Genomic DNA, 72,089 nt, shown 5'->3' on the forward strand with positions numbered 1-72,089 from the left:
CAAATTGAACAACTTCAAGGAGATGTCAGTTTGCTGTTTACTTTGGTTTATGATTTACGTGGAAAGCTGGAGAAGAAGTTTGGGCAAGAGTTTTCTGATCCGACTGATGTTGAAAACAGAAGAAAAGCTTTTGAAAAGGATAATGCGGAGAAAAGTGCTGCTATGGAACAATACTTCAAAAGAGTTACTGATCCAGTGGCAGACAAAGAGAAGGCTGAAAGAATTAAGAAGAAAAGAGAGTTGGTGATTTTGAAGAACAAGAATCTGAATCCAGATGATGATGATGCTCATGCAACTCATCATTTAATGGATGTTGGTGAAACTCTCTATGATCAAGTTGGTAATCGTTCTGGAGTGGTTAGTTGGGGTTATGATCATGATCGAAGGAGATGGTGGATTAAAAGGAAAGTGGGCCCTGTCGAGTGGTATAAACACCCAGGTCAGTTTCAGTCTTTCACAAAGGTTGATCTGACAGAGTTGTCCAAGGCACCGTATGTAGATGACAATCCTGGAGGTCCTGGACATTTGTTTTTCGAGAGATTGAAGAGGGAAGTTCTTCATAACTTTCCGTCGATGCGTACGGCAGAGTCGTTTGTTAAACCAGTTAAAGGAGTTAGAGATCCATTCACCAAGAAGCGTATGAAGATTGTGCACTGGCCTGTGACTGACAAAGAAAAGACGATTCCTTTGGTGAAAAAGATTCCAAAAGGTGCTTTGAAGTCTTTACATTTCTGGGCTTATGATGAGCGTCTTGGTCAGGCTGTGTTTGTTTGTGATGGTGATGTCAGCTTTCGCTTAGTGGATCAAGTGGATTTGCTCAATGTTGCTCTTGAGGATTTGGAGGTGTTGGGACAGAATCAGATTAGAGCTACTGAGAAGTATGAAGAAATTGCCAAGGGATGGACTGCAGCTGTTGCTTCAGCCATTCATATTCGCACAAAAGGTTTCGGTGGTCTTAAAGATCATTTGGGTGGTGATCGTGACAGTTGAAGGGTCAAGAACCTGCATGCATAAACCTAGGGGGAGATTGTTGGAACCTGAAGGTTTATTCATGTAGGTTTGCATAGTTTCAGGGTTGTTTCTGGTTTGTGATTCTATTATTTTGTGTTCAACTCCCAAGGGCATCGTACAAGAGAAAGTCTGTGCAAGATCAGAAGGTCAAGTCTAACCGATATCGTTGTTCAGAGTCAATGACGACTGAAAAGACTAAGACAATGAAAAACAACTATCGTAAGACTAAACCTTCTGATCAGGATTGGAATGCAGCCAAACGCAAAAATCAAAATCAACAAAATGATTTTCGAAGATATCAACATAATGCTTTTGGTAATTACAATTCGAACTGGTTAAACAAGCGGAATGAGTCAAAACAAGCAGATCAAAGTCGGGGGTATACGAAGTCTGCTTATCAAGGACAATCACGATCTCATAAGGCTCGTGACAAGGTGATTGAAAGCTCCAATAAGGGAGAAAAGACGAAGAATGGTGCTCAGAGCAACAAGACTTCTGCAAATAACAAATACAAGCACCCCAATTCGTCTTTGTCTAAGAGAAATGTGCAGGCGCATCCAGCGCAAAAAGGACCGGTTTGTCCTTCAGGACCTGCTAGAGCGAATCAAGCTGCTCAAAACGTCTTTCCGATGAAAAGACAAACTTGCTACAACTGTGGCATTGCGGGTCATATTGCTAGAAACTGCACACGGCGTCCCCATGTACCCTATTATATGCGAAATCAGAGGGTTACACCAAATGTTAACAATCATTCCAAGCCGATGAAGGTATCATCATCTAAGGCAATGAAGAATGTGAATCCCAAGGTTAAACCTTCTGATGGGGATTGGAACGCTGCCAAAAACAAACGCAAATCTTATCAGGAACAAAAACGTTTTTCTAAAACTAACAAATCTGAAACAGCTAAAGTTGCTCAACCGAAGGCAACAAATACGTTTGTTAAACCGAAACAGATTTGGAAACCCAAATCCAAGGCAGCAACTCTCCAATCCTTGAAACGAAAGGGGACTTGTGTTTGAAGGAAATGTCTTACTTTGATGCTTCAGGTAAACCCAGGACCACGATGGCCTGGGTACCCATGTCTTACTAATCTCCTTACTTTTCAGGAATAACCAAGGAGGAGTTGTTGACAATCTCTGGAGTGTTGATAGCGGTTGTTCCAGAGATAAAAAAAAACGGGTAACATCTCACTGTTGCAAAAAGTTCAATTTTTTTTTTTTTTTACAGATGATATGTTTCCTTTGGAGGAGATTAGAGAAGTAAGATAAGATCAGCAAAAGGTACCGTTTAAATTCAGTACTTTGATTTGAATATTGATTAGTCTTTAATCTGATGATAGAACGGTTAAACAAAAATATTTTCCCTTTTTCTTAGTTTATAACCTTGTATATAAAGTGTCCTTTCTCTTGTAAATGGTAAATTTGCGCAAAAAAACAAGATTTATGCACAAATTTAGGGGGAGAGAGAGACATATATAGAGTTTAGGGGGAGAAGAGAAAAATACAAAAACATTAGAAAAATGAAAAAAGCCAAAAAGATAAATTGCATGATATGGGAAGTGAAATAAATGTTCGTGTTAAATGGTTTGACTAACACATGTAAGGTGTTATAGCTGAAAAGACTATGATCTACTGCGATATGTCGATAGGTTTGACGCTCAACATGATAAAAGATACTAAGTGATATAAACATAACGAACTATGTACCATGTGGGTAACATACCAACGGCGTATGATTTTATGGTCTTAAATCTTGCGTTGATAGATAGCCAACATCTGAGGTTTCGGGTCTTTATATTGTTGAATCATCCGGGAATATCTTGGTTGTCCTTCTGTTCAGAACTAAAATTGTACATGACCCCAGGAAAGAAAGTCACTTGAATTAGCTCATTTCTATTTGAATGTCTGTATGTTGTCCCGATACACACAATTTTGATCTGATTCTGAAATCTTCTCTAAAAAAAGTCGTGTACCTCTTCTGCTGCATCCAGACATATGCTGACTTGGAGGTGCTAGGCAACGTCAGCTTCTGCTGCATCCAGATACGTGCTGACCTAGCTGTACGTTGTCGCGCTGTAGATCAATTAAACACCCGAAAGAGGCCCTCAAGTGCCCAAAAGAAACCCCAAGAAACCTATATCAATTGAGAAAAACTCATTGATCTGTATATTATACCATCTCTGCTTAAGATCTATTATGTTCTCTTCTCAACCTATTCCCAGTTAAGATTTTAGAAATCTGGATTGGACTTGTGAAATATGTGGTAGGGAAGATACTTGCATGATAGAGTGTGTTGTTTATATTTCCAGGATCTGATTAGTATTTATTTGGGTGTTCATTGTTAAGAAATCAAAACATGATAAAACAGATGATATGCAGACCTAGACTCAGTCAGGATATCTTAAAGGATGACATCAGTATACTCACCTGTTACGATGAATCGTTGTGCTTACCTTGACCGTGGGGGTATGCCTTGGGATGGGACACATAGGTATAATAGTATAATGTTACCTTAAGCATATCACGAAGTTGAAAATTGAAAGTTGAGCGTTAAAGTTTAAGTGGATAAACATATTGGCAATCGCATAGACCAGTTTGATTAGGCTCGTGCTGAAAAGTGTTCCTTAGTCTGCCTGAGAACGAATTTTGATCCCATTGCAATTGTAATTGTATATTATGGTAGTTGTTTATATTTTGAGTTTTTATTTGCTTTTAGTTCTTAAATTAAAAAAAATAAAAAAACTATAAAATCAAAAATCCAAAAAATAGAGTGCTTATTTTTTTTAAAATTAAAAATATAACCGTTCTTGAAGATTTGACTGATCATCAAAAGTTGAAAGAATTTAAATTATGAAATTTGATGTACCTAGTGTTCATGTGGTACTCTCCCTGTTGCATAAGAAATGTTTGCTTAAAAGTTTGTGAGCATGTGCAGAACTTGGTTTCAATCAAGAACAGGGGTTGATGAAGACTGAGATGCTGTTAGTTGCTGAAGAAGCCTAAAGCAGCACAATAACAAGATGTACCTGAGTCAGAAGAACCGGATACGAAACGCCGCCTGACAGTGAAAGTACATTTGAAGAAGTACCATGAACCTGCTTGAAAGAGGAAGACTGAAGAAGAAAAGAGTTGTTGAGAATCCTCCTATCACATTCTTTTTGACAAGATTTTCAAGCAAATGCTGATCGAGATCCTGATATGAAGCTAACCACAAGATCTGAAGAAAGTGACCCAGCTGAGAGTTCAGAAGTCAAGAACTTCCACAACATCTGCAGCATAGCGACAACCATAGACTTCGTTGAAGACGTTGCTGAATTCATGTTATGAAGACAATTTGATGGCATCAGTCTAGGGGGAGATTGTTAGGCCCTAAAGTGTGAGACTGACGCATCAAATTAATACAACGAGCTATGGTTACGAACTGGGATTTACCGGGTTAGTTTATATTAGGTTGTGGACCTTTATAGGTCACTTGGGCCAAGCTTTAGGCCATGTAGGCCAAGCAGGCCCAAGGGAAGCCCATGTAGGGAAGTGGGCTTGGGTATGTATATAAACAAGTTTCTAACTTGTTTTAGGGTTTGAACCTCCTAGTTACAGAAATTCTAGAGTTAGAGAGAGAGGTGATTCGATAGTGAAGAACACTTGTACTAGACGGTTTTGCTTTGAGAGTAATAGAATCGTGTGCAAGTGTTTAAAGGTAATTCGGTATTGTTCTTCGTTTCCATATTTTCAGTTTTTCGTATTTATTCTTAAATCACATCAAGTTTGGATTCCGCACAAACTTGGTGTTGTTTTGATATCATTGAAAGATCCGGTTTAACGGGACTTACAGAATTACCTTGTAACACCTCGTTGATCCGCACCACATCCTGCACTGTATCCTAATATTTGAAGTAATTGAAGAACAAGGCAGCTACGATTGTCAGCTCCCGAGGTTTTGTGCCGGCGATCTAGATCGATGAAGGGCTTTTCTCGTATATCCTGTGTCACCGTTTACATTTTTTGCTCATTGTTTGATCATAGATACGGCTCTATATCCTGAGCCGTATCCTGAAACTGTTTTAGTAAATAACTTAACTTGAATATTTTCGACACACATTTCTAGCACACTACCTCACTTAACTAATTTGATCACTAAATTGCTTCGGTAATTTTTGACCAAAACAGAAGGTTTAAAGGTATAACTGTATAAGGGTTAAAAAAGTAAAGTAAAAATACAAAATGAAAAGCATAAGGGTTAAACATGGAAGGTTGAAAACTTAAAGGGTTAGAAAAAAAAAAGAAAAAGGGTTAAACATAGAAGGTTGAAAAGTTAAAAGGTTAAAAATAAAAGGAAATTGAATAGTGTTTTTATAAGGGGAAGTATATTTGTAGTTAACACGAATAAAGTTAAAGGTTAATAAAAGAGTAAAATGCACGGATAGCCCCTGTGGTTTTGCAAAATAACACCAATAGTCCCCAACTTTTGGAAATTACACCGGTGCTCTCTGTGGTTTGACAGTTTGTTACTCGGATAGTCCATAGAATGGATGATGGTTAGTTTTCTCTGTTAAGTGGATGTGAAATGACAAATTTATCATTCCTCTTCTCCACTCTATAAAAACAAAACAACCCCACCCCAACCCCACCCACCCCACCTTTCTCTCTGTTTCCCCCACCATCTTCATCGTCCTTCTTCAATTGTTTAGTCAATTTGTCTGTACTGATAATTTTGCACATTCATTGATTAGTCTTGTTAGGGTTTTGTTTATGTTCTGATGCTATTATATACTTTAACAATAAATTGAAGACCAATCTAATAATATCCGTGATGATGCAATGTATTTCAACTAACATTTATATTTCCATATGAGATTGAATCAACACCCTTTCATAGTGAATTTCAATTTCCATCGCCACCGCTCATCTACCAATCCTGTGACATTAGCTTTGATTTCCTGTTTTCTCTTCACAAAACTTGCAAAAAAATGGTTGGAATTCCAAATGAACAGAGGAGCAAAGATCGGATGGTAAAATGTTTTGATCTGCCGCAGCAGATCATGAGTCAGGCAAAGCTCAAAGCTACCGATAGAAACCTTCATGAGTACATTAATATGCTTAACGATTTGCTTTGGATATTATCCATTAACAAGAAAATATGGAACTTGGAACAAGACTCAAGCTTCTGCCATTACCACCAAAAGTGAAACATCTTCAACTTTCTTCCCCTTTTCACAAATTTCATGCTCAAAATTTACTATTTGTTTCATCCAATCTGCTTGATAGATTTATGTGTGCATGTGTTTCAAATCCAAACGGGCTCATTCACCGTGAAGTTGGTTATTTGTGGTGTAGGTGGGAGGTAGGTGGTGGTTAATGGTGGGGAAACAGAGAGAAAGGTGGGGGTGGGTGGGGTTGGGGTTGGGGTGGGTGAGGTTGTTTTGTTTTTATAGAGTGGAGAAGATGAAGGGTAAATTTGTCATTTCACATCCACTTAACAGACAAAACTAACTGCCATCCACTCCAGGGACTATCCGAGTAACAAACTGTCAAACCACAGGGAGCACCGGTGTAATTTCTAAAAGTTGGGAACTATAGGTGTTATTTTGCAAAACCACAAGGACTATCCGTGCATTTTACTCGTTAATAAAATTAATATGATAAAGTGCATTGTGAGCCACCAAACTTCTACGCTACATGGGCAGGAATTCGGTCAATATCAGTTGGGTTCGGTTTGGTTTGGTTTGTTACCGTATCAGACCTCGCTACAGTGACCGAAAAATATAAGCCAATAAACAAAATTTTGATATACCCAAAATGATATTAACATGTGTTTCACATCGATCGAAAATTCTAAAAAGTATTATTAATGCCGGTTTCAGAATACCGATTACACAAAAAGATTTTTTAAAATAGAACAAAAAATAACCATATTTCTAAAACTCAAACAACAAATTATTTTAATTTTGGTTAAAATCCTTATACAAATACTTATATTGAAAATGTTGAAATGGAACTTTGGATAGCTAACCATGGCATGATGAAATTGAACTTTGAGATTGTACGTTAGATCGTTAACTAAGTACGATCATTCTTTTACGCAAGAAGTATGATATGCATGTGGTGATTAGTGTAATGTGGATTACTGTTCAGGGGCGGATGTATAGTGTATCAAGGGGTAGCCTCCGCTACCGCTTGGTTGGAAAATTTTTGACATTTTTAGTGTAAATTTTGGAAAAATTTGACGTTTTTTCGATTTCGTTACCGCTTATTTATAAAACGTTCCCGTTTGGTCGGAATCCTAGATCCGCCACTGTTACTGTTGTCAACAACTTTTTTGGTCAAGTAGAAGAGGAGATACACAAACCCAAACGTTACAACTAGCAAGATGGTGAAGAAGAAGAATTTATTAAACAAATCACTATGTTCATCACCAATCACGATATCCATTTTTACTTGGGTATCCGACTGTCCGTTAATAATGATTTAAACTATTGTGATACACGTCACTAGAGTCAAAGGGTTGTGTGGGATGGGTAACGGGTTGACCCCCCAACGTTTGTGTATGTGTTTTTGGTTATATATGGTTAGAAAAAAACTATCGTGTTAAAGTTAGAACCACATTTATTAATAAAGCGATCGAGTATGTTGTAACACTTGAATACACTTTGCGTGACGTTTCACCCTCTTCGACCCATTTGACCATCTTTAGGTAAATGGGACCCCCACCCTGCTTCAGTTGGTTTGTAGAAACTATTTTTTTTTCTTTCAGAAACTTAGATTTTATTAAGAACCCAATTGATGTTTCTACTTTCACTCCGGACGAGTGCTTCTTAGTGATGTTAATCAGTTCTTTCAATATCTAATGGAAAAACACTTTAGGGATCTTGACATACCTGACAATCCAGTAGTAGTTAGAGATGAAGAAGAAGCCATCTTGATCGGTTCCCGTTTAGGGTGAGCAGTTAGGATAGAGAAGGATGATAACAGGTTGTAGTTAGAGGGGGCCGTAAACTTTATGGTGTGTTTTAGGGTTCCCAATAACCTGTATTTATATGCTTCACCCAAGGGGAAACCCTAATTAACTAGTACGGGCCTTTACGTCCATCAAATAAAGCTCAGTTAATTTTATAGGGATATTAAGGTAAATTAATCTGGTTATTAGATAAATGATCAAAAGAGCACCATAAATTATTTATTAAAATAATTTACGCTAACAAGTGAGCTAAGAGAAAGTAGGACTTGATCCAAGCATGGTTGTGGAGGTACTATTAAATTAACTCATTAATCATTATACGGTTATTTATGCGTTAGCAGCAAGCAAGACGATCAAGAATAATTATATTTGTTTGTTTAAAAATTATTAAAAGTTGCTTCAAATTTACATGGTTGATAAAAAGCTAGATGAAAATTAATTGTCAACTAGAATTACGACCCGCCGCAATGCGACGGGGATTCTTTAGTTATAACTAAGTCGATTTAAGACGCGCACCTTATGTTAAACCTGCCAAACGGGAAAAAAATAGACGATGTAAAAACGTTCACCCACACACCCACGTTGCGTCGTGTTAACTCGTAAAATTTAGAACGAAACGTAAAAACGTTAAATCAAAGACGCACGTTCCGATGTGTTAAGTCACAAAATTTAGAACGAAGTATAAAGCAAAAAATTTGCGGAAAACAAAAACTATAAAGGACCAAAGCTGAAAATAAAAAAAAGTTGTGAGGATAGATTGCAAAAGATAAAAAGTTTTGTGTTAAAGTAAAAAAAACAAATAGTTTTGGGTTAAAAGTAATTTATGAAATACTTTTGGGTGAAAAGTAAAAAACATTAATTTTTTTTAAAACCCCCAAAAGCCAAGGTCTTAACAACCATATGGATAACCGTTTTTTGTTTAAAAAACCCCAAAGCCAAGATTACCACACATAAGTAAAAAAAATCAAAGTGGTTAAATTGCAAAAGATAGAAACTTTTGAATTAGAAGTGAAAAATCAAATTAATCAAAGTGGTTAAATCGTAGAAGATAGAAACTTTTGAATTAGAAGTGAAAAATCAAATTAATCAAAAGGGTTAAATTAACAAAGATTAAAACTTTAAACTTAAATTGTCAACTATTAAAACTTTAGGGTTAAAAGGAAACAAAGATTAAACTTGAAACTTAAATTGTTAAAGGAGAAAAATGCCCGGATAGTCCCTGTGGTTTCGCCTTTTTTCACCTATAGTCCCTATCTTTCTAAAACTACTTGAATAGTCCCCAAGTTTTCGATTTTTGTTCTCGGATAGTCCCTGGGTCTAACTTCAGTTACTTTTCTCTGTTAAGGAGGGTGTGAAATGACAAAAATACCCTTTCCTTAAAAGGCCAAACCATAGGGACTATCCGAGCAACTTCTTCATAATTTTTTTTATAAAACCCCATATTATCCCTTTCTCTTCATCCTTGCTCTCTCTCTGGTACCACCACCACCGTCACCTCCACCTCCACCTCCACCGCCGCCATCATCACTGACCACTACCACCATCATCACAACCACCCCTGCCACAACCACCACTTCACACTACTTCTCTATCTTCCTTCTCTACCATATTCACCCTTCAATATCAGGGGAAATCACATCGAAGGCAAACCAGTAACAACCACGTCCCATCATAACAAATTCAAGGCTCTCAAAATTAATAAACAATAACAGTTCCCTGAAGTACCAAAAACCAAGTTCAAAATTAAAAATTGAACACAGTAATGAAAGGGGATTTGTATAGGGCAGCTTACGTCGTCATTATCATCGCTGATAGTCGTCATTTCAGATTGTAATGGGCGGGCGGGGCGATAAGCGGCACACCACCGTTTCTTCTCCGACGACCAACGAATCATCTCCGCCATCATCGTTCATCATCACCACCGTCGCCTTCAATCTCCTTCAACAACCATCCTGCTCACCGTTCAACCACCTCCATAACCACCACCTCCGATCTCCTCTGTTTCTTAAATCAATCAAGAATTGAAGACATAATAATAGCCCCCTCTTCTAACCCCTCATCCCTAATCGAACCCCTCTGCCGGAAAAATAAGTCAGAGGGTCACCGGCCACCGCCGTCGTCGGCAGCTACCGTCGGCATCCTCGTCAACATAAAGCAGCGATATCAATATCATCACCATCATCATCAATATCATCATTGGCTCCCTCGTCGGTCATCAGTACCATGGACCTCCAACACCGCCGCCGTCGGTGTACCACCACCGTCACAGCGTCGCTGCCACCTGACGCCACCGCCACAACGCCACTGGTTGTGGGGTTCTGCTACATCGCCGTGAGCCACCACCGGTGATGGTGGCTGGCCGGTCTTCATCGAGCAGGGAGAGAGAGGAGGAGAGATTTTAGGTGTGTGGGGAAGATGATTGTTGTGTGAATCTGGTTGTGGTTACCTCATAGGAATCGAGTGGGAGAGAGCAGACCAAGAGATGTGTGTGAGTATTTGAACAAAAATGAGAGTTCTAGGGTTTTTTCAAGAAGATGCAGAGGAAAGGGTATTTTTGTCATTTCACACCCTCCTTAACAGAGAAAAGTAACTGAAGTTAGACCCAGGGACTATCCGAGAACAAAAATCGAAAACTTGGGGACTATTCAAGTAGTTTTAGAAAGATAGGGACTATAGGTGAAAAAAGGCGAAACCACAGGGACTATCCGGGCATTTTTCTCTTGTTAAAGATAAAAAATTTAGGGTTACAAAGGAAAATTCTAGTTTTTTTTTTTTTTTTTGAAAAACCCCCTAAGCACATGTTACAACACATGTATGCATATTCAAGTTGCTTATTTATATGTTAATAATATGTTAATAATGGTAACTAGTCGTCATTAATAGCTGTGATCAACAACAACCAGGCATGAGTGGTAAGGCTAGAGGGTGTGGGGGTGTCACCCCGCCAACTCAGCAACTAAGCGCCCCATAGGGCTCCATCACCACACCCTCCATTTTAAAGGGGGGGGGGATACTTACTTCGCTACCATGGTAACGCCAAAGTTGAATGGTTCAGGTAGGGCCCACTAGTTTTAAACCAATGATTTTTTTTTTAATTTTGTTTAATCGGGCTTCATCCACACCATGCAAATTAAAGGGGACTACATGGCTGAGATGGATTCTAGGTGCCGCTGACGTGGCCTGATAAAGCCCTTAGGAGACTCCAACCACACCCTCCAGCCTAACTGATAATCGTTTTACAACCTAACATATATGATTTTATATTTAAAGATGTGAAAACCATTATAGAATGCATACATAGTACCCCACTTCAAGTGTTTATGCTGGTGGCTTTGGTAGGCTTTATCATGTGATATAGGGGGCTTTAAAGTCCGTCTCTTTAACTTACATGCAATGGTTTAAAGCCACTATCATATATCTAATTATTTTATTATTATATTTTGTATTTTTTATCTATATGCTAATTTTATTTAAAACAAAATTAAAAAAAAAAAAACATAATTTCAATAAAATAAATAAAAGGTTACAAACTACCCAAACTCATCCAATCGCGGGTCTCTTCGGTATCGTTCTTCTTGATCGTTGTTTGCTAAATTACCCTAAAACGGATTGTTGGGGTCCCACGCGTTATGATAAAATTTATAAAATTTTTAGATGGAGAATAGATGGAAATCTGAGTAAAATAGGTTGGATATATATAGTGTTAAATTTAAAAATTAAAAGTTTTATATATATATTTTTATTTTGTTACCATTGCAAACGGTCAAAAAATATGGGGACCACCAAAACTAGCCGTTTGGTGCTCGTTACTGTGCTGGCAGAGACTCAATGGCGCCCCCCTTGGCTCCCAGGGGATGGCTAAGGGGCACTATAAGGCGTCATTTTCGCTGATTTCCCTCGCCTTATAATTGATAGGTAACATGTCATTCAGAATCGTGCTAGTGCTAATGTGGTTGTCATCTGGCTTGCAAATGTGTGGTATGAAGTTAAATTATAAGTCAATAAAATTTTATATTATAATGATTTAAATCTCTAAAAGTGAATGTTATATCAAAGTTGGATTGAACAACGGGCCCCTTTCTGTTTTATCTGGAACCAGGTAAGGCTCGTTATGAAGAACACACTTTAGATAACATGAAATTCAATGATTAAATGATTGACCAAAAACTTGTGTATGAGATGTCATTGTATGATCGTTTGTTACGATCACATGGGTGACTGTAGCCTTTGATTTTGATAATTTGAGAGCTTGACAACGACACGAGGTGTTGAATTGAAGATGTGTATATATGTGTTTACAGTAAAAGTTGAACAAACGCTAAATTACTACATTACCCTTTCAAATAATCATGTATTTGTTTAGAGTAGCATGTTTGAAAAGTTATATTTATTTGAGTAAACTTCCGTTTTACTTCATGTAGTTTAGTCGTTTTAACGGTTTTACTCTAATCCTTTAAAAATAACCATTTTAATCCTTGATTTATGAAGCCCATCACAATTTCACTCCCCGCCCCAAACGATGTACATTTTAAACGTTAATGTGGATGCTTTTTTTAATAAAAGCTTCCATTAATTTGTTTTTGTTCCATTTTTCAATTCTAGTAGTTTATCTGTATTTTTTTTCTATGATTTGATCAAGCGCAGACCCAATAAACAACTCTGGTGATTATTAAATGACAGTCATTTACAAATCACAAATTCAAATTAAGTTTATTATTTCTTTGGCTACACGGTATGGTGATGATCCTCCTTTAGAGGATAATCCGTCACGTAAGCGCTACATAAGGTGAGGGTGTGAGGATGGGACAAAGGGGATGGAGCTAAGGAAATGGGGGGATTGGCCTAAAAATATATATACATGAGTTGTATGTATATGTGTGTGAGAGTGTGTTTTGTCTTGTAGTGGAGCGTCCCAAACGTCCTCAGGTCGACGAGGAGGAGGACGATTGGGGGGGGGGGGGGCGAAATGGAATGTGGTGCGGCGCCGATCTGAGACAGGGCGGGGACGACCCCCACACCGCCTAGTCTTAAGATGAAAAAAACATGGTTAATCATATTAAATTATCAAAACAGAACTCAGCATATAGAACTTTGAGTCACAATTAATTACTTTAAGCATTTTCATAATAAAAATTAGCAATATTCCCTTTTTACTATTAAAACCTATATAAGTTTGCAAACTTTTTGTGCATTATTAGTTGTAAGTTATGCTTTATGAGTTTTTCAAAAAAAAACTTGATTTTTTAGTTTTAACCCAAAGGTTTGTACCTTTTCCAATTTTAACCTACATAATTTGTTTTTTTAATTTCAACCCAAAACTTTTCATTATTTGCAATTTAACTTCACAACTTTTGTCACTTATCTTTTTCATCTTTCGTAAATTTCCGTTTTACGTATAGTTCTAAATTTTTCGAGTTAATACGACGCAACGTGCATGTGTGGTTCAACGTTTTTACCTCTATTTTTCCATGTTTGATAGGTTCGTCGCAATACGCATATTATAGGTCAAGTCAGTGTTGGTTGTCGATGACAGTTGTGTGACATTAGTACTATTTGACACCGTTTTACGCCCCGCCGCAACGCGGGGTGTGCTTTAGGGGTTTTTAAAGAAAAAATTGTTATGCATATTGTTGTCGTAACGTTGGCTTTGGGGGATTTCAAAAAAAAATGTTTTTTTTTTTTTACTTTTCACCCAAAAGTATTTCATAAATTACTTTTAACCCAAAACTATTTGTTTTTTTTTACTTTTAACCCAAAACTTTTTATCTTTTGCAATCTATCCTCACAATTTTTTTTACTTTCAACTTTGATCATTTATAGTTTCATTTTTCGCAAATTTTTCACTCTATGCTTGGTTCTAAATTTTGTGACTTAACACATCACAGCTGAGTCTTTGGCTTAACGTTTTTACGTTTCGTTCTAAATTTTGCGAGTTAACACGACGCAACGTGCGTGTGTGGGTGAACGTTTTTACGTCGTCTATTTTTACCCCGTTTGACAGGTTTAACATAACGTGTGGGTCGTAGATCGACTTAGTTATAAATAAAGAATCCCCGCCACATTGCGGCGGGTCGTAATCCTAGTTTATTTTTAAATTTCAAATCTATACATATAATAAAGTAAACCAATATGTGACACGTGTCATTCATTGGAGACGTCTATTTTTTGGTTTTCCCGCCTTTCTTTCATATTTATCTTCTAACAATTTATCTTTTAATTTGTAGATAATATTAAATAGAAAAATGTTTTAATAATTGTAAATAATATTAAATAAAGGGTTTCACGCTTTTTTGCCCTGGCCTTTTATGTTTTAAATTCTAGGATTTGGCTAAAACACACTTTGCCATTAATCACATAATTTTTTTGGATTTATTAAAAATTCATGACTATATTATATACTTATAAGCTTGAATATATATGTCAAACTTAAAAATTATTCTTCAAAAATTCAGTAACATATATACTCTATATATAGTAACACGTGTCATTTATTGAAGACACATATTTTTTAAGTTTTCCCGCTTTTCTTTCATATATATCTTCTAATAATTGTAAATAATACTAAATAGAAAAATGTTAATTGAATACAAAAAATATAAGATAACATCAAATGTATATCGATTACTTAAATGAGTATACACATGTATGAGATTTTTTTACTATTATTATTAGTTTCATTATTTATCAAATATATATAAGTGTGTCCGTCTACAAGAAATATTTATTATATAGGATCGGCTCAACCATTTTAGAGGCCTAAAGCAAGTTTCAAAATCGGGGCCCTTCTTGCCTATTTTTTTTCTTATCCAAAAAGAATAAACGACAGTCGATCGGCCTAACGGAGATTCAAACCCGCCCCCTTAAGGTACACAGATGACATGCGCGCCAACTGGGCTACAACCTTTTAATAACAAGGCTCATACCCATATAGTATAATTTTTTTTTTAAATCTTGAGGCCCTATACATTTGGTGGCCTGAGGCCCAAGCCTCAAAATACTTGAGCTTGGGCCGACCCTGTTATTATATAGTTTAAATTGTTCAACCCGTGTAACACACGGGGAACTAACCTAGTATAATATAAAGTACTTTCAAATTTTATATTTGACACATGTTAATATTTAAATTAAGTTAATATAACTTTTAAAGAAAACAACATTATTTTAAGGAAAACACAGTTAATATAACTTTTAAGGAAAACAGCATTTATTTTAAGGAGTACCATACGTTTACATCATACGGTGCTAAAACTATACATGGAATTGACTTTAATAATTAGATGACTAGATATTCTAATTCTTTTTTAACAACAAGGAATGACGTGTCAATCACCGTGATATCTGGCGCTGTGGCAAAGGTCGACTACTCGACCGCCGCCAGCCTCTTGGCTCTCCTAGATGCGCGGAAACCCGACCTCCACCCGCCTGAACACACGACAGTGAAATAATAGGTAAAACCTCGTCTCCCATCCAAGACGAACCGGCGTTACCCGTATCCGCCTTTCACCTAGATGCCGCAGAAAATAATAGGGAAAGTTGGAGTCAAACCTGAGTCACAAAGAATACTAAGTCTTTCCCCAACAACTCCACCACTGTCTCATTGGCAACTTTTAAATCTAATACTAATTATAAATACAAAAATATCGGTGCTAAAACTATACATGGCTTTAATATAATTAGATGAAAATAAACATAATCAATCAATCATTTAACTAATTATTATTTATACACACGTTAGTGTATACGAGAGAAAGCGAAAAACCTATTTACCATATGTAGATGATGATAATGATAAAATATGTAAAAATATTTAGTGCATTTATCATATTTTATCATGAACAATTAATTTCTAAAATTGGGATGAATAGTGCTAAATCGTATTTTTGTGTATTTTTTTTCTATATGGTAAACTAGGTTATAACCCCGTGTATTACACGGGTTGAATAAATAATTTTATATACTAAATAATAAAACAATATATCTTTAAAAACTTTCTTATTTGCACAAGTTGAATAAATATAATTTTACATGTTAAACAATAAAAAGTTATATATAAGAACAATATTGTACAAGTTGAATAAATGTAATTTTATATACAAAATAAAAAAGTTATATCTTTAAAACCACGTGTATTACACGAGTTGAATAAATGTAATATTGTTTACCAAATAATAAAATAATACATCTTTAAAGAAACTCATTTATTACACGGGTTGAATAAATGTAATTTTATATACCAAATAGTAAAAAAATTACATCTTTAAAAATATGTGTATTACACGGTTTGAATAAATGTAATTCTCTGTACTAAAGAATAAAAAATATATATCCTTAAAAAACCTCATGTATTGTACGAATTGAATAAATCTAGTTTTATATATCAAATAATAAAATTACGATTTTGGCCCCTTGGTTATATCACTTTTACCCTTTTAGCCAAAAAAAGAATTTTTTAATATCTAAGCCCCTAACGTCTTTTTTTCTAACCTTTTTTGCCCATAACGTCTTTTTTTAACCCTTTTGGCCCCTAACATTTAATTGATGGGGTTAGTGTTAGGGGCCAAAAGAGTTAGAAAATAAGACGTTAGGGGCTGGGCTCAGATGTTAAAAAATTCTTTTTTGGGCTAAAAGCGTAAAAGTGATATAACTACAGAGGCCAAAATCATAATTTTCTCTAAATAATATTATAAATGAGAAGAAGACTAAACTAAATAATAATTATCCATAAGATATTAAACTAAATAATATTTAATAGTAGGGTTATCTATAATTAATTAGAAAAAATTAAATTAAAATAATAATTATCTATAAGAGGTGCCCTAATATGATGATAAGTGTCCCAAAAGTGGTTTCTTTTATTATATAGTATAGATATAGATTATAGGTTTTTTAAATTTTGAAACAAATCTTTGATTTTTTATAATTTAAGCCACAAGAGTTATAAGTTTAGTTTCTTTTACACTTTAGGGTTTAAGTATTAATATTATTAGAATAGAATTGGTATCGTTATTTGCTTTCATGATTTCTAATTAGCCGCACCGATGACCCCTCCCCCCTCCCCCAGTTGTCGTTGGTAGCACGGTTACGGTTTTTACGCCCCACAACGCGGGGTTAACACTAGTTAAAAATATGTCCAATGTACACAAAACTGATTAATTTTCAATTTATTTTATCTATATACAAAATCATTATCATATTCATATATCAACTTTTGAGAAAACAATTTTTTGAATATACTTCTAACTCGACTTTTTTTCAATAGCAACCTCGTCTCCAACTTCTCAAAACTAAAACACATTCAAAATCACTCTTATGCTCTTAACAAAAATACACAATATTAAAGTTGTAAATCACTAAATACACATTATCCTGTCACATGTAACAAAAACTGCATACCCCAAACTAAAATTAACAAAAAAAAAAAAAAAAAATAGTTATACCATAAGAAAAAAAATCATGACAAGTAAAACAAATTCATAAAATCTCAAACCGTCCATTTCCAGATCTTGATCCTAAGATCCACCTTACATTTCACACCGGAAGTACTCGCCGTCGCCACCGTCTTACCAACCGGCGCCGTAAACCTAATTCCGTTACAAACAACCCTAACCGGCACCTTCTTCGTCTTCAAGCTTCCGATCTTCACTTTAATCTTCGTATCAAGGTGAATCGATAACGGCAAACTCTTCTTATCCTTCAGATCTGATTTCAATCCACTATTATCATCCACACTTCTTCCACTAGCCGCCACAACCGCCTTCAATTTCGTCGTGTTCTTCTTCGGCATGAAGAACGCCGGTATAGATCCGTCACCGACGTCACTTCCTTTCGAATCGATTGAAACGGAAACCGGATTGAAATCGAACTCGATCTTCTTGTTAGGGTTTCGAGCGGTTACGGTGAAGTTGAACCTACTGTTTAGGTGATTTGATGAAGTTAGGTTGAATTGAGAGATTTGAAGCGATGAGACGGTGAACGACGGGCGGTGTGGACGGTATATGACGTAGAAGATGCCGCCGGCGACGGCGGCGAGGATGATTAGGATGAGGAGGATGAAGGTGAGCCAGAGGCAGAAACGGCAGCAGCAGCTGCGGCGGCGGTTGCGGTGTGGTTGAGGACGGTAGACTGGACGAGTGTTGTTGTAGATTTGAGATTTGGTTGCCGGAAAGGTAATGTTTCCGCCGTTTCCGGTGGCGGTTGCGATTCCGGCGGGTTGTTTAGCGGAAGGATGTATTTTATCGGCCATAATTTGGTGAAAGTTTTTGTGTTGTTGTTGTTAATAATGGAGTAGAGAAAGAGAAAGAGAGAGAGATGAGATAGTGATGGGAAGACTGTGGACACCGGAGATGGTGGGGAAGATGCTGCAATGGCAAAAAAGTCGTCTACTACACGGTTTTCTGTTTTCTTTATTTTCTACTTCTACTTCACTCAATATTAATGTGTAATTCCAAAGTCTCATATAAAATCTTAAATTTGATAAATATTATTAAAATTAAATTAAAATATATACATTCACTAATTGGATTCTCCATCTCCAAGTTGGTTACGATATCGGTACTTGTTATAGAAACAGAAAGAGATATGCCTAAAATGATATTGATACGTGCTTTACATCGATAGAAAATCATATAAATATATAAATGAACTTGGTGAGTCATGGTATCGTGACTGTACCGACATTCGTTATAGCCTATGGTACCAAAAAAGATTTTCAAATTTTATACTTTTCACATCAAGAAAACAATAAACACGAATACGGTACCGGTAATGATTTTATTTGGATAGTATCGGTTCAATTTGTGAAGATACAGAACAAAAAAATCAATTATATTTAACTAGTTTGAGTGATCTTTTTTGTCGAATCGTATATAAAAATAAGCATGTCGTGATGATATATTTCCAAACTTTATGAGACGTTATGTTATGTCACTAAAATGATGAAAGGGTAACTTCTTCACATCATATAAGGAAAGAACTAAACTACGAGACAATATTGATGAAATGTACGTTTGAGATTCTATAACTTATGGATTACTACTCACAACCCGCATCTGATATATCAATATGTTGACAAAGAGAGGCATGTCGCAACGACATACTCGGAACTATATATATAAAATTAAGCATGTCACAAAGGTATATTCGGAATTAGGGGAACAAATGAGCCGTACGGCTTGCGAGCTACTCGAGATCGGCTCGAGACAAAACTCGAAACGAGTCGAGCTTGAGCATAAAACAAAGATCGTATATTTATTGAGAGCCCGAGCTATAAAATATATTGTATCTCAGCATTAATTATAAAAATTTAATAATTTGGTGATACTAACTACTAACCCGGTTAGCGACAACCTAACCATACGCCGTTAAAAAAACACATAATGACTTACCAGGAATTCTATAAAATATACTAGTTTATAGACCCGCGTATTACACGAGTTGAACAAAGACAATATGTTACGTAAACTCGTGTAACACATAGACTATAACCTAGTGACTTAGATAACAATATTTATAATTATAATAATATAATAATTACGAACAAATAATAATAACAATAACAATTATTCTCCTTTGTTCCTGAGTTTTGCATTTTTTTCTATTTTCATCCAGCCCATTAACTTCATCAAAAAAGTAATAAAGGGCATTTTTGTCTTTTTACTTATTTAACTTATTGTGTTTTTTAATCCAAATAAAAGTCACCCCATTAATTTATATCATCGCTCAAATGTGAACTTAAAAGGCTATGTAAATATCTTCTATTTAACTTAATCATTGTTCATATTAAATTACAAAAATAATTTAAAATATAATCTAAATTATATAAAATATAATTTAATTTTAAACCATGTATCATATTCGTTCTTTTAGGTTTATTGGTATGGCGGCATAAAATTCGTTGAATAAAGATTTATATTCGTAATAAAGTTTTTTATCGGACACCACATGTGTTATATATTAATTATAATAATAATTGGATATTAATCTAATATATTATTAATAAAATAATCATATTGCTAAATTAAGAGATACCTGTGTGTAATTATTCGCACATAAATTATTGGTTAGATTAGACAATTTAGGTCTACAAGTATATAACCAAATTTGGTTTGATCAACCATGATTAAAAAAAAAATTAATGTTAAATATGAAAATAAAAATATATAAATAAAATACTACAATAGTATAAAATAAATATTTTTATGTATTATGCATTTATCTATACTTATGTATAGATTAATAAATTGGATATATTAATATGATATATAATAACAATATGTATTTATTTGTTATTGTATATAAACTAATAAATTGTATATTAATATGATATATGATATAATAATAATATTAAAGGAGAAAATGCCACATGGCATTAATATACAATTTTAAGTAGAGAATGACATGTGGCATTAACATGATTCTTTTATTAATATTAGATTGTATCTCAGCATTAATTATAACAATTTAATAATTTTCTTTTACTATTAATTTCCGTTTTTGGTTGTAATATTAAGTAATTACATTTTATTAAAATTTTAAGTTTTTCTAAATACATTTATTCTCTAACGAAAGTAGTATGTATAACTTTATGGCTGCATTAGCATATTTATCAAAGTTAACATCACATGTTTTTGTTCTTATATATACAAGAGAATACACTTTAAAAAGAATAGGTTATTTTAACTACTTATGATATGTCTTTTTTGTAAACTTTAATCCAATAATTCTAAATCACAAGTTCACAACTATCACTATTGCTCACTGATCAAACATCTGAGTGTAAATCAAACATAATGCAATTTTGGGTGAGGGAACACAGTCTATTCTATGGTTGTGTCATGTATCGACTGTCTAATGGTTGTGTCATGTACCAATTTTTTTTAAATACTCACTAAAGAGTTGTCAACCTTAATGTTTTCTAAGATGTAAATTCACACTCAAATGGTTAGACTACCGAAGATTAGGAGTCATTAAGATATTATTTACCTTGATTAAAGAGAAAAGTGCTGATTATTACTATCTGGAATACATATAAACTAATGGTGATCTCTACCTAACTAGAGAGAGTTATAGTGTGATCTCTACCAAACTAGAAAAAAAAATAAATAAATAAATAACTTTTTGATTAATCAGTTAACAACCATTACAAATGGCGTGATAATTTAGAGCAAAAACAACGAATACAAATCTTGATTTAAAAACCTTGTAGCACACATAACGTGAATTATTTAACACACACGAATACTTCTAGAACTAATATCTTCTCACGAATAAAGACTAAAAAAACGTATATAATAAATAGGTTAACGAACATTTTCCATGCATTTTCCGAGCGAGCGTTAAGCGATTTGGGTTTTGACTGCACTACAAACATATGATTATGTTGGGCCTGACTTTGAGCAAATGGGCTCAGAGTCTCAGACCATCAACATCAACCCCTATACTGTTATTGCTAAACAAATTTCATGTCATTTTCTAAGACCTTTTTCACCAGATTTGAATTTAAATACTTTATTTATTATATATGTCTTCCTGAACACATTACAAGGAAATGTCAAAACTCCTTCCAACAAAATATTAATATTACAGCAGACACCAAACAAACATTAGAAATTGTTTGATAAATAAACAAATACAAAAGAAAGTAAAAAAGTCAAAATGTTGACCTTTTCATTCTTTTCTTACCTAAATTTCTACATATCAGTTCTTGATGATTGATTTTGTTGACACAAATTACATACGGTACACGGGAAATTATCTCCTGCATCGTCCATATCGCATGTTTTCTACAGCCGCTTCATTCATAAACCTGCCGATCTTCCTAATCTGTCTCGTAATATCTTCACACCCATGTACCTGCATCCCCCCATATAATTAAATAACCAAACACAATTGTTATATGTTGTTATATGATGGGTCAAACCCAAAAAATGATATGATATTCACCATACCTGCCCAACATCATAACTGTGGCTTGGGGGTTCGTGCCGGGGGATTCATGAAAGGTTGACCCATCGATGACTCGAAGCCTATGGACCCCAATGACCTCATAATCCTTGTTCACCACATGTCCGACATGGCATCCGCCATGGTAGTGCCAAATTGAGATTACGGTGTCTTTACAAAACTGCTTGAGCGATTTTGTGTCGTTTGTATGTCGTGGTATCATATTGATGTTTGCGGTTATGCTCATGTTGAGCAACTTTTCAACCGTTTGTTTGTTACCTTTGGTGAAATTAAGGAAAGGTTTGGACCGCAGGAGTTTTTTCACAATATGGATCCCTTTCACGCATTGTCGGAGGTCTTTCGGGTGGCTAAAGTAGTTAAAAGTGACGATTGGATTATCGTCGACATTTGTGTTGTTTAAAACTAGTTGCCCTTTTGACTTTGGGTAAGCGATTTTTTCTAATATGAAACCGCCGTGAAATGCTTCATGTGGGAGATCTTTCTTGTTTCGTTTAAACGCTTCGATGGCTTCTTGTGTCCGTCTTTTTGGTGGAATAGTCGAAAGTTGCCCAATCTGTTATCAGTTGACAGTCATAATTTTATAAACCATTTGTAGTATATATATAATATAAGATCTTAAAATAATATTACCTCAGCCGAGGCGACACCATGGTGGCAGTGAATGCTATCGGGGGACTGACTAAACCCGCTGCTTGCTTCAATGTACACGCCCTTTTTCGTTATCCCAACCGTTTCAATTAACGACTGATTAACAGGCCTATTAAACGGCACAAAAATAGAGTTCAAAGGGTTATCGGACATATGTTTCCCGACAAATTTGTTATCGTGCACCACTGAAATGTTCAGCTTCTCGAGATCAGCCTTCGGTCCTATTCCACTAAGCAATAGTAGTTGTGGGCTTCCTATGGCCCCACACGCTACTATTACCTCGCTCCTCCGTCGTTTTGAGATATGGGCCACATGTTGCGCCCCGTTTTCGTCTTTGAAGTGTACCCCAACCGCCCTCGGTTTTAAACCTATAATTCACATAGATCACCAAGTTATTTTAGTATGACCAACCATATTGTCTTGTAAAAATAATAATTGTTTTAAAGCAGAAGTAGGTTCTTTATTGGGCCCATGGGCCCAATATGACTACAATGATTTTTTTATGCCAATACATACCGGTAGTGTCGAAAATGATTTTTTGAACCCGGGCATGAATCAAAACATCGAGGTTTTTTGCGTTTGCGGAGGCTAGTAGCTCTGCGGCAGTGTGTCGACGGCCATACTTATCGAAAATTGTTCCGCCAACTTTTGTACCGTACAAGTGGTCATAGGTGAACCCATTGTTTGGTGCAATACCAACTTCTACAAGACTGTCTCGAACCACTCGTTGCCATGGTTCGAATATGGGCTCATGAACAATTTGCTTTTCGACCCATGGGTACGATTCATTCACCAATTTTGCATCCCACCCTGCTTTTTTAACATATCTACAAACAAAATTCGGTATTATTATTAACAACAACAAAATCCATGTTTTTACTCTACAAAAGGTAATAAGAAACAAGAAGAAACGTTACATAGCAAATAATTATAAGTGGGCCATGGTGTCTTAATCACTATCAAAATCAATGGTTGTTTCCCAAGCCCAAAAGGGAAAGAAATAAAAGACGAAATAACTTCAAAACGACATGTTTGTGGCCCATTAGTACTACGTTGTAGGCCCAAAAGGACAAAGATTTGATAAAGGTCTAAATTCTAATTCAGCCCCACTACAATTTGCAAAATCTTCTACCTAAAATCCGTTGATTTGAATTATTAGCCTAAGGTAAATTTTACATCAATCGAATGTATTCTCGTTCTGATCAAAAGCCTTAAAATATCGGTTTGTAATTCGGAAAAAAACTTAACTCCGTTAAGCTAATTTAACGGCGGACTATTTTAAAAAAAAATTGACCAATTCGTATTATTATCAGCCAATAACTGACTTGCGATTATTATCGGCCAAATTAAGTTAGGTGAGATTATTTATTTCCAATTCGCCTATTAAAAATGAGTTGTTTTAACATGAATAGTGGGACTTGTACCTTGTGCTTGCTCGTGTGTAAAATCCAGCATTAATAGAAGTACCACCACCCAACACCCTAGCTCTCGCATTAAACACTCCATCGGTGGATACAAAAAACTGCGAAGCAGAACTTGCTGACGTGTCCGCAAGGGTAATATGGAAATTTGACAAAAAGGACACATTTATGTTTGCAAAAGGGACACCACCTCTCTCTAGTAATAACACGCTGTAATTTTGTGATAGTGTTGCTGCCAGTGGACACCCTGCGGTCCCACCACCTACAACTATGTAGTCATACTCCTTTTCTCCACCGTAGGATTCTGATGATGAAAACAAACTCGCCCGTTGGATGAATGGGTACCGATCTTGCCACACCCTCTGATCACCTGCATCGCATATGCTAGATTACTGATCTGCCCTTGTTGTTACTACAATCAAGGATTTCTTTTCCCAAAGATTTTAAAGAATCTTATTTCACAAATATACATTAAAAATCATTAAATAAGTCAACGTTATTTATTATTTTTTTAAAACCAAATGTTTAGAGCATTCACATTTCACATTTCATTTTTATGTGAGTGGGTTTTGTATTTTATAAAAAGGGTTTTAATTGGATAAGAGAGAAAATTTTACTGTTTATCTGTATATTTAGGGGATACTGTTTACCCCTATTATTATTTAATATTTTTTTTGAAAGTGGTTTAAATGGAAGAGAGAGAAAATATAATGATAAAGATATAAAATAATATATTTTAATTGATAAATAGAGAGAAAATATAGTGATTTTTAGTGTAAATATAAAAATGGAGATAGAGAAAGGGATGTGAATGCTTTAATATACACATTAAATAAAGAATCAATAATAAATATATCTTTTTTTTTTTTTTTTTTTTTTTTTTGAACGGCAAATTTGGATCACTGACGGACCACTGGAGTATCATCGTGCCACCAGCAGAACCACCCGATCATATCCATCTCCACTAGGCAATAATGCCTATACACCAATTCAGGAGGAAACCCAATAAATCTGGGAAAACCCCCTTTGTGGGAATCGAACCCATGACCTAATGGTCATAAGCCTTATCCCACCACCAAGATACCGCTAGGCTATAATGCCATGGGTATAAATATATCTTTTTACATGCAGGATTTAAAACTCTAATCTTTTGGTTGTGAATCTGTAACAACCGAATAATGCTAGGTAAATATAATGAAGCTTAGAAAAATACCGAGTTAACATGATTACTTAACAATTTAGTCTATGTTGTTATAGCTAAGTATGTTTATGTGATTCACACAATCTGATATTTAAAATTTATTAAATTTGATTATGTATTTAAGTACTCTCAAAATATGTATAAAGACTTGATTTCAACCGGAAGTTACCTCCGGCAGATAAATTTTCCGGCAATCGGCTATTATAACAAGATTAATGCATCAAAATGGCCATTTTTAGTGCAAAAACTTTATCACAAAACCTAGAAATTTGTTGCTAAAAACATCAAATTAGACATCTTTCGTGAACAAATCTTGAATATTTTGCCCCAAGAATAATATTAACACAAAGTGTTACAAACATTAACTTTTATGCCAAAACATCATCAATCTTTTCACAAACCCACAAACCAAACAAGATAAAAACCAAAACCCATCAATTTAACACCAAAATATCAAAAACCCATATCATAATTTTCTGAAAGAATCAACACACATCAAGAACATGCACATATACACACATATATATATATATATATATATATAGAGAGAGAGAGATGTAACCTTGACTAGAGGTGATAAGAGTGGCAAGAATAAAAGATAGAAGAAAAAGGGAGAGAGAAAGATGGTGGTGGTTGTTGAGTGCCATTGGAGAAAGAGCAAGAGAGGTAGGGGAAGATGGAGACAATGAACACAGTATAATTTGCACCTTGAACTTTCAAACTCTGTGGCCAAATCTGGTTGGTCTGCTACTCTGTGTAATCTTCATTACAATTATATTCACATTTGACATCTGCTTTGGAATAAATAGGATGGTGGTGTAATATATATGCATAATTTCTAACTAACTATTACTATTATTATTATTTTTTCTACACTACTATGAATGCATTTAATGTCAAAGATTTAAAAGCAAAGGACAAACATAACATAAAAGCCATGTACAAATAGTCAAATGCTACAAATCTCACCACATTAAAGAAAATTCTATGAAATATATAAAATAAGGATAAAATGGTAACAAGTTTTATAAACTTCTTTATTTAGTTGAAAATATTTAATATTTAAAACATTAAAACTTAATGCATGAACCCAGTATCTTAAACTAGAAATACTTAAAATCTGTTATTTAAAAAAAGTTGGTTAATTCACATTGAGATGTTTAAACGGCTAATTTCTTTTAATATGTATCGTTTGCGAGACTTGAACCCAAGACATGCTCCTCTAAAATCCAGTATTTAAAAGTCTTGCCTTTACCAATGCACCACCACACCATTGATTAAAAAGTTTTATTACTTTTGCATGCATCAAAGAATGATAATGTAATTCATCTCTAGACAATTGTATGTCTCTATGTCAAGTGTTAAAAGCAATACTGGTTTAAAGTTGCTAATAACAGATAAGGATGACATTGTTACCAATAAAACGTCTAATGTTGTGTACAAAGAAGTTTTTAAAGATCTATAAAAACTCCTGTATTATGTTAAATTATCGATTTCATTAATTTCAAAATGAGATTTCATTTGTATTATGCTTTATAATTTTAAAATAAGATAAGATGTTTCTTATTCATTGATCATTAACAACATGCTCCCTCCCTAAGCCCGCATATCACAATCCACACGGATAGTTAACCTAGTCTTAAATAAAAAAAAAAAAGTAAAAAAGGGATAGAGATTGAGTTGTATTTGTAATTAATAAATGGGAGGGAAAAAAAGTAAAAAATATTGTGGTGAGTGAATGCTTACGGTTGAAAACGGAGTTGGAAAGATAGTGGTTGGTGGATGAATTCATGGCCGTTTGATTAACTCTCATATCATCATCTCAAATTTCCATCGGCCCACGTACGGATAACACCAAACCTTGCCTAACAATTGATGTTTTTTTAAACAAATAAATACGCTCTTAGACCATGTGTAGTGGGAGTGGGAAGACCTCTTGGGCATTTTGCGTCATGTGGCGGTCCAGTCAGTATTTAGGCATTGTGGGGCATTATGTTAAAAGGGGTGTAGTGATGCTTGAAATCTTTCAATGATTAGATATTCTACAGTATTAAATAAAAAAATAAAAAAAACCATAAAAAAATGCTATTGGCCAAGGAAACAAGTGAAGGCGTTTAAAAAGGACGCCCACCATTTTTTTTTTCAAAAAAAATGCCCCGGGGGCGGTTCCGAGACGTGGTTGGGCTTTTTTTTTGAGGAAAAACGCCAAAAAACCCTCCACTACGGGGGTGTTCTTAAATAGTTAAATTCATATGTTACTTTGTGATGCCATTTTGATATAGATAAACACGCATATACCTCAATAATCGATGCCTAATAATCTTTTTTTCTTCTCATGGATTAAATGGTAAGCAGCCCGAAACTATTTAATTCATCAATAAAAAATAAATAAGATTGTTATTTTTTTGGGTGAATAGCCAACAAAAAAAGGTATCACCTTCTTTTTAACGGCAACACATTTTATATATATAAAAAGAGCCAGCAAGAAGCTGAGAACAAAACGAAAACAAAAGAAAAACAGAACGGAAACTACAGAAAGGAAGACAACAACTAAAGAAGGTTCACAACATTAAACTCTAACCAATTATCCCAGTCCGGATTCGGCAGCTTTGTTCGATGAGATAACCATAAGAAGGCGTCTTCCTTTATCAAATCAATGATTCTCCTAATTGGAACGAACACCCCTTCGAAAACCATTAAGTTTCCAACTCTCCAAATCCGCCAAACAGTAGCCAAAACGACCGTGTAAACAATTCTTTTCCACTTCGCCGACCCCGTATTGCTCATCATTATCTTCACAACCTCTTTTAAGCTAGTCACATCGATAGGGGGGGGGGGATGCGCATCCAGACAGCAACCTGCCACCACACGCTCCGAGCCCAAATACAACCCGCAAAAATGTGATCCGAATCTTCCATATCATACCCGCATCGATCACAGCATAGATTATTAATACTAATTCCCCCACCTAATTCCCATTCTGGGTGCCGATCATATAATTTGAATAAGTTATCATTTAATTCTGCATCCAGTAGTTCTGAACTGTTTATTAATAGGTTGGTTAGAATAAAAAAAGTTTTTAAGTTTAGTTGGTTTTATTACAACTTATAAATATAAAATAGAAGATGAATACATCTACCCATTAAAAACATGTCAAATTAGACTGCTATAATATAATTAATAAAACTCTACCAGTAAAATACATTCCAAAATGGTTTAAAATACAATAACGATTTTTAAAATTAATACGAGACCATTAACTGATATATTAATTATCAAAATCAAATACAGATAGGATCTTATAAATTAATTAACTCAACAAAAAAATGATTTTTATTGATAGTAATCAAAGTATTATTGAATTCTAATCTATACTATATAATAAAAGAAACCAATGGGAGGATACATGTTATTCATTAAAGCCATCTATTTTTTATAGATAACTAATATCAATTAAAAGATAAATATAAAATTAAATTTAAATTTAAACAATTCGTATAGGAGATAATCTGATATTTTAAAATATTTATCAGATTTCAAAATTATTTATCCTGCAATTAACAAAAGATGTACCATAAATATAAATTAATATAATATAAATGATTTATTTATTTTATTAAACTAAAGTAGTTAAGGGTAGAACCTGGGTGAACAAAAATATTAATCAATGTTTATTGGTTCTATACTTTTATTTTCGTGTTCAACTCTCAACTCAAATACAAATACGGTAATCACTATGTTTACGTGACATTTATAAGAACCATCACCGCAATCACCTCATCCATCGTATATCGAGTTTATCCGTTAGTTTTTTTAAAGATATAAATTTTTATTAGATTCATTCAACCCGTGTAATAAACGAGGTTTTTTAAAGATATAACATTTTTATTTTTTTACTATACAAAATTACATATATGAAACTCGTATAATACACGGAGTTTTTAAAAAATATAGTTTTTTAGTATGTAGTATATAAAATTAGATTTATTCAATCCATATAATACATAGGGTTTATAAAGATATAACTTTTTATTGTTTAGTATATAAAATTACATGTGCTCAACCCGTATAACACATGAGGTTCTTAAAAATGTAATGTTTTTCATTATTTAATATATAAAATTAAATTTACTCAACCCGTACAATACACGGGGTTCTTAAAAATACAACATTTTTTTTATTATTTAATATATAAAATTACATTTATTCAACCCATGTAATAAACGAGATTTTTAAATATATATTGTTTTATTATTTGATATATAAAATTACATTTATTAAACCCGTGTAATAAACGAGATTTTTAAAGATATATATATTTTTATATTATTTGGTATATAAAATTACATTTATTCAACCCGTGTAATACACGGGGTTCTAACCTAGTATATTATAAAAGAGTAAATTACACAGATTGTCCTTTAATTACACCCTAAATTGCAGTCCCTGCCCTTTCCCTTTAATTTGTGCATTCCATGTCCTTTAAATAACAAATTTGCACACTCCTTGTCCTTTTCTCCAAACCCCATCCAACAACCCAGTTAAATGCACCCATGTGCATCTCACATGATGGGTAAAAATGTAAAATCACCTCCCACCTACCTTTAAAAACCCCATCAGTCTTCTTCCTCCTCACATAAATTAGGGTTTCGAAATTCTTCATCAGATTATAACAGTTCCTCACATAAATTCCGTTTCCTCTTCAAACTATAAACACGAAATCATGGTATTTTGCAGATGTGGAAAAGCAGCGACTCTTAAGACATCTGGTACTTCAAAGAACCCAGGGAGAAGGTTTTATGGATGCCCTAGATGTGGATTCATCTGCTGGTTTGATACGGCGGTTTGGGAAAGATCACAAGGTGGAACAGCAGCGACTCTTAACAACCAACGCTTAACATCTAAAGTCGAAACATTACAAGTTGCAAATATGAACCTGTACAGGATGTTGATCATGAGTTGGGTGTTTCTGATCATGAGTTGGGTTGTTTTCATTGTGTTTGCTCTTTTTTTCTTAATGTAATGTGATGTAAAGTTAGTATGCTACTCTGCTTTGTAATGTGCAGGTCTATGTTTAGTTGGTTTCGTCTATGTTTAGTTGGTTTCGTCTATGTTTAGTTGGAAGTGTTTTGTAATTTGTAAGTTGCAAGTCGATTAATGCAAGTTGGTTATCAAATCTTTTGTACAATATGATGCGCCTGTAACTATACTTCACTAAACATACGAGTAAGTTGACCAAAAAAGCAAAAAGCCAAACCAAAAAAGCAAATAACCTGCTGCACAAACCAAAATAACCTGCTGCACAAACCAAATAACCTGCTGCACAAACCAAAAAGCCCAAACTATAAACCAAACCAACCTAAACTATCTAACCCTTCACTGCACAAACCAAAAGGCAAGCAAATAACCTGCTGCACAAACCAAAATAACCATCCAAACATTTCAAACATCATAAAATTCTAACTTAACAAAAGACAAAGGTTTACCATCCAAACATTTAAACAAAACATAAAAACCATAGTTTTAAGTCCAACAAACTATCAAACTTCCTAGGATGCCTCCTGTCCCTTGCATGTTCTGCGATTGTGCCCTGTTTTGCCACACTTCAAACAGTTCTTCGTGGTTCCCTTCTTTGTCAGTCTTCCATCTTTTGTTGACTCCTCCAACTCCAGGGCTGACCTCTTTCTTGCCTTTTTTGGCCTACCAATAGGCTTGTGATGGTTTGGTGGTGTTAAAGTGGTAGGGACATTAGACTTAGGCCACAAAGTCCTCCCATTGATTGGATACACCTTATACTTGTACACTTGTTTCCACCTATCCATTGTGTACACTGGATGGACAAATGTCTCAGGTAGTTCTGTTCCTTTCCCACCATACATATTCTTGTTCCATATTGAAGCCACAACATGTTTGCACGGCATCCCTGTGATCTCCCATTTCCTACATGTACATGTTCTACTTTTTAAATCCACCACAACACCAAATCCAGCAGGGCCTCTAACTTGATAATGGTCTTCCCCATTCCACATGACTGAACACCTACTAGCTTGTAACTTAATCTCCTCAAACTTCTTGTGAGCATATGGTGTCAACAGTCCATCACAGTTGTCCATAACTCTAAGCACATTCACAATCCTTCTCATGAGATACTCCCTGATGTACTCCAAAAGTGTGATAATAGGTTTGTCTCTTGCATCCATTATCCTTGAGTTAAAAACTTCACACATGTTGTTTAACAACACATCTGATAGTGCCCTACCTGTTACATGATAACATATCAGTCAACATTGACAATGTTAATTATTATAGTGTAGATATTTACCTGAGAAGTGTGATCTTGACCAATGTTGTGGTGGGATATCAGACAACCATAGTTGTGCTTCAGCATTGAATGCCTTCAAGGATTGCATGTTTTGTTCAAAGTACTCAACAGTGCTTGATGTTGCTAACTTCCATAAGTTATCTTTGTATTCTTTTCCTTTGAATCTCAACTTCATATTCTCATGAATATGTCTTAGGCAAAACCTGTGTTCAGCACATGGGAACACCTTCTGCAGTGCTGGGATTATGCCCTGTAATAACACATTAAGTGCACCATACAAACAAGTAACATTTTATGAAGGTAAAGTTTGAAAACAGTAAGTAACATTGGACTGACCTTTTGCCTGGTTTGGAGACACTTGTGCTGAGTCACTAAAGTCTTTACCATCCAAGTCTCAGCATTTCTCTCTTTAGATATTAAAATAACCCAAGGACACTCCTTTTTATGAGGGTCTGATTTTTTACCTCTCCCACCTACATTTTTGTCCTCACTGGACTTGTCTTTACTACCAAGAGAATCTTCCACCTGTTTTTCTTTTGACCTTGTTACAATTTTATGCCCTACTTCATTATATGCAGATTTCATGTTATGTCCTTTATCATTGCCTCTTTTTTTTTGGACAGTTTTACCCTTATCAGAATGACTATGGATACCATGTGCATCAACTTGGAAATTTGGTAACTGACCCCTACAAACAGCCCTTAGTCTTTTACTATCATCCTTAACAATCCTAAGTTCCCTCTTAGTTTCCACAGCATGCTGCTTGATTAGTTCTTTGGCTTCTACCTTGTTTCCAAAAATCTGTCCTAGGTAGAAATTGCTCTTTTTCTCATTGGCATTCCTTAAACCCTTAAGCATTTTCTTCCTAGCACTAGACTCATCCAAATCAGACTCACTTCCACTTTCTAATATATCATCATTTAAAACATCTTCATCAATTGAACCACCAACTGCATCATTATTCTCATCAATCCCCTCATCAATGTTTAGTCTAAAATCCCTCATATCTACCTCTACATCCTCCCTAGCTGTGTCATCGCCTAGAAAATCACTGTCATCATCTTCATCTTCATTTTCTGCACAAGTTTCTTCATCTAAACTATCAACTACATCATGCCTAACACTAGCCTTGGCATTGTTTTGGTGTTCATTATTAACCATGTTGTCATTTAGACCAAAGAAGGGATCAAAGTCACTCATGAAATCTGCAAAAAAAGTTGAACTTTCTTGTGCTTGTCTCTCTTCAACAGTAATAAGGTTCTCATCCACATTATTATCAAGTACAGGTTTATATGCACCTGCACCATCACAAGTACTAAGGTTCTCATCCACATTGTTATCAATAACACCTTCATCTACATTATCACCCGCATTGTTATCAATAACACCTTCATCTACATTATCACCCGCATTGTTATCAATAACACCTTCATCTACATTATCACCCGCATTGTTAGCATTATTCTCACCTAAATCATTTGCTAAGGGATGCCAGCCTAACATCATCCTTGGATTTTTCCTAATGATCTCAACACCATCCAGTCCATCAACAACTTCAGCAATCCTACTTTTTGCAGGGGAATAGAAATATGTATGCACATTTGTTACTTCAAACTCAGTGTAAACATGCATGGTCTTATAATCAGTTGTGTACTTGCAAAAGTCAATAACATCTAAGTCACTACCTAGAGCACGAAGGCCAAATCCTAGTTCCTGATTAGGTATCTTATAATGATAATACCTAATAACATCTGTTGCATACCCTAACTTTTTCAATACCAAATCCAACTCATGAACAGAGAAAAAGTCAGGATCTAACTGATCAACATAGTTGTGCTTACCCTCCACATACTCAAAGTTTGGAAACTTAGTGAAACAACCACCATGATGTAGCTTTATAGCGAACAAATGGGGAAAACGCCCTGAAATTAAATAAAAGTATAAATTTTTCAGAAATTCAACAGCCAAACATATATTGTTAATGGAAATTGAGAAAATGCAACTCACGCAGTTCGTAAGAGTCCGTCATTGCATTTGAGATTTGATTAGGGTTTCTAATGTATTGGGATGATCGTGTGAAGTGAAGGGTTTTGAGAGTGTGTTATGTGAGGAAGAAGACTGATGGGGTTTTTAAAGGTAGGTGGGAGGTGATTTTACATTTTTACCCATCATGTGAGATGCACATGGGTGCATTTAACTGGGTTGTTGGATGGGGTTTGGAGAAAAGGACAAGGAGTGTGCAAATTTGTTATTTAAAGGACATGGAATGCACAAATTAAAGGGAAAGGGCAGGGACTGCAATTTAGGGTGTAATTAAAGGACAATCTGTGTAATTTACTCATTATAAAAGTATTCAATAAAAAATCACTGGTTACCCTTAATGTATTTTCATTTAACATTAAAAAGTTAAATATAATGAATACATATATAACAAAAAAAAAATTGACGTGTAACAAACAAAATGTTGTCAAGAAAGGGAATACATGTATTTTGAACATTTTTTTTATGAAACCATATGGAGAAGTGTATTTCAAATTACACAATATGTATTAATATCACCCACCACCAAAGTCAAACCATATAATGTGTATTTATTATATCATTCATCAAGTAACACAAAAGTGTAGAGTACAATAGCAAGTCTCACCACATATGATCCCTCTTAAAACTCTTTCCTTTTGGAACATGACACACGGCTTCATAACTCATAACACACCAGACCAATCGTAGTACAACCTTTACTGCATAAAGTACAAGTCATTATAGCATCTGAAACTAATTTGTCAACTGAAGAGTGATGGCAGTACAACACACACAGCAATGGCAACAGTGGTAAAGTAAATTCTTATGACCTACTTTTCTGCCTTGGTTGTAATCAATCCCACCCCATTGGCCTATTAGCTACCTACATCATGTAAACGGAACGACACCCTTGTCATGTGTGTGAAGAAGACCTTGCGACCCGCAAACACGCGTGAACATGTGGTGATCTGTTATAAGTTATAACCACGGGCGGATTTATGTTGGGTGAACCGGTGTTACATAGGGATGTCCTATGCTTTCGGACAATTATATTGTACATTTTTTAACGATGACACTGTAAGCCAAAAAGAAAGAGAAGCGAGGGATTTTGTATATGCTTTAAGAGGGGACATTGTTTGTGTGATTATTATTTTGTGTTTCTCTAGATCCTAAAGGGTACGTTAAGTGACATGACCGTTAAGAAATTCCTCTGGACGTCTGAAATATCGTGGACGTTTCATTTTAAGCCTTAGTTTTAAATATCAAAAAACATTTTTTGTTATAGTCATTTTGATTACTTTTTAGTAACCTTTTCTATATTAAAAAACATTTTAACTATCAATATTGGTGTGTTCAAAACTGGACCGGCCCGAGAATGAAACCAACTTTTTTGGACAAGGAAACCTGATGACCGGAGCGTTAATTGGTGGGCCAGTCTCGGGTTACTTAGATTGGGCTGGTTCGATAGTGACTGAATTTGTATGTTGGGCCAGATCACAACTTCACATAACTTGGGTCAATTTACATGTTGGGAGGCCCAATTACAACCTTGGTCCATTTATATCAACCCATTAAATGATCACATTTGTGTGTTGGGCAACAAATGAACATAAACACAATGTTGGGCCAGATCATATTTGATTGTTCAACAGATGACCAGAATCCAGATCACACCCCATTGTGGTCATTTAAAACTTACTACATATTAAAATGTAACTAGTCTATATAATGTAGCAAAATTTTGAACAATGATTTAAACAAATAACTAATGTAACTGTAAATTTATATCACCAAAAACCTAATAATAATGTGCATCATTTCCCTACAAGTTTTATCGCATTCCTTTGCACGCACTTGCACCGTTTAGAAGCGTGTGAGCTTGAGCATGTAGATTCTTCATTCGGATCACCATCAGGATATACCATGGTGCACGTCGCGTCTTGTGACTTCTGCAACAAGTAACCTTTCACACCCGGAACAAGCCTCAACAATTCACTCAACGACACGCAGCCCCCTTCAAACAACTTTTGATAATAAAAATGACTAAAATCCACCTTCAAACACTTCAACTTCTGAAAAGGCGAACATCGATTCCCCAATTCATCCCCAAAATACGAGAGCAGTTGAACAACAGACGAGTAAACCACAAGCGATTTGGCGTTATGTAAACTACTAAACAACATCATAAGATCATCAAACGTTTTTCTCCGTTGGTTTTCACGACAAAACCCGTTGTAATCTATGACCACTGTCTCAAGAACCGAAAGCCCATCCGGATCACATGTTTGCAACCGCGGGAAATTACTCCCTCGACACTCGAAATATTCAAGGTTTGGAGTATTGAGTTCGCAGCGGTTGACATACTGACTGTAGTAATAGATGGTTAACTCCGAAAGCTGTGGAGCGTGTACATTCAAAGTATTAGTTCCATCTATGTGAAGATTACAACAGACCAATGTTAACTTCTTCAATGCGGGAAACCCCGAAAACGGGTCAAGAACCGTAATAATCACCCTTTTGAGATACAGATTGGTTAGATTCTTGAAGGCTTTTGATCTCGGGTCCAAGCCCAAACACGAGCAGCCCATGTTACTGTTGCTGCTTAGTTTCAAACTTGTTAACGAATCCCACGTCGTCGTATGTGACTTAATCGGTCCGATGGGCCAACTCTTGTCTTTCCTACTCCGTATAATGCTTGCATCCAGTTCTTTCACCCCTTGTGAAAACGCGTAACCGAACACTTTGTTTAAAATCTTGGCGCTGCATATTCCGCTGCGTTTGAAGGTTAGTTTATCTAAGTTTGCGGATCGAGGAACTGATAATGTGTTGAAGACGAACTTATCGAACTCTTTGAGTTTTTTGAAACTGTAGGAACTGAAGTTGAGAACCGGAACATAAGTCCATCTAGAAGCCCATGATTTCGATAGGATTGATGTTTTGAAGGCATGTTTGGTTTCAAGAAGAGAAAGGATGTGAAGTTGTAGGGATTCTGGCAACTCTGTTAGCATGTCCGCCATTGTTGTTGTTTCTTGCTCTACACGTAATGTTTTGATGGTTTGAATCTGGGTTGAAGTTTGTTGTTTACGGATTCTTTTGATCGCCATAGGTTTGAAGTTCTGTAAGAAAGTGTTGAAGGATTGATCGGTTGATGTAATATATGAGTTATATATTTTAGTTTAGGGTTTAATATATTAATTGCGATTACTCATACAAGGTAACATAATCTTTTTAGATTGTCATGATCGAGTTGCATTTAATATTTGAAAAAAAAAAGTTAATATTAGTTAAGTAGGAATTATCTCATATTGGAAATTATTATTTGTAAAACCATATGCGAGATATTGAATGTATAAGTAAACACAAAATAATAGTTGATTAAAATAACAAATGAAATCAAAAGATATATGTAACGTTTCTCAAGATAAATAAACATGTCCTTAAAATAGAACCTTTAGGGGACTAGGGGTGGTTCACTAGTGATAGAATTTATCACTCACAAGCATCAATCAAGTTTCGCCATGTCATTGACCATTTTTTCATCACTCACAACCATTTTTAGTGGGGGTGGTCATCACTCACCACCACACCCAACAATTTCCCCCCAACCAACAAATACCCTCACAAAAATAAACCGTAACGCGTTGAATACATCACGAAAATGATTAACGCGTTGAAGTGGTAGCGGCGGTGGGCTATAACGCGTCAAAGTTTGTTCCGTGATAATATCACGGGAGTGCCCCGGGTCACCTTATAGTCTAGAAAATAGAACCTTTATAGTCTAGAAATTAAGAGAAATCAACCATGAGAGGGATATAGAATTTGGGAAAGTTTCATATACACGTGATTAGGGTGCTCAGAGCATCAAGCAGGTACCCCTATCAGAAGTAGCGGAGATTGACCAAAAATTTCGAGGGGGTCTAAAGTGATGGGACCCAAATTTTTTTTTCCTATCGTTGTGTTCCGGGTTGGGTCGGCTATTCGATTCAGGTCAGGTCAAATATTGTATAACAAACTAAATATTTAGGATATACAAGTTAGGGAAAATAATTGGTGGGGGGGGGGGATCCTATATACTTTTAAAATTTTTGGACGAAAAATCAGAACTTATACACTTCTAACCGAAACATTGTGGGGGGGGGGGGGGGGGTTGCACCCCCAAACACCAACTATCCTTCGCCCCTGCCTATCAGGTATAGCAGGAGATCAAGTAGAACCCTCTGGTTGGAGGTATACATACCCAAATCGGTAAGTGGAGGTGAACTTATGTGGAAGACGGCGTAGGAGGATTTAGGGATTTAGGTTGCACAGGTTCATGAGAACACCACACATGAAATAGGGTTCTGGCAGGTTCAAATTGGGAAGACGAGGTGTCATAGAGTGATTGGGTGATGAATTGAGTTTCGACAATAGTGCCCCGAGTATCCTTTATATTTATATATGAATAGATAAAACCGAATTTTGAAACAAACTAAAGCATAACTCTTATTCTAATTTGGTTTTCAAATTTTCTAGTCGAGTCAACATGTTTGAATTTTTTAATCAAATTGAAAATTGTGATTTTCGAACCGAACCAATTTGAATGTCAATTTAAAAAAATATTAGGATTCGTAATTTCGTTGGAGGAGGTGGTCCGTTTCGCTTGGGTCTATTCCACCAGACTCGTCCGACCCAAGTGAGTGGGGACCACACACTAACCTATTTTCAACGATGCAATTTCCATTAACAACTAGTTTAATACCCGTCTGGTGGACGGGTTACGTTGATTTATTACATAGTAAAAACGTGAATGAATCTATGAACACATTTTTTTTCCTTTGAATTCTAAACGAAAAGATTATTTGCTTATAAATTTTAATAAAAAAATTACACCAATTTTCCCATGTAAGACCAACAACGGCTTTAGACCGATTTTTACACGAAAGATACCCCAAAACTCGTATTTCTTCCTTTATGCTTCCTATATTAGGCTGGATTCCTTTGAAGACAGCATTATTTCTACTCCTCAATAAGTCTTGTTTGGATAACCATATACACCACCTTCCTCCATTTTGTAGATTCTCTGCCAAATTTATGTAGATTAATTATAATATGAAGTCATCAAATCAAATGAGTTTACACGTGTATAATAATAAGTCTAAAGAAAAAAAAGCAAGTTTCAGATTACATTGAGCTTTTAAGTGGATCATTGGCTACTAAAACACTTATTTTAAATTCTGACCTTATAGGTATTAGGCACAAGCTTTTGTAGAGCTTTCATCATCTGCACGTATGATGTCAAGCCTAATTGCATGTTTTTTTTTTCATTTTTACTATGGTAAATAACTAATATCTTCAATTAAAATTTCTAGAAATCAGTATTTGTTTAACATAACAGTATCATACATTAAATTTATGAGTACATACTTGACAGATTACACTAAAAAAACCACAACAAAATGAAAAAAGTAACTGGTGAACCATTGAAACGTGAAATGGTTACGCACTCCTTAAAATGAAAAGGTTAAGTAATAGTCATGTATGGTAGACAAGGGGCATAAAGATGGATTGATTAAAAAAGACTAACACGCATGATACTTGACTACAAAGAAGTTCTTTTTTGATAAAGTCAACTGATAGTCTTTGAAAGAACTATAAAAATAAAATAATGTGCATTATTTGTTTGGGGTAGATCTCAACTGCTCATGTTCTCAATGAAGTTAAGAGCTATCTCAAGCCTATCCAGGGGAAAGTAAGATTTTTACATCAGGTTCCACCTCCAAAACTTTGAGTCAGTTGCAAACTTCTTTTCGAATGAATCTAGATTTCGCCCCACAATTGAACCGTATCTTTATGTTTCCCCAACTGTTAAATGCAAGACCACATCATATGGGAAACAATTAGTTTCAACAATAGTTAACTACAAGCAACGAATATTATTAATCACGACGAATATTACATACCACAAAGAAGGCCTCTTCTTTCATATTAAGTAACCTCTCTAAATATCAGCTTAAGGACAAAGCATCATCAATTATTCTTCTTGATAAGTTGATGCATTAGTTGCTAACTCATATATTTCCTTTTTTGCATAAGTTTTGCAGGCTTGAATACCCGTCCGGTGGACGGGTTACGTTGATGTATTGTATAGTAACAACATGAACGAACCTATAAAAACAAAGAAGTAAAATAGAGAGACAACATGAACAAACCTATAAAAACAAAGAAGTAAAATAGAGAGACAGATAATACACCCGCCCGTTGGTCGGATGCTTTAATACCATAATTTCATCACTATATTGAATTGCATTCTATATAAAAACCGTTTTATTCGTGCTCAAAGTACAACTCATTAACATAAGTTCACTATAAAAGATTGGTACAATTTAGTGTAATCATTTAATAGACCTGTTAACACGCCGAATTTCTTTAAGTTAGTTTGGTCGGTTTCAAGAGTTCATCAACCCAGTTTATCAAACAGGTGACCTGGACCAATCCCAATCCCAACCCCAACGTGACTTTTAAGTTTCTCAAGGTCTTGGATCCGCAAACCTATCTAGAGTCGAATACGGCCCCAGACTTGAGGATAAACATGGTTAGATAATGTTATAAAAATACATTTATAACACCCAACCCCATTTTATGCGGTCTTTCTCTAAATTTCTTTGATATTACATATGGTGAAGAAATTATTTAGTTACAAACTCTATGAGAAGAAAGTTCTAAAAGAAGGGAAATTAATATATAAATCACTGTAAAAAACTACTTTCTCTTCCCAATTAAACTCATGAATAAGATCACACCTGTTGTCCCCTTTTGCCACCCCACACTCAGAAGTTTTTTATTCGAATTCTACCAACTAAAAGTTTATCCTAATCTACATGAATAATTCTGATAAACCGGAAGCCATATCAATATGAATAGACAAACCTCTATTGCCATGGTGGTTGTTGATGCTTGTAGTTCATAGGGAATAATTCCCATCCATTGTCGGGTTTTTCACGTTTCCCTCCGGTAATAGAACTCGAAGAAGCTTGATTGTGATTGAAAAACCGTCTCAACCCCATGTTGTTGTTGCCTCCCTAGTGGCGGATTTTCCAGGGGTATCCTTTTGGTAGATTCTCACTAATTTATCCTAAATCATCCAAGGTTTCCACTACTTTTTTTCCAAACCGGGGGGTTCCTGGGAACCTAGGAACCCCCTAGATCTGCCACTGTGTCTCCCGATTTCCCATTTCTGATGCCACTTTCAGCCCATTTGAGCTTTTCTTTTACTCAATACGTTTGAGCTAGTTTTAATCTTTTAAATTGGACCGATTAAGATCAAATACAACCCAACCCAACTCAACCAAACTTTATAAAGGTGAAAACTCACCTCATACAGTGTTTTGTACTCTAGTCTCTCAACATTTCTCTTTGCAGTTATGGGGTCATATGCGAATCTGGTAACTCTTGTTTATCTCCAGGCATATCAAGCCCTTATCTTATGTTGATGCTACTTCATTGTTCATATAACCAAGATCATCTGGATTCAAAAGTAAAATCTGAACCATAATAATATAGACACATTTGACACGTTAGACAAAAAGCTAAATCAACCCATTAAAAGGTGAATGGGTCAACATTGATATACTACCTTGCGCTTTCAATAGAGGTAGATCCAAACAAAATTGACGGTATCAACTTCACACAAACCATCACAAAGAAGAATATCATTGTCAACGGACGCTTCTATCTGTCCACATTTTGCACATATATTATGACAGAATACTTTGAAGGAGTTCCTGTATAGAACTTAGTGAGTTGAATAGAAATAATGGAATTAAAGAAAGAATTGACATTACTGAGGATAAAAACCCGAAGATGATTTATCGCCCATGCATTTTGTTATTGCAGACTCAATATATGCACCTGAATGAACTGCCTGCCATAAATAAGAGTGAAGATATATTTGAGGAAAGGGTAGCAATTTCTTCCGGTTACTTAGAAAAAGATAATTCAGATTTACTTTGTCATTAACGGGTCATATAGAAAAAAATGGTTCAGCAGTTCGAAAGTCGGCCAAAGTGTATTTTTAATATGTTAATTTTTCAAAATCATTTTATTCAAAAGCTTTGACTATTATTTGAAATAGTATAACCTCTTTACTCAGATTCAGCAAGTTAATTATTAAGAAGTCAAGACAAAAATAGGTTGTGTCAACCCAATCTGACCTAGTATGATATGTTTTGACCCGGGCTTGATTGGAGCTGTCACTCAGCCCGCATGCCTGTCCATATTGCCAATTTGAGAGCCTCAGAAGATTGGGCTAAAAGAATATTAATAAGGAATGGTTCAAACCTTCAATTAGGGGTGCTAAACGGGTCGGGTTCGCCGGTTAGCGGGTTTAACCCGACCCGAACCCGAAAATTTTACACGAACCCGAACCCAAAAATCGTATCATTCATATGACCCCGAACACGACCCCGAAATTTGCGGGTTGACCCGAAGTCCCGAACACAATCTGTTTAACCCGAATTTTTTTATTTTTTATTTTATTTTCTGAAATAACTATATTAAAATTAAATTTTAATTAAAAAACACAAATGTATGTAACACAGTTATATTTAAATTACAAAATCTTATATTAATTTCTCTTTTTAAGTAATAATTATGGAATAAAAACATACCCCATTTAATTTATGACACAAAACATATTGCAAAAAAATATAATATAATATAAATGTGTTAAACGGGTCAACCCGCTAACCCGACCAGGTTGACCCGAACCCGACCCGTTAACCTAAACGGGTTCGCGGGTTCAACCTGAAACTGACCCGAACCCGTTCAGCGTGTGTAATGTTCTCAGTGAACATTGATGTCAAAGTCACTTTTAATATAATCAATTAGCGCCTGCAACAAAATAAAGATAAATGTGTAATGTTTTTAGTGCAATACAAGCTTCAGAGAATATAAATTTAACTTCACATGAAAGATACCTGACCATGGTTGGCTCATTTTGTGTACTTACATGATTCATCAACAGCAGAGGAACATTACATCTGTATTTTAAATGCAGAGACTACAAATCCTAAATGTAAATGTTGAACTCAACATATATCTACAAAATAATAGGCAAAGTAACAACCGAAAAAATTAACCTCAATATAGTTAGCAAGTAAGTATAGAGAATTCAATTCATTAGCAATCTCAATAGCAGGCCTGCACCAGAAATGTGAGAATATATCAATATACTTTAATATCAACAACATTAGAATTATGAAAATTTAAGAACTGATGGTCATTGTATTGGATAGTTTTTTGTAATCAGATTGTAGAACAAATACACAAACTGCACTCAATCATTTGCTAGAACCTGGTATGTGATTTTTCCAAAAGTTTCCGAAGACATACAAATAATTCGCTCGGTTAGTTACAAGTAGTTGATAGCCCTACAGGAGACATGGTGAAATATAAATTATGTGTTTCATACAACTACATAGTGTTCATTCTTGGATATCCATAAGAAAAGAAATAAAATATGAGTGACAAAAAGAAATGGAAGAAATATACCCCGTGCTTGGCAAGCTCTTGAAGAAGCGGTCAATTGCTAGTTACAAACAAACACAAGATGGCGCCGACATCAACTGGTGAGACATGTGTGGTGAACGTTAATACTCTTGGCAGAGGTGATACAAAGTCGGCCTCAATTGGTGCCCTTGTTCTTCGACAATGACTACTGGTTATCAGAATCCAGTCCGACAGTGATAAAGACGATTAAAGTCAAGAGACTCAAGACGATAATGTAGGCCAAAATGAATCAATCTCGTTTATATTACAGCAGGATAAACCCTAATTTTCAAAGAATTGAAAATATATTAACCCTGAGCATCAATTTTATATCATTTTATCAAAATCTCATGAATGAAAATGTTGGCATGAAAGAACTGCAAAACTAAATTACATTAATTGGGGTAATGAGAAATACCTGAGAAGGAAGGAGAAGAAGAGTAGAGCAACTGCCATTGATAATTGAAGGTCTTCATCTTCTTGAACTTCCTTTCTGATGATGGAGCTAGGGTTTCAGACAAATTGGCAAGTAAATAAAGGCATCGAGAAAACCAATTCCCATAAGATGGGTTTGTAACATAAAGATTAGAGATAATAACTAATGCAAGCACAATTGTACACTTGATCTACCATTTCACATCAAATGGTGAAACGAAAACATTATAAACCACACTTTGATCTCGTTCTTATAACCCAAAATAACAAAAATCCCAACTGTCTGAAACAAATCGCAAGCACAATTTCAAACCCAGACCTAATTAGGCAATTTAAAGGGAATGAGTATTAAACCTGCTCACAAAGGGCGTAACGTAACTAAGCGACTTCGATTGAGAATTTGGAGGTGACCCTTTGGATGACGAATTGGGGGAGCACCAAATCCCGCATAAGCAACAACGGTGAAGACACGATAAGGGTATGCAAAGCAAGAGCTCGCCCTCGACATCGCCATATTTCTTGATTATCAATCAGATATTGGGCGATAATTGTTGGTTGTATACGGAGGTCACATGCGAATTGTACTGCAAACAAACAGAAGGATGTATGGAGGTGGATATTTGGTTGCAAGGGTTTATATTATATAAGAGAGGTCGTCAACTGCATTCTGCCCACGTCCCAGTTTTGTAGCAACAGTGTTTAGTGGGAAAGATGGGCCGGAAAATTAGGGGAGCGTAGAGAACTGCCTGGAACTGCCACAATAGCAGTTGAAAAATTGAGTTTAAATGGTCAGGATTTGATTTTAGCAAGATCCAATGGTAGAGATTCATTTGAAAGGTAGTTAGACTTAATGGGTTCCATATATATATATATAATTCGTCTTACAAGTTACACTTTCAACCCTCTTACTTAACTACAACTACCAAAGACCCCTTCTACTTATTTGACATGTAACAAAGATGAGATAGAAGGCAGTGTAGAGTTTAGTTGAGTCTGCTAGTGCTGGTTAAGACAAAGGAACTTATAACATCAAGAAACAAAAATAATCATATTGTAACAGAAACTTGATGAAATATAACAATCTTCAAATGTTTTTACAGAGATAGAAAGAAAGCCAGAAGCTTTTACATTTGACTTCAAATAAAGCCGATGGACTCGAGTCAGAGTCTCAAAGTGCTTTCCTACAAACATCACATTCGCATGCGAGCCAACTTTATTTACAACAATCTTCAAAGCCTATATATATATGACAGATGCTTTTGAACCACAATGGTGTGTTGCATATCTGTACAACTTCTTCACCTTTGGCAAAACTCCATCATATTATATTTTAAATAAACTATAAAATTTTAAATCTTAAATAAATTCAAACCAAATTGCTGTCCTTGAAGTTGAAACTTTTCCCTTTTTCTCTCTTGTTTTTAATCATCATCATCATCAGCTGCAAATTGCTTCAACCGAAAGTTTCTTCATTACTTTCGGGCAAGGATCACCTCCAAATGCCTCGGGTGTTACAGGTACCGTGCATGATTGTTGTCCAATGCAGTACTGCAAGTATTATAAATAGCAAAATATTAGTTTTTTTTTTTTTTTGTAAAAACTCATGGGACCCACCAATACCATCCTAACAAATGACAGCGTTCTTAATATTGTTGGTAAGGTTGCAAACGGACCGAACGAACACGAATAAGGCCTTGTTCGTGTTCGTTCGTTAAGGAAATTATGTGTTCATGAACACTTACCGAACGAGATTTTCTGTTTGTGTTCGTTAAGTTTAGGTAACGATAACGAACGTTCATGAACATTAGGCACAAACAAAATTTGCATTTTTTATCACGAATATTACGCAGATCCACCTATAGTCATCATCATCATCATCATACTCAGTAAATCCCACCAATAGCAAAGCTAAGGTAGGGTCTGAGGAGGGTAGATGCAGACAGCCTTACCTCTATCCCGTAGGAATAGAGAGGCTGCTTCCAGTGAGACCCCCGGCTCGGTTGTAGTTTTGTATCAAGCCTTGGACCTAAGACACATAACACTCAAACAATCGGGACTGAGACTGATTGGTGCATGTACCCCCCGTGTCTTTCAGCTATCAACGTCACCAAATGATGCATGATTAACCATCCGCCTATAGTATACTAACCTAATATTTATTAAATAATTTAAATAAAATACAATACACTAATATTTATTAGTAGGAATTTTGAAGTATTTAAATTTAAATATAAAAAATTAAAACCCCAATGAACTACCGAACCCAAACTAACATATACGAACACGTTACTAAACGTTCACCAACATAAACAAACCAACGCGACCTCTATACATATTCGTTCATTTAACTAAACGGACGAAATTTCTTGCTCGTGTTCGTTCATTTATTAAACGAACGGACACAAACAAACTTCCCGCCGAACAGTTCACGTCAGTTCATTTCCAGCCCTAATTGTTGGTCCTACTTGTACAGTTTTGTGATAATAAAGATGAGATTTTGAGGGTCTTTATTTACCAACTAAAATTGGTATAATTAAAACAAGAGTAAATTACGTTTTTGGCCCCTGTGGTTATATCACTTTTACTATATTAGCCCAAAATAAGAATTTTTAACATATCTGCCCCCATGGTCTCTATAACTAACCATTTTGGCCCCTTAGACTAACCATTTTGGCCCCCATGGTCTCTATAATTAACCATTTTAGCCCCCATGATCTCTAGACTTAGGGGCCAAAATTGTTAGTTATAAAGACCATGGGGGCAGATATGTTAAAATTTTTTATTTTGGACTAATATAGTAAAAGTGATATAACCACAGGGGCCAAAAATGTAATTTACTCTTAAAACAAATTTGTCTAAAAACCAAACACGCCCAAAAAAATGTATATAAATAACTGTGGGCCGTCGCTCTAAATTTATGAATAAGAAAAGTAAGTACCTTGTTGAATGCATCATAAGAATGATGAGCATGGCAGCTACCCTCACTATAACTACCACAACCGCCCAACGGGGTGCCGAAACTAGCAAATTTTATCGAAGTTATTTTCTGACCCGCGCTGCACGAAAGGTGTGCTTTGGGCCTCAACGGTTTAGCCGCTTTACCAGAAGCTTGCATTTCATAATTCATTAGTGAAGGCTGCCACTCGTATATATCAGCACACACACTGTAAACGGATCTTTTCACCATCGATATTCCATACGGGATTCCTCCTAATTCTTCAAACACAACCAATAAGTTTCCTCTCGGTTTTAACCATGACCGCGGTACGTGGTACCATTTTTGGGAAGATTCGCCGCATTTACTTAAACATTTTTTCTCGTCAAAATATCCAGCGTAACTACACGTACTACAAGATCCTCGTGCCTTGTACGCAGGCCAATAACGTCCAATGCTTTGTCCGTTTATCCATATTTGACCTTTTCCCATACTGCTCATGTCTAAAGCCAAAGGTTCATTCCCACCCGGAGCATTGAAAATAGTCTTGAAAAAATAAAAATATAAATGTATTAAGCCAAGTTAATTTCACCATATCATGCCAATACACATAACGCTTATAAACGTACCTTGTACCACGTTAACGGTTGTTTCTGAGCCACATAAGAACCTTGAATCCACTCAACAGATGAACTTCCCATGAGTGAGTGAAGACTTAGAATTTCACCTTTAAGGCCAACCTGGTCAACACAGTCAAAGTTCAAGTAAGAACATCAGTCTGTCTTTTACTATTTAGCATTTCATCATTTTCATGGTCTTATTATGTGACACGAAGATGTGAAATCGGGTCCCGTTTATTTGATTTGAGAATTGGGATGGGGCCCACAAGATGGAAGTTTGTAAAAGACAAACCTTATAAGACCATTTTTGCCAAGTCAAGTCTCGTTTTCCTTCGTTGAGACCATAGAGCGTGACCGGACCAAGAACACCCGCGTTCCAAGTCTCAAAATGTGGACCGATGTTCTGTAAAATCATATAAAAAGAGCATTAAGACTCACATACATTTGTGTGTATTTGTGTGATATATATATATATATATATATATATATATATATAGGGAAAGGTTAAAATGAGAATTCCCCCGAGTTGCGAGAACCGCTAGAACTTTTTCAAAAAATGTTTTTTTTTAAATTGCCGAAATTTTTTAAAATTATATAACCTTTTCAAACAATAAATAAAAAAATATTGTATACAAAATCTTACATCAGTGTAAAAACAAATTTACATAACCGTAACGTTCTCCAACCGTTGACGTTATGCGTTTTGTAAAACAAATTTACACGTCGAATAAATGCCGGCTCAACAATTTTTTTTTATTTTTTTTATTTGACAGATGTCTTAGTTAGATGTTCATCTACGTTTGTGCAAAATTTGGTTGGAAAACTCGCACGGGAAGTAGGATTTCCACCGGAGTTCTCATATGAACCAGCTCCTCTATATATATATATATGTGTGCGTGTGTAAAGAGAGAGAGGGAGAGAGAGCATACCGGAAGACCAACAGCAATGCTTAGTAGAGAAATCTTGTTCACACCAGGTCTTAGATTTACCGGTTTATTAAAAGTTATTTTCGGATTTGCTTGACTTCCGTAGACAGTTCCTGTGAAAAACCAAGAGTGTCAAATAAACAAACGTTTCGAATATTGATAATAAACCGTACAGAAAGAATCTTTCTATAATAGAAATCATCAAACTTAAAAAAGATAAATATCTTGTTCTTCATTTCAAACTTCTTACCTGATAACTGACCATTGATGAAAACATGCAAAGCATGACCCGCAGACATGACTGTAAGTGTAGGCCACTTCCCACTTTTCAAGAACCCTTCATTGGAGCCAACCTTGACACTGCATGAAACGGGTCATATTTAGTATCAGTCGGGTCAGGTCAGGGTGACCCGTATGTCGTAACCCCTTTTTTGACTATTTTTCTTTCAATATTTTTAATGGAGTAAATTACGTTTTTGGCCCCTGTGGTTATATCACTTTTACTATATTAGCCCAAAATAAGAATTTTTAACATATCTGCCCCCATGGTCTCTATAACTAGCCATTTTGGCCCCTAAGTCTAACCATTTTGGCCCCCATGATCTCTAGACTTATGGGCCAAAATGGTTAGTTATAAAGATCATGGGGGCAGATATGTTAAAAATTCTTATTTTGGGCTAATATAGTAAAAGTGATATAACCACAGGGGCCAAAAGCGTAATTTACTCTTTTTAATGAGATAACTATGATTAAAAACAATATTATTATAGCTCAAACTAGTCAAATAAACTTTAGCCAAACGGTTGAAACTTGAAAGTCATCCAAATTATGTTTTTAATGTATACATTTACGAAAAATTCTGCATGAAATAACAAAATAAAAGGTTGCACTTACTCTGTCATGTACCACAAATAATCGGAAGAATCTCTAGTGACATTAAGTTGCTCTAATAATCCGACGGTCGTATATGAATTGTCATCATATGATTCAGTTTGATCATTATACGACTGCCAAGAAAATCCTCCGCCCTCTGAAGTCATCTTCATCAATGACGTTTGCGCACCTACCTATTAATCACATTCCCATTCACATTTACACGTCATCAATAACTATATATAAATGCAAACGTTTGACTCAAATATGCATGGAGGTAATTGTCAATCGAAAAAGGACGTCGAAACCATTCATCTATAACTATAAATAAATGCAAACATTTGACATATGCATGGAGATAATATTCAGTTTAAAATCATTTATATATTATAAAAAAAATTCAAATAGAAAACTTGACTTTCAAATTATTAAAATAATGATTTTTTGACAAACTTATATCCTTCAATGATGATTAAACTCATGTGACTTTGACTTATGCTTGTATCCTTAAATCATGCTAATTTATGCTAGTTTATGAATAAAATATTTTCGGCAAATTGCTCGAAAAGTGATAAACTTTTGTCGAACAGAACAAAAAATTATAATCTTTCTCACCCTTGCGGTATTATAAACGGTGTTCTTGCAGTCGGGAAGAATGCTTATAGACCAAGGCGGAATATTATAACGCTGGCCTCTAAAGTTCACAGTTGCATAAGCAGCTCGGTTGTTATTCGAAAGGAAAGCAGCACAGCCTCCAGCCTTATATTTGTAAACATATGCCTATAATTATAAAGACAACAACAAACATAAGTGATGGTGTCCACTGCTGACATGGATACTGTGATCATGAATCAATAGAGCAAAAAAAAAAAAAAAAAAAAAAAAATTAATCCGACCGTTTGATAGTTTCCGAGGGTGACAACAGAGGGATCGCCGTTTACTAAAGCGGGCTCACATAGTTTAATGGCTCTATGCAAATCTTTCAAATGTCCCCATTTAGCTTCCCGTTTTAGTCCTGTATATAAAATATATCCAAATTTAGTAACTAATTTATAACGAATTCTTTCATCGATATACACTTTTAGAGATGTCACATACGCAGCGTATCGACCCTGATGTGACAAAATTCACGAAAAAATAAATCTAGAATCATGTCGAAGCCCGGAAAACTTTATATTCAAAATTTAAGTTTGTCAATAATAACGTATTCACAAGCGTGCAAATATGCGATGAACCTTAGCTTAGTACATACCATATTCATCAAGAGGAGCATCATAGTCATAGCTTGTAGCAATAAACGGGCCACCCGCAGTCCGCCCAAAGTTGGTTCCTCCATGATACTAACAAAAAAAGAATAAACTTTAATGCAATATTCCGGTAAACCGTAAACGAGATTTAAGAAAAAAAAAAATATAATAGTTTTGATTTACCATATAATAATTGATGAAAGATCCACCACTCTGAATAAATTTAGCAACCGAATACGCCAAGTCTTCAGCTGGTCTATAAGGAACCGCCCCTCCAAACTCGGTGAACCTGTATTCATTCATATATTTAAAAAAATAAAAATAAAAAAATCATCCAAATAAATTATTTTTTAAGGGGATATCGTATACGCGGTATATAAATGAAATTACCATCCTGTCCATGCTTCGGTCCACATCTTCGGTTTAAAGTTTTTGTTGGGAGTGAAATAGTCACAGTAAAAACCATTGCAAGTGTTAATCTGTCAAAACAAAAACCAACATATAGTCATGTGGTCAAACAATTGACATGAGAAAGTCAACATAAAAAGGTCAACAGGTCAACATAGATGGTGCACTTACAACTGGGTCAGGGGCATCATCTTGCTTACACATGACCCACGGTACACCGGTTCCTAGACCCACAGCCATTTGTGCAGCCCATTTTGTATACGCTCGAGCCGGTGCTCCGAGTTCGTACTCCAACGGCCCGTATTCATTTTCAATCTGTCACATTAACAACTTATAAGTTAAAAACACAATTCTCCAAATTATCAGTTGACATGAGTGTCTTTAATTACCTGAGATAGAATAATTGGACCACCTTGTGTCTCATATAAGCCATTCGCTTTCATCATATTCACTATGTGCCTTGTGAATTTTTCCATAGCAGCCTATACATATATAATATATATACATACATCATTACATGGTCATTTCAAAATATCAAAAAATCAATAAATATTGTATGGATAAATTAAGATATTATTCTAAATATTCAAAAAAAAAAAAAAAAAAGTATGATAAGCAGACCTTGAAAGGGCCATTATCTGTTCTGAAACTAATTCCTGGAACATATTTCAACCAAACAGGAAATCCCCTGTAATTCAGATGACAATTGGAATATAATTAATTTTTTTTTGTCTGGAAATTAAAATATACATATATATGGATTTTTTTTTAAATAATAATATTTACCCAAAGTTCCATTCAGCACAAGCATAAGGACCAATTCTGAGATGAGCATAGAGTCCAGCTTGCTTGATTAGCTTTATGAACTTTACCAAATCATACCTATCTTCAAAATAATACTGAGAAAAAAAGAAAAAAAAATATTTGAATTAAGAAAACAAAAATAAATAAATAAATATTTAACTGATTCAAAAAAAAAAAAAAAAAAAAAAAAAAAAAAAAAAAAACCACACACACACACACTTACTTGACCAGGTTGGGGTTCATGACCATTCCAGAAAACATAAGTCTGAATGACATCCAACCCTCCTTCTTTGGCCTTCTGAATAAGATCTGGCCACATCTGAAACAACAAAATATATGTAAAAAAAAAAAAAGATTCCCAGAAGTGAGCTTTTGACTTCTTGAAGATAATATGAAAATACAAAAGAGGAAACAAAAATAAATAAAAAAAGGAAAATAAGTGCATTTGTGAGTAAGTTGTACCTCAGGGGTGCTTCTTGGGTAATGAATGGATCCAGAAATAAGAATTTTTCTTTGACCATTAATGGCGATAGCCTTATGGTCATATGAAACAGAACCAGAACATAAAGAAACCAAACAACACAATAAAACCACCAACATTAAATTAAACTTCTGCATTTTTAAAAACTCCTGTTTCTTTAACAGAAATTTCATCAGAAACACTTCTATTCAAAGCAAAATCCTCTCTTTTTTCTCTAATAGTTAACCAAAGTTCACTCTGTTCTTTGATCTTTCTTGTTTTTTTTTTTTTTTAATTTCAAGAAAGACCCCAAAAAATACTCAAAAGGAGTTCTTGTGAACTTTTGGGTTTTGTATGAGGAAAAAAATGAAGATGAAAGAAGGGGATTGGAGGAGGGGGTGTGAATGTTGAAAAAAAAGAGTGCTTTGAAGCTGCATTTATGCAAGGGAGATTGGGTTTGTCTGCAACAGTGATTAGTGAAGGCCCTACTTTTTTGGTCTTTTTACATTTTTAAATTTAAAAGTAATATTTTATTTATATAACCTTTTTAAGGTAATCACATAAAAATTTCAAATTCTATATTTTTTCATCTTTGTAGAGATATTTTAGGCAACATAAAAAATAAAAAATCTATATTTTTTTCATCTATGTAGAGAGATATTTTAGGCACATAAAAAAATAAAAATCTATATTTTTTTTTTCATCTATGTAGAGATATTTTAGTTTTACTAGCAGTGATAAATAATTAAAAATATATTTTATTTAAAGCTACTTTTTAGATCGAATGAAAATTGATTAAACAAACTTAATGCGAGAAGTTCTCATAATCAGGTTCCAGAGATCTACTTAACAGGGGGAGGGGAGGGGAGGGGAGGGAAAATGGTGTTCCAGAGATCCACTTAACAGGGGGAGGGGAGGGAAAATGGGGTTTTTTTTGCCTGAAAATAGTCTTTCCAATTTGGAAAGACATGGAGGGGAGGGGAGGGAAGGGGAGGGATTTTTAACTCGGGAAATGGAGAGTTCTTAATGTAGAACCAATTTTACAAGTGGAGTGACTATGAAAATCGTATAAACATCTGTGTGTAATATTCTAAATATGATATGTATGCCGGTTATTTAATTGTTTATCGATTTCTCACTTTTTTTTTTAATTATCTTCCGTACACTACGTAAAAGTGTGTATGTGATTTTTGTAAGTTTACAATTTGATTCTATATTGAAGGCACCTATTGTTCTGAAATTATATTGAGCCATCCTTAAATATCGGTTAATGATCCATATGTTTTTAGTTGATGAGCTTTACCCGGTTTGCCATAAGGTTTGTTTGGATAGCTTTGAGGAGCATTCGGTACATTGCAAGAAACTACGGGGCTTTAAATACAAAATGACTTGGTCAGGGATGTCCTATGTGATGTGCTGAAGCAGACTGGAATCTCTACTAAAAAAAGAGGGTCCTGTGAATTTTATGGCAGACCCACTTGAAGGGAAGTCCACTCTGCGGCCGACGGATGTTCTTGTTTTTGGTTGGGCAGAAATGAAACACGCTTGTGTAGACCTCACAGGAGTATCCTCCTTGTTGGGCTCAGGGAAAATCGTTTCATGGCTGGTCGGGGCATCGGGCTATGTTGAAGCCACATTCAAGGAAAATTACTAAGCATGAAAAAATTTGTACTAATAATCAACATGTATTCATTCCCTTTGTTTTTTATACATATGGTTCCCTTGCTCCTGAAGTTGTTGTTTTTCTTGACAAAGTGCAGAGTGTCGTGCACAACAATTCCTCGACGGCATGGAACCAAAGTTTTGTTTTGGTAGAATTGTATTCGCTATTCAAAGGGGTTGTGGCGTAGCTTGTTGCCCATTACCTGCCATTCCTATCTATACTATATAATAAAAGAAACCATTTTTGGGACACTTGTCATCATATTAGGCCATGTTTTATAGATAAGTATTATTTTAGTTTAATCTTTTTTAATTAATTATATATAATCCTCCTACTAAATATTATTTAGTTTAATTTCTTATGGTTAATTATTATTTAGTTTAATCTCCTCCTCATTTATAATATTATTTATTTAACTAAAAGAGTAAATTACGATTTTGGCCCCTGTCGTTATATCACTTTTACTCTTGTAGCCCAAAAAGAATTTTTAACATCTGAACCCCCAACGTTTTTTTTTTCTAATCTTTTTGGCCCCTAACGTCTTTTTTATAACCCTTTTGGCCCCTAACATTTAATGGATGGGGTTAGTGTTAGGGGCCAAAAGGGTTAGAAAAAAAGACGTTGAGGGCTCAGATGTTAAAAAATTCTTTTTTGGGCTAAAATGGTAAAAGTGATGTAAACACAGGGGCCAAAATCGTAATTTACTCTAACTAATATTATTTAACATTTATACATTTACGGAGTTTTAAATAATGGGTTAAATTTATTGAGAATTTGTTAACAAATTTTGCTACAACAAAATAATCTATTTATATCAATCTAAATTTTTATCTATACTATACTATACTATATAATAAAACATTAATGTGTGACACGTGTCGTTAATTGTAGGTTTTATAATTTTCTCGTCTCACTTTCAAACTTATCTTATATTAATTCAATAAATAAATGAATGATGAGCTAATATTAAATTTTATCCTACTTTAAATTTCGAATATCATTCTTCTATTTTTCTAATAACCGAAATTGTAAAATGTTAATTTAAAATATTTTAAATAAAACAAATTATATATCACGAAAACCAAACTTTCTATTAATATATTAAATATTTTTATTTTCACTATACAAAATTACATTTACTAACTTTTTTATTATTGGGTATATAAAACTACATTTATTTAACTCGTGTAATAAATGAGGTTTTTTTAAAGATGTATTATTTTATTATTTGGTAAACAATATTACATTTATTCAACCCGTGTAATACATGTGGTTTTAAAGATATAATTTTTTTTATTTGGTATATAAAATTACATTAAATCAACCCGTACAATATGGTTCTTATATATATAACTTTTTATTATTTAATATATAAAATTATATTTATTCAACACGCGCGATAAAGAAAGTTTTTAAAGATATAATGTTTTATTATTTAATATATAAATTTATTTACTCAACCCGTGTAATACACGGGGTTATAACCTAGTGTAATTTATAATATAATTATTTTTATGTTAAATCTTTTTACTATAGTCAAAAATATAAAATAAAAAATATCTTTGTTAAATATAATCTAGAAAGGAATTAATAGTAACATCAAAGGTCGGTAACTACGTAGAAACACTCTCAAGAAACCGAACAGTCGCCGGAGCGTTTGCCGGAAATCGTCGCCGAAATAGTGGGCCGGGTCCTGTCTGTTCATAGTGGTGAGCAGCCGGTGGTACCCTACTCCCTATCTTGACCGGAGATTCCCCCATCCGCTGTTAGGATCAAGTTCTTTTTCGATTCAGTGGTGTGTCGTTGCTCCCTCTGTACTCCTTTCCCTCAGTAGTGTCCTGGTTTCCTCGAGGGCTTAGCGGGTCTGATACCGGTCGCGGCTATCTGTGTATAGTTAAGCTAGACTGGTTCGAATCCCATTAACACCTTATAGGGACGAGGTTCTACTGGTTCGTTTCTTTGATCGGAGTAGCATGGGGAGGAAAATGTGGCAACAGCAGAAAGATAACTGGAATGTGATGTTAAACCGTCATGATTACAGAAGAGAAAAAGCCCTTAACAACAGAGAAAGAGAGGAGGGAGAGATTTTTAACGAAGGGGAATACAAGTCAGACAATAGATATGGATACAACAAACATACCAGACCAAGTAACGAAGAGGAAGAGGCGATGAAGACGGAACAAGCAACAACGTTCTATGTATCCAACATTCACCCTAAGTTAACTGACGGCGAACTTTGGACGGAATGCAGGAGTTACGGGCATCTTGTTGATGCCTATATTGCCAAAAAACTGGATAAAAGGGGCCTAAGGTTTGGGTTTTTAAGATTTGCAAAGGTGAAGGACGAGACAAAAATGGTCAAAGCACTAAATCAATTATGTTTCGAAGGATGGAAGATAAGGGCAAATGTGGCAAAATTCGTAAAGATCAAGAAAAACCCGGTTCAAATGATGAGGAAGGAATGGGTAAGGAAAACATGTGATAATACACCGCAGCCGAAGCAAATGCCTACGTATCACGGAAGCAAGGTATCTTGGGCAGACATAGCTAGAGGAAAAAGACCAGAGAAGCAAGAAGATATAGCGTTAAAATTCGGTCACGAATCAGAAGTATATCAAAAATGGAAAGAAGTTGCAATAATCGGTGAACTTAAAAGTATCAACCACCTACGTAAATTATGGATGATGAAGGAGGATCTAAGTCTACAAGATGCAGAAGTCAGATATGTGGGAGGTATGAAAGTTCTAATTACGGCTAAGAATGAAGAAAGTGCTAGGGTTATCTTCAACAGAGATGAGAAGAGCTGGGATCAATGGTTGGGTAACATCCAGCAATGGAATGGTGATGTCATACCATTCCAAAGGATGGCATGGTTAGTAATCAGGGGGGTACCAATTCAGATATGGGGGGACGACGTTTTTAATTGCATAGCGGAAAGATACGGTAAGATAGTAGAACCATCGGAGGCTGACGACAGAGATTTAAACTTGAATTACGACGTGGTCGGAGTAATTGTAAATGACGGAGCTCTTATAAATGAAAAGATAAAAATTTGGTGGAAAGGTATGATGCTTGATGTATGGGTTTCGGAAGCTAACTACATGTGGCAACCTAAACTCGTACCAGATAGAACAAATGATAAACACCGGGGTCCAGAAGAACTACCACCGGAAAATGAGGTACCGTCGCCGGAGATTGGAACACCGATGAACCTGGAAAACGAGGGCATACCAAAGGTCGGAGTAGAAACATTGAATGAAGGAAATGAAGAGGCAAGAGAAACAGGGGAACAAACGCCAATGAATGAAGAGAGAGAAAAGATAACAAATGAGGAGGAAAACGAGGTAGGAAATAATGACTCACCAAGGAATGTGGAAAAGGCACAGAACAATACAGGCGCATCGGAACAGGAGACTGGTAGGGCCCAAGACATTCCAAATAATAATCAAAATGGGCCGAATGAAGAAAGACATAGTGGGCCGACCAGGATGAAACACTTTAAAAGAAAAAGAACAAGTCTGGCAAAAAGTTGTTTAGGTAGCTTAAAGCCCAATCAAACAATATTAAAAAGAAAAATCCCAGACTTAAATATCGAATTATCGGATGAATCTAGATTGCGTACCAAAAGGAGAGCAGTGATAAAAAGGAGAAACAAGAGGAGAAATAAGGAGGCAGTAAGAGAGACGGAAGAAGAAATAAATAACGTTGAGCAAACTGGATCTGGGATTGAAGACGAATACGAATCAGATTGGGAGGAGGAATCAAGAGGGGAGGAAAACACGGAAGAAATAATTGCAGAAACACAGGAAAGAGAAATAACTGAGGATGCAGCCGAGAATCATAGGGAAATCAACGATACAATCAGGGTGGGGCAGGAAGTAGGGGTAGATTTAACACAAAAAGTGGTAATGATCAAAGATGTCATAGCCGAAGAGCAGGTGGAAGCTGGTCAAACATGAATTTTGGGTCCCTAAATTTGAAAGGTGCAGGGGGAGCAGGAAAGGGGGTAAAAGTCAGAGAGCTGATAACAAAATTCAATTTATCTTTCGTTGCACTACAGGAAACTCAATTTAGAGATATCCCGGACAACATAGTGAAGAGATTCTGGACTAGTACAGAGTTCGAATACTCGAAGGTGGATGCGGAAGGTAGATCGGGGGGCTTGCTCTCAATCTGGGATAAAGGTATGTTCAAAAAATCTGTAGAAATTAAAAACCAAAATTTCTTACTGATTAAAGGAAAAATAACGGGGCGTGAAGAAGAGATAATAATTGTCAATGTATATGGGCCAACGATTCAAACGAACAGGAGAAGACTTTGGGAAGACCTGTTGGATGTAAGAAATAGAATTCAAGGGCTGTGGATATTACTTGGGGACTTTAACGAAGTACGTGTGCCAGAGGACCGTCACAATTCACAATTCGATATAAACGGAGCATTGTGCTTCAACAATTTTATAAGCACGGGTGGATTTCAGGAATATAACATGAGTGGCAAAAGGTTTACGTTCATGTCAGGTGACGGTACGAACCTTAGTAAGATAGATAGGGTATTGGTGTGTGATGAGTTTATGTCTAAATGGCCCAATGCAACACTATTGGCACTTGACAGAGAAATTTCGGATCATAGCCCACTGATACTCATTTCGGTTAATAACAATTTTGGTCCGATTCCATTCAGAGTTTTCAATAGTTGGTTTGGGAAGTTGGGTTTTGATGATGCCGTGAAGAAAGGAATGGAAAAAACAAATGGCTCGTCATTTAAAGATGAAATCATGGCAATTAAATTGAAAGCTATTAAAGATGAGCTTAAACAATGGCGAAAGAATAAAAAGGAGGAAGAGGAGAAAGAGTTAACGGAGGCACAAAGCAAATTACTAGTAATAGATAACTTGGCGGAAAATAGGAGGCTTACGGATGACGAAATACACCAATGGAAAGAGTATAAGAAAGTTATTAGAGAATGGCACCAAACACAGTTACTCGATTTACAGCAGAAAGCAAGGGTGAGATGGATTGAATTAGGCGATGAGAATACCAGTTATTTTCACTCCGTGGTCAACAGTCATATATCAAGGAACAAAGTCAACGGGTTATGGATTGGCGGACAGTGGATTTCAGAGCCTATGGAGGTAAAGAATCAATTTCAGAAAGCTTTTAAAGAAAAGTTTGAAGAACCGATAGTGTCGAGACCAAGAATTGGTGCAGACGGATTTTCAAAATTAAGTCAAAGTCAAGCTGCAGGACTAGTAGCACCGTTTTCAATAGAAGAAGTTCGTACAGCAGTATGGGATTGCGGCATTTCAAAGGCACCGGGGCCCGATGGCATCACGTTCAAACTGATTAAGACATTTTGGGAAGAATTTAAAGGTACAATAATGGACGTTATGACACAATTCCACACACACGGCTCGATACATCATACTTGCAGTGCATCTTTCATAGCCCTTATTCCAAAGGTATGTGATCCGATGACATTATCCGACTTTCGACCTATTTCATTAATAGGTGTAGTTAACAAAATAATTTCCAAAGTACTAGCAAACAGAATAAAAGGCGTCATTAAAAGTGTTATATCGGACGAACAATCAGCTTTTGTCTCAGAAAGAAACATTGTGGATGGACCATTGGTCATCAACGAAATAGTAGGTTGGGCGAAAAGAACGAAGAAAAGCATTTTTGTGTTCAAAGCTGACATCGAAAAGGCGTACGACACACTGAATTGGAAGTTTCTAATAACAGTTCTAACGCATATGGGATTTCCTCCAAAGTGGAGGAATTGGGTCATGGGAATACTTTTCGCAGGAAGAGGCTCGGTTCTAGTAAACGGATCACCAACCGGGGAATTCCAATATAAAAGAGGCTTACGCCAAGGGGACCCGTTATCACCATTCTTGTTCATAGTGGCAATGGAGGCTTTACATAATATGATGAAAAAGGCGAGGAACGCAGATTTGTTTTCAGGGGTCAAACTACCAGGTAACGGTCCACTTATATCACATATGCTATTTGCGGACGACTCAATTTTCGTTGGTGAATGGAACGTGGAGAATGCTATGAATCTCAAAAGAATACTAAGAATTTTCTATCTTATTTCGGGATTGAAAGTTAACCCGAGAAAGAGCCAACTATTTGGGATATGCCGCACAGATGCAGAAGTAAACGACATGGCTTCAGTCTTCAGATGCAGAGCAGGTAAATTCCCATTCATTTACTTAGGATTGAAAGTGGGGGCAAACATGAACAGGATTGCAAACTGGAAAGAAGTGATAGAGACTTTTAATAGAAGACTAACAAGGTGGAAAGCAAAAAATCTATCCTTTGCGGGAAGGGTAATTTTAATAAAGTCGGTCTTGGGGAGTCTACCTAATTATTATCTGTCATTATACAAATGTCCGAAAGCCGTGATAAAAGTTCTTGAAGGGATTCGAAGAAAATTTTTATGGGGAGGTTGCAACATTAATAACAAAATTAGATGGGTAAGATGGGAAAAAGTAGTGGCATCAAAGGATTTCGGGGGCCTTGGAATCGGTAACATCAGAGATTTAAACTTAGCTTTATTATTAAAATGGTGGTGGCGTCTAAAGATGGAACCGAACCAAATTTGGGTCAAAGTTATAAAAGCTATACATTGCAATAAAAGAAAAATAATGTCAGTACCAGTGAAAAAAACAGCAACAGGGGTATGGAAAAACATTGGGGAAATTGACGGGGAATTCGCAAAAAAGAACATTAACGTGTCAACATTTCTGAAAAGCAAAGTGGGAGAAGGGGATAAAACGATGTTTTGGGAAGACACCTGGCTAGTAAACGAGCCGCTGAAGTCACGGTTTCAAGAATTGCATCAGATGGCTGCGGATAAAAAGGCACTAGTGGTAGAGAACTACAGATTAAATGAAGGGGGCCGATTATGGGATTGGGCTTGGTCTCGGGTACCGGAAACAATTGAGGAAAAAATGCAGATGGAGAACCTCAGTGACTTGTTAGCACAGCACTCGGTGTCTCAAGACTCGGATACGTGGTACTGGAACGATGGCGATGAGGCAGAGTTTACGGTCAAACAGGTTAGGCAAACATTATCAAGACAACTGGACCTTAACTATCAGAGTGAAGAATTCATCTGGAACAAATGGGCATCAAGTAAAAGTAACATGTTTTTATGGCGAGCTATGGATGAAAGAATACCAACGGCAACAGCACTTAGGGATCGAGGGGTAATGCTAGTAGACCACAACTGCAGCCTGTGTGGGGCAGAGGAGGAATCGGCGAACCACGTTCTACTACTATGCAGTTTCGCGAAGCAAGTGTGGAAATCTATTTTTGAGTGGACCAATTGCCGAGAAATCTGTGCAGATGCATCCCTAAAGCAACTGATAAAAGAAATAATGGAGCTGCAGAGGAGTCGGTTTAAGAGGAAGGTCGTACACGCTATTATGATACAAACAGTATGGAATTTGTGGAAAACCAGGAACGAGAAAGTGTTCAGAGGCAAACCGGGCGTCATACAAAAAATCTTGGAGGAAATTAAGGAGGAATCGTACCAATACTTGAAGCAAAGATCAAAGTTTAAAACAATTCAAAGGCAACAATGGTGGGATTTTAATTTTATTATGTAATTTTATAACGAAAATTTGATGTAACTGTAACTTTGGCTTCCAATTGCTGGCTGGGAGCGTTTTTTGTTTTATTTTAGTAATGAAAGTTCCGTTTGCTATTCAAAAAAAAAATAGTTTTATGTTTAGATGCTTGAAGTACACTATTTACAATCGATAAAGAATACTTTTTTAAATTTGAAAGTATTTTTGGTTACAAATCGTGTCACTTAATTCAGCGGGACCACAAAAAGAAAAGCACCAATATCATGTTTGTGTTTTAAAGAATATTTAGCATTGTGTCCTTACAATAAATAATGGACGTTAACATATGCTGCAAGTTTTTTCTTTAATTACGCGTTTTATATGTTAATTTGTCTGAAAAATAGTACTTTAATACAATAGTCTTGCCCCTAAAATGATTTAAAATTTTTAAGAACCCAGCTAGCTATATTATGTATAGAAATATTGTGATGGCATAACCCTTTTATAATCAATATGATTTTTTTTTTGAAACGGCGAATTTCATTAAAAAGCACACTCTAGCTAGAAGCTAGAGGCCAAACAACAAGGAAACAACAATTACAACGGGTAATTTATCCAATCTCTCCACACTAAGTCCTCAGCTTGAGACCTGTTATTAATCCAAAAAAAAAAAAAAAACTCAACGCTTTAATATCTTCCGTGATTAGCCTGATGGATTTGTGGGAGTTCGAAAAGACAAGTTCGTTTCTCGTCTTCCATATGCACCAACAAGTTGTGAGAATAATCCCGTATAAAGTTTCCTTCTTTCGTCGCCCCAATCTGTAATTATCGTGAACTGTCAAGAGATCCGTCGTAGTGAAAACATAGATCGACACTATCTTGCACCAAGTGGATATATTATGCCAAATCTGAGCAGCCTAACTGCAGGAGATAAAAAGATGGGATCCAGGCTCATCCTCTTCGGAACATAATTTGTAGGAAGTGGAGTTGACAGAAACGTTTCTTCTCGCGAGTTCGGTTAGAGTAGGTAATCTATTGAGCCTGGCCTTCCAAGCTAAGATATTAAACTTCTTGGGAATTCTTTTATTCCATTCGAAAACGAAACCAGGGTCGTCACTATCAATAGTCGCTTCTAAAAGGGCCCTTTTCATCGAGGAGACTGTGAATTTGCCCGTTGGATCAGGTTGCCAGATCCATTTGTCCAGATATTGTGAGGGTTGGAATAATTACCAGAAATAGCCCCAACCTCAAATGATATGATTGAGGTGATTAATAATAAATGACAAAGGTACTATTAGTTATGTTGGGTTAAATTATCGTATAAATGAGTCTTAACATACAAAATGCCTTATCGTGATAACAAAATAAGGGATTTAAAAAAATCACATCTTATTAATCACGTATTTTATATCGTGATTTTACACTAGTAGAGTAATTATGTAATTACTGTAGATTAATTATAGTTACTCTACTAAAATTACATAATTACTCTACTAGTGTAAAATCACGATTTTTTTTTTACATTTTGTAATTAAACAGCATGGCTATGTAGATGGTAAAAAAAAAAAAAAAAAACTTTCTTTACTTCTCATGTTAAGGTTATGTTGTGTGTTTTATGGTTTAACCATATTCGTAACTAATTATAAATTCATTTAAGAGCATCGTCGGTTGAAAACCTTAAAAGTGCCGTCACATTAAAGATGCCCGATTTACCCCCAAAAATGACATCGAACGCTCCTCCTCGCTCTCTCACGTAACTTGTTCAAAGATGTTCTTCCCCACGAATGCTACTCTTCCATCTCTCCTCCACATCAGCGACATCTCAATCCTCTAAGTGGGCCAAAATAAACACAAAAAACAAGGATGTTTAACCAACGTTACAGAAAATTTATAAATTTCAAAGAAATGATGAATACAGTCGTTTTAACCAACCTTTTAAGCCATTTAACAAACACTTTTTTATAATATATAATCATTTAACTATTACAAATTATTAAATGAGATCAATTAAAAATATATATACCATGTGCACTTATATTTGACAAATGACGTTTTTAAATTTACATTGTTTTCACAGTTGGTACAACTGAGCAAGCAATCACATGATACATGTCAGCTCTAAACAAAAAATGGAGTATTGTTGTATAGAAAAGTTAAGATGATGAACCATCTTTTTTTTAATCAATAGATTTGATCATCTAAACCCTAAAAATGGTCTATTTTTCTTAAACATGACCATATAACACTTCATAATGTCACACATTTAAAAAAAATCCAGTTGAAATAGTTATCTTAATAAAGAAAAAAGCTGATCAAAATGATATTTTCGTTATTCTCTTGTTAGATACACTTTGCCTTTAAATTGAAATAGGGATATTCAAAAAACGTATGACTCGCAGCTCGCTCGAAACTCGTTCGAAAAAAGTTCTCGCTCGAAACTCGTTCGAAAAAAGTTCTTAATAAAGAAAAAAGCTGATCAAAATGATATTTTCGTTATTCTCTTGTTATATACACTTTGCCTTTAAATTGAACTATTGAAGTTATATTTGTTAATTGTTAGCTGCTACGCTTTTAATTCTATCAATAATAATGATATTATTAATAAGTCTCCTTAGTTTCTGGTTAGGCCGTAGGGGTCCATATGTGAGTAGTAATTAAGTTAACCTTCGCCCATGGCTTTATAGCCTAGTGGCATCTTGGTGGTGGGATAAGACTTTGGGATCAATAGGTCCTGGGTTCGATTCCCACAAGGGGGGTTTTTCCATGTTTATTGGGTTTCCTCCTGAATTGGTGTGGCATTATGCCTAGTGGAGATGGATATGATCGGGTGGTTCCTCTGGTGGCACGATGATACTCCAGTGGTCCGTCAGTGATCCAAATTTGCCGTTCAAAAAAAAAAAAAAATAAAATTAAGTTAACCTTCAATTATAATTAGGTACAAACACGTAGGTAAACATAGATATGTTGTTAGACTGCCCGTAGTGGGGCGTTTTTTTTAAAAAAAATTGCATTATAACGCCCAAAAACGCCCAAACCCCCATTACATGGGGCGTTTTGGGGCGTTTTTTTTGAAAAAAAATCCTCCCGGCGTGATTATTAAAACGCCATTTTGCTTGGTTGGAGGTTTGACTTATGTTTGACCCACCAATAAGAAATAACTTTGTTTTTTTTTTTTTTTTTTTTTTAAGGATTGAATGGGGCATTATGGGGGCGTTATACCCACTACACCACTTTTGCTATAATGCCCCCTTGCTGACTAGGACGCCACATGGCGCAAAACGCCCCATGGTGGGGGCATTATAGTGTTTAACCATTACGCATGGTCTTAAGCTGTCTCGTTTGTTAATAAAGGGTTCGGTTAATAAAGAACTTTTTTTTTAATCTGGGCTTATAGCTCAGTGGTTTTGGAAATGAGGGAAAGGCTTCTGGCCGAATGGTCTCGAGTTCGATTCCTGATCCACCCGGGTTTTACTGGCTCTGCATTGTCGTGCCCTTGGGCGGGTGCAGGGTTCGGGTTTTCCCCGGATCTGGTGGCATAGTGGGCTAGGGGCTCCGTGCATGCAGGTTGGGCTGTCGCGGGCTATCTTTCGGCCAATGGGTGTCGCGTACGAAGTAATAGCGATTCTTATGTTTTACATTAAAAAAAATAAAGAACTTTTTTTAACTTTTAATGAGTAAATGAATACAAAATAATTGATAGAATTTGATGAGTAGTACCGTACCAACAGTTAAGCTGTCTCGTTTGTCGAGGAAAAAATACTTATTTTACAGGGACTTTCCCCAATCCAAAGTCCAACAAGATTCTCTACTTCTGTCTTTGTCCATACTTCTTTTTTAATGCGAACGCTATTTGTATAAATAAAAGTATTATATTCCGTTTTAAAAAATTAAATATTGTTCTTTCTCACTAATACAAAAATAATAATCTTTTCAAATAAAAAAACAATAAATCAAAATATAAAATGTATGCTTAAATTGACGAATAAGATGGTTTAGTAGCAGGAAATACAAAAGTTTTCTCATATATTGAATTATGGTATCTAGTTTTACGATTTTTAATTTTTTTTTTATATAAATAATTTACCAATTTGATGTGTAATTAATTTTAACAAATTTAATCGTTTATTATCAATAAAATAAGTATTTTACCCCTTACTATTAAAAATTTTAAAACTCAACCTCTAAAAATTTATTTTACTTCAACGTTTAGTCACATTTGTTGATAGTTTTCATAAAGTGGTCAATAAATTTGTTGATAGTTCACGGATAGATTATGATTTTTCTCTTCAGAAAGTTGCTTTAAACTAAAATTTATCGGATGTCCCCGAAGAAACTGTTAAAACAATGGTATTATGATGATCCAATAACAGAAACAACAAGAACAACACAAAATAGCGACAAAACAAGGTGACAAAATCTTATTTAACCCAAACCAAAAAAGTGCCCCCCAAACCCTAAGATCTTACAATCGTAAGATCAATACAAAGAGGAACGATACAACCAGTCTTGATGATCATCCACTGATGATCATCTATACCAACAAGTACAGCAGATCTCTCAAACAGATGAGAGAAGACAAAATACAACCGGAGAATGATGAACAAACCCTAGATCTAACAAGAGTGAAAGACTGAAGTAAATAATGAAGAGAGAGAAGTCTCTTATATATCCCCTCTCAATCACAAGTTGCACACAACACCAGCAGATCCAAGACTTGACAATAACAACCCCTGAACTTACACTTCACACCCTTCAAAATATCTGGCCCAAAGAACTGTTACAACAAACTCAACAACCAAACAACAATTAGTAACAACTTAGCCCAGCAACTTAGGCCCAACAAATACAATCAGTTTATTCACAAGCCCAGTTAACACATTCTAAACCCAATAAATGACAAGCCCAAATATTATATACTTTTAACATCCCCCCATCATTCATTGGGTTTAAACAGATTAACCAAGCCTAATTTACTGCAAAAACGTTCAAGTTGACCAACACTCACACCTTTAGTGAACAAATCAGCAAGCTGATTTTCAGATTCAACTTTCACAGTATTAATGAACCCAGTTGCAACCTTTTCTCTTAGAAAATATAAGTCAATTTCAAAGTGCTTGGTCCGCTCATGGAACACAGGATTTGCTGCTATTGATATAGCAGCATTACTGTCACAACACACCTTAATAGGCAACTTACATTCAACACGCAGCTCATTAAGCAAGTTTACAATCCAAACTAACTCACAGGTGGCTGAGCACATTGCCCTATACTCAGCCTCCCCTGTAGACCTGGAAACCACACTTTGTTTCTTGCTCTTCCAAGAAACAAGGCAATTTCCAAAAGAAATACAATAACCAGTAACAGACCTTCGGGTATCTAAGCACTTTGCCCAGTCCGAATCTGTATAACAAACCAACTCTAAAGAACTATCCTTTTTAAACATAATACCTTTTCCCGGACTTAACTTCAGGAATCTCAACAACCTCAAAGCAATTTCAAGATGAACAATTAAGGGTTTATGCATGTACTGACTCAAGTACTGAACAGTATAACTAATGTCAGGTCTAGTTAGAGACAAATAAATCAGTTTACCAATTAATTTCTGATAATTGGTGATATCATTTAAGACCCTTGTGTCTTCACTAACCTTTTTGTTAACCACATGACTTAACTCTATAGGAGTGTTTACAGGTTTGCAACCCAAGTACCCAAACTCAGATAACAACTCCAGACAATACTTTCTCTGATTTAAACATATACCCTCATCATTATAAACAATTTCTAAGCCTAAAAAATATCTAAGAATACCCAGATCCTTGATCTTAAAACTATCACTTAGAAGTTTTTTAATTTTATTTATTTCATTATTATTATTATTACCAGTAATAATAATATCATCAACATACACAAGTAATATAACAAACACAGATTCTTTAGACAAAGTATACAAGGAATGATCACAACAACTTTGCACAAAACCAACACTAAGAAGCACATCTGTTAACTTCTCGTTCCATTTTCTTGGAGCCTGTTTTAAACCATACAATGATTTAACTAGTTTACACACTTTATTGTCATTATTAGGAAAATAACCTTCAGGAGGAGACATGTACACATCTTCAGTTATTGACCCATACAAAAACGCATTGTTAATATCTAACTGAAACAAAATCCAACCATTTTTTACAGCTAGACTCAAAACACACCGAACAGTTACCATTTTAACAACTGGTGAAAATGTCTCACCAAAATCTAACCCTTCTCGCTGGTTATAACCCTTTGCAACCAGCCTTGCCTTATACCTTTCGATTTCCCCATTTGCTTTATACTTAATCTTAAAGACCCATTTACAGCCTATGGGCTTTCTGTTAGCAGGCAAATCAACTAGTTCCCAAGTTTGATTATGCATCAAAGCTTCCATTTCAAGATTCATTGCTTCGATCCACCTAGGATCTTTGGAAGCCTCACTATAGCTACTTGGTTCAGACATTTTATTTAAACTACTAATATAAGCAACATTATCAGCAGTCAAACAAGCATAGCTCACAACTTTATTTATATCATACTTAGCACAACTATTTAAAACAAAGTCTTGAAACCTTTTTGGAACAGAAGTGTTTCTAGAAGATCGTCTAAGACCTTCTAGATTTCCCTCAGATGGGCTGATCTCATCAGTTGACACAACAGTGTCCTCTGCCCTACCAGACTCCCTCCTACTACTACCTTCTACACTAGATCCTAAGTCATGACCTGCACTACCTAGACCAGGAGTGGCAGATGTAGAGGGACCTGGCTGCTGATCATCACTGACTGTGTCGTGAGAATCAGTAGTACCCTCTTCATCATTGGGAGTTAAAGAAACTTCAGGTGCATTTGTTTCATTTTGATCAAAAAAATTTATCAAATTTAAACTGTTATCAACCATAACATCATCATTAATCTGTTTAGACTTAAAAGGGTACACATGTTCATAAAATTTGACATCTCTAGAGAAAAAAACCTTTTTCTCATCAATACTCCAAAGTTTATACCCTTTTTTCACATTAGAATACCCTATCAGAACACACTTATCAACATGATAAGCAAATTTATCAGGTTCATTTAAAATGGTACTGAAACAAAGACACCCAAAATTTCTAAAATGAGACAGAGAGGGTCTAAAACCAAACATAAGTTCATAAGGACTTTTCCCACTTAACACAGAAGATGGCAGCCTGTTAATGATATATACAGCAGTTAGAACACAATCACTCCAAAAACTCAAAGGTAGGCCACTCTGAAACATTAAAGTTCTGGCTATATTTAAAAGATGTCTGTGCTTACGCTCAACTACCCCATTTTGTTGTGGGGTATATGAGCATGAAGTCTGATGAATAATACCCTTCTGTTTACAAAATACCTTCATTTGATTATTTATAAACTCCGTACCATTATCACTTCTAAACATTTTAACTTTCTTTTTAAACTGTGTTAACACAAGTTCATAAAAATACTTCAAGTTTTCAAAAACTTCAACTTTACTTTTAAGCATATAACACCAAACAGTTCTAGTAAAATCATCAACAACAGTTAAAAAATATTTATAACCTTCATAGCTAGACACCTTATAAGGTCCCCACAAATCCAAATGTATTAGATCCCCTAATTCCTTTGATTTGTGTTCACTCAAAGGAAAAGGGACTCTAACTTGTTTAGACCTGTGACAAACCTCACAAGGACTATGCTCAACACTTTTAACATCCAAACTATCTTTTAACACAGCCAAAACCTGATCAGAAGGGTGACCCAACCTACTATGCCAAAGATCAGACCTAATAGAACTATTAAAACACAAGTTAGCAAAATTACCATTTTTACCAACAAAATATAACCCATTCTCCTGTCTACCAATCACCAGAATTTTCTTTGACCTCAAATCCTGTAACATACAGTTATCCTCATTAAACAAGACAGCTATTTTATTATCTGTGGCTAGCTTATGTACAGACAAAAGATTGACACTATATCCAGGAACATAAAACACATCTTTTATAATGACATTGTTAATCAGCCTAAGATCTCCAATTTTTAACACACTAACACTTGTCCCATTAGGATGACCAACCTTTAACCCACACTCAGACACATCAATACAATTAAACATATCCTTGTCACTTTTAATCATGTGTTGATTAGCACCCGAATCAACAACCCAATTATAATCATGATCAAAACACACACTGCTAGAACAACTAAGAAACCCAGAAACACAAGCAGACATACCTCCCATATTGGACTTCTCCTGATCCCCATCAGGTTTTTCACCAACTAAACTCATCAACTTTGCAATCTGTTCTGGAGTAAAAGGTAATGCAGACATAGCAGAACTAGAAGGACCAGAAGACATACTAGACCTACTAGTATTATTACCACTGTTTCTACCAAAAGACCCATTACTTCTCTTTTTCATCCCAGGAGGATAACCAATTATTTCAAAACACCTATCAACTGTATGACCTATCATGTTACAATGGGTACATTTTAAATTTGAATTAGGTCCTCTAAAATTTTTCCTAGATGTGTTTTGATTAGATTGATTAGACCTAGCCACATAAGACATACTTTGACTCTTAGATCCACTACTTGAGAGTCTATGTGACTCCTCTCTAGAAACAATAGAGAAAGCAACTTTAACAGATGGAAATGATTCTCTTGTCAAAATATTGGTTCTCACAGGCTGATACACATCATCAAGCCCCATGAGAAACTGCATTAATTTTATAAGAGCTGAAAAATCATTATAATCCTTAGCAGCTTGACAAGAACATGAAGGCAAAGCATTGCATCAAACTGCTTCCACATTGTTGTCAACCTGTTATAATATTCTGCAACAGTACTACCATTTTGTGAAATACAGTTTATTTTTTTATACAGATCATAGACAACAGAACCATCAATTTTATCAAAGGATTCTTTTAAATCAGTCCAAACTTCAGAAGCTAATTTAGAAAAAACTTGACCAAGAAACAGTTCTTCTGAAACAGAATTTAATAACCAAGTAAGCACAACAGAATTGCATCTATCCCATTGAGCTGCCAATACTTCATCATCTTTAGATTTTTCAACCTTACCATCTATAAACCCATACTTGTTTTTAGCTTCTAAAGCCAATTTCATGGCACTAGACCACACAGCATAATTCTCAGTTCCTTTGAGTTTAATACTAACAATGGTTAAACTACTAGAATCACTAGGATGTAAGTACAACGGATCTCCTATATCCAATTTACCAATCAACGTCTGAGAAGTACTAGGAGCAGTTTCAGGAGGCATAATGACAAACAACAATAAGACACCAAATATTCAAACAGACAACAGCAAGTAAACAACAGGAAACACACAAAGAACCAAATAATCAAAACACTAAGGCGAAACTGAGTCAGGGACCAGATTCCAGGTTCATCACTCAAAGGTGCCTGGACAAGCCTTTACTCAGGAGCCACTCTACCCTAGACAACCAAAGAACAAATATATGTGCCGGTCCTCACTACCCCGACTTCAACTAAACCAATCAACAGAAATAAAAGAGAGAGATAGAACAATCTTACAGTGGGTGCAATAAAACCTTCAAAGAACACCAGATCTGTAGTTTTCAAGAACTACTGGATCTGATGCAAGAAAACCACAAGATAACCCTTCTGGTTAGTTTGCCCTAGATCTATTAAGGATCTAGAGACCAACACAGAAGTCTTGACAAGAAGAAGATACAAAGAACCTCCAGAGAGTGAACAGATCTATACAGATCTGTTAACAAACAGCCAACCCTAAGCTAGGGTTTCGTTCAACACCACCAAGAATAACCAGATCTAACCAGATCTGATATCAACAAAAGTTTCCGAGCACAGAAACCCTAAACAAACAACAACAAAGAAACTAATCAGAAAACACAAGATCAACCGCAGCGGATATACAAAACAGATCATCAACAGGAGCTCAAAGGCTCTGATACCATGTTAAAACAATGGTATTATGATGATCCAATAACAGAAACAACAAGAACAACACAAAATAGCGACAAAACAAGGTGACAAAATCTTATTTAACCCAAACCAAAAAAGTGCCCCCCAAACCCTAAGATCTTACAATCGTAAGATCAATACAAAGAGGAACGATACAACCAGTCTTGATGATCATCCACTGATGATCATCTATACCAACAAGTACAGCAGATCTCTCAAACAGATGAGAGAAGACAAAATACAACCGGAGAATGATGAACAAACCCTAGATCTAACAAGAGTGAAAGACTGAAGTAAATAATGAAGAGAGAGAAGTCTCTTATATATCCCCTCTCAATCACAAGTTGCACACAACACCAGCAGATCCAAGACTTGACAATAACAGCCCCTGAACTTACACTTCACACCCTTCAAAATATCTGGCCCAAAGAACTGTTACAACAAACTCAACAACCAAACAACAATTAGTAACAACTTAGCCCAGCAACTTGGGCCCAACAAATACAATCAGTTTATTCACAAGCCCAGTTAACACATTCTAAACCCAATAAATGACAAGCCCAAATATTATATACTTTTAACAGAAACCTAATTTTTACTTTTTAAATTTAATTGTAAACTCACACCGATGCATATGTAATGAGAAAAATAACAAGCTGCAATAAGTTTATTATGATGACAAAATTCAGAAAACATGATTTTTTTTTAATTTTCTTTTGCTTGGGGAAGGGGAAGAGAGAAAATGTGTTAGAGGTTGTTTATTTAGCTTTTAATGGGCTATTAATAGATCAGACCTTTTACTAATTCAACACTTAATGGTTCAGAATGTTTGTTTCGCAAGCAAGTATCTAGATGGTTCAGACATTTGTCTTTGAATGGTTAACCATTATATTGAGTCTAAATGGTTAAGACCAGTAATCTAGATTTATCAGACATTTGCCTCTGAACAGTTAAGCATTATACTGACTCTTAATGGTTCAGGCATCTTACTAGTTTATCACTTAATTGTTCAGACCTCTTACTCGTTTAGGACTTAACAATTCAGAAGTTATCAAACAGCCCTCAGTGATTAAAAACA

The 72,089-nt window shown here is 35.4% G+C and overlaps 5 protein-coding genes and 2 long non-coding RNA genes across 8 annotated transcripts; all 7 read right to left on the reverse strand.

Moving 5' to 3' along the window:
• Positions 1–17,250: 17,250 nt before the first annotated feature.
• Positions 17,251–18,396, reverse strand: LOC110886523 (NDR1/HIN1-like protein 13). Its single transcript, XM_022134335.2, has one exon. It carries the CDS (start codon positions 18,206–18,208, stop codon positions 17,447–17,449), a length of 762 nt encoding a protein of 253 aa, XP_021990027.1. The 5' UTR covers positions 18,209–18,396; the 3' UTR covers positions 17,251–17,446.
• A 3,199-nt stretch (positions 18,397–21,595) lies between these two features.
• On the reverse strand, positions 21,596–26,011 carry LOC110886522 (protein HOTHEAD). The gene is made up of 6 exons (XM_022134334.2): positions 25,760–26,011; positions 24,000–24,366; positions 23,092–23,402; positions 22,558–22,943; positions 21,912–22,480; positions 21,596–21,816 (listed from the first exon to the last, which is right to left on the reverse strand). Exons 1-6 carry the CDS (start codon positions 25,842–25,844, stop codon positions 21,762–21,764), a joined length of 1,773 nt encoding a protein of 590 aa, XP_021990026.1. The 5' UTR covers positions 25,845–26,011; the 3' UTR covers positions 21,596–21,761.
• Positions 26,012–30,694: 4,683 nt separating this feature from the next.
• Positions 30,695–31,765, reverse strand: LOC110883463. Its single transcript, XM_022131204.2, has 2 exons — positions 31,520–31,765; positions 30,695–31,456 (listed from the first exon to the last, which is right to left on the reverse strand). The coding sequence occupies exons 1-2, from the start codon at positions 31,692–31,694 to the stop codon at positions 30,747–30,749; spliced, it is 885 nt and encodes a 294-aa protein (XP_021986896.1). The 5' UTR covers positions 31,695–31,765; the 3' UTR covers positions 30,695–30,746.
• A 3,590-nt stretch (positions 31,766–35,355) lies between these two features.
• Positions 35,356–36,558, reverse strand: LOC110883280 (F-box/LRR-repeat protein At3g26922). Its single transcript, XM_022131078.1, has one exon. The coding sequence runs from the start codon at positions 36,556–36,558 to the stop codon at positions 35,356–35,358; it is 1,203 nt and encodes a 400-aa protein (XP_021986770.1).
• A 2,440-nt stretch (positions 36,559–38,998) lies between these two features.
• Positions 38,999–42,704, reverse strand: LOC110883462. Its single transcript, XR_002560476.2, has 6 exons — positions 41,731–42,704; positions 41,362–41,441; positions 41,154–41,252; positions 40,448–41,061; positions 39,481–39,685; positions 38,999–39,382 (listed from the first exon to the last, which is right to left on the reverse strand). It is a non-coding gene; the product is annotated as an uncharacterized LOC110883462 (long non-coding RNA).
• A 158-nt stretch (positions 42,705–42,862) lies between these two features.
• LOC110883460 lies at positions 42,863–44,228 on the reverse strand. Of its 2 annotated transcripts, XR_002560475.2 has the most exons (4): positions 43,856–44,228; positions 43,485–43,571; positions 43,070–43,348; positions 42,863–42,948 (listed from the first exon to the last, which is right to left on the reverse strand). It is a non-coding gene; the product is annotated as an uncharacterized LOC110883460 (long non-coding RNA). The 2 variants fall into 2 exon arrangements; XR_002560474.2 differs by having other exon boundaries at positions 42,878–43,348.
• A 324-nt stretch (positions 44,229–44,552) lies between these two features.
• LOC110886521 (beta-galactosidase) lies at positions 44,553–52,174 on the reverse strand. The gene is made up of 18 exons (XM_022134333.2): positions 51,777–52,174; positions 51,538–51,633; positions 51,297–51,409; positions 51,132–51,198; positions 50,900–50,992; positions 50,682–50,825; positions 50,493–50,581; positions 50,286–50,391; positions 50,108–50,195; positions 49,752–49,870; positions 49,471–49,635; positions 48,877–49,049; positions 48,233–48,342; positions 47,986–48,095; positions 47,349–47,459; positions 47,066–47,176; positions 46,440–46,982; positions 44,553–45,049 (listed from the first exon to the last, which is right to left on the reverse strand). Exons 1-18 carry the CDS (start codon positions 51,966–51,968, stop codon positions 44,939–44,941), a joined length of 2,541 nt encoding a protein of 846 aa, XP_021990025.1. The 5' UTR covers positions 51,969–52,174; the 3' UTR covers positions 44,553–44,938.
• Positions 52,175–72,089: the final 19,915 nt, after the last annotated feature.

Source organism: Helianthus annuus, chromosome 10, assembly GCF_002127325.2.
Source record: "Helianthus annuus cultivar XRQ/B chromosome 10, HanXRQr2.0-SUNRISE, whole genome shotgun sequence".
NCBI lineage: Eukaryota > Viridiplantae > Streptophyta > Magnoliopsida > Asterales > Asteraceae > Helianthus > Helianthus annuus.

Bases quoted from the DNA above. Each gene is read 5' to 3' on its own strand.
- LOC110883463 (XM_022131204.2), bottom strand. From the start codon at position 31,694: ATGAAGTTGAGATTCAAAGGAAAAGAATACAAAGATAACTTATGGAAG. The intron at 31,457-31,519 runs GTAAATATCTAC...ATCATGTAACAG, and splicing joins GTCAAGATCACACTTCTCAG to GTAGGGCACTATCAGATGTG.
- LOC110886521 (XM_022134333.2), bottom strand. From the start codon at position 51,968: ATGAAATTTCTGTTAAAGAAACAGGAGTTTTTAAAAATGCAGAAGTTT. The intron at 48,096-48,232 runs GTAAGAAGTTTG...GGTTTTTCACAG, and splicing joins CATCAATGGTCAGTTATCAG to GAACTGTCTACGGAAGTCAA. The intron at 47,460-47,985 runs GTATGCTCTCTC...ATGATTTTACAG, and splicing joins GCATTGCTGTTGGTCTTCCG to AACATCGGTCCACATTTTGA.
- LOC110886522 (XM_022134334.2), bottom strand. From the start codon at position 25,844: ATGGCACTCAACAACCACCACCATCTTTCTCTCTCCCTTTTTCTTCTA. The intron at 24,367-25,759 runs GTTACATCTCTC...TATGCGATGCAG, and splicing joins TCTTATCACCTCTAGTCAAG to GTGATCAGAGGGTGTGGCAA. The intron at 21,817-21,911 runs GTATGGTGAATA...GGGGGGATGCAG, and splicing joins ACAGTTATGATGTTGGGCAG to GTACATGGGTGTGAAGATAT.
- LOC110886523 (XM_022134335.2), bottom strand. From the start codon at position 18,208: ATGGCCGATAAAATACATCCTTCCGCTAAACAACCCGCCGGAATCGCA.
- LOC110883280 (XM_022131078.1), bottom strand. From the start codon at position 36,558: ATGGCGGACATGCTAACAGAGTTGCCAGAATCCCTACAACTTCACATC.